This window comes from Diabrotica undecimpunctata, chromosome 5 (assembly GCF_040954645.1).
Source record: "Diabrotica undecimpunctata isolate CICGRU chromosome 5, icDiaUnde3, whole genome shotgun sequence".
NCBI classification, from domain to species: domain Eukaryota; kingdom Metazoa; phylum Arthropoda; class Insecta; order Coleoptera; family Chrysomelidae; genus Diabrotica; species Diabrotica undecimpunctata.
The window spans coordinates 21769133-21841221 of NC_092807.1; the positions used below are offsets into that span (position 1 = coordinate 21769133).

The 72089-nt window shown below is 33.9% G+C and overlaps 4 protein-coding genes across 4 annotated transcripts; all 4 read left to right on the forward strand.

Annotated features, from left to right (window-relative positions):
* The first annotated feature begins 7064 nt into the window (after positions 1-7064).
* LOC140442112 (general transcription factor II-I repeat domain-containing protein 2A-like) lies at positions 7065-8495 on the forward strand. Its single transcript, XM_072533190.1, has one exon. The coding sequence runs from the start codon at positions 7065-7067 to the stop codon at positions 8493-8495; it is 1431 nt and encodes a 476-aa protein (XP_072389291.1).
* Positions 8496-37844: 29349 nt separating this feature from the next.
* LOC140442113 (uncharacterized) lies at positions 37845-39464 on the forward strand. The gene has a single exon (XM_072533191.1). The coding sequence runs from the start codon at positions 37845-37847 to the stop codon at positions 39462-39464; it is 1620 nt and encodes a 539-aa protein (XP_072389292.1).
* A 252-nt stretch (positions 39465-39716) lies between these two features.
* Positions 39717-41960, forward strand: LOC140442114 (uncharacterized). Its single transcript, XM_072533193.1, has one exon. The coding sequence runs from the start codon at positions 39717-39719 to the stop codon at positions 41958-41960; it is 2244 nt and encodes a 747-aa protein (XP_072389294.1).
* A 324-nt stretch (positions 41961-42284) lies between these two features.
* Positions 42285-49769, forward strand: LOC140442115 (uncharacterized). The gene is made up of 2 exons (XM_072533194.1): positions 42285-43220; positions 49614-49769. Exons 1-2 carry the CDS (start codon positions 42285-42287, stop codon positions 49767-49769), a joined length of 1092 nt encoding a protein of 363 aa, XP_072389295.1.
* The last annotated feature ends 22320 nt before the right edge of the window (positions 49770-72089 follow it).

Genomic DNA, 72089 nt, shown 5'->3' on the forward strand with positions numbered 1-72089 from the left:
ACCCTATCGAGTAACAATATTATCTACCAGAAAAGAAGGAAAGCTCCAAAATACACAGAGGATTAATTAGAGAGAATTCCGAGATGTTGCCGCACGTTAAGGCGAGTGCATTTCGTCGACAAGTTGATCGTGATGGACGATGAAAAATATTTTACTTTGTCTAACTCTGAGATGAAGTGTAACGATGGGTTTTACACGAACGATTACGAAAATATACCTGATGAAATAAAATTCAAAAGTAAGAAAAAATTTGAGGACAAAATTTTGGTATGGTGTGCAATTTCTGAGGCTGGCTTTATCTCACAGCCCTACATTGGTGTTGTTCGAGGCGAAGCCTTAAACGCAAATATTTATATTCAAAGATGTCTCTCTAAATTGCTTCAGTTTGTGAACACACATGCAAATGATCAAATAGTCTTTTGTCCAGATCTTGCTTCATGTCATTACGCGAGGATCACAAGGGACTGGTACGAAACTAACAACACTACCTTTGTACCGAAAGCAGACAATCGCCCCAACCTACCTCAGGCTCGTCCAATTCTGGGCAATATTAAGTCGGAAAGTCTTTAATAACGGATGGGAAGCACAAAATCAGGAACAGTTGAGACGCCGCATATATACAAAAATTAGAGAAATTGACGCCGAGGTCGTCCAAAGGATGATGCAACGTGTCAGGGGAATTATTAGGCAAATCGAAAATAATGGTCTCCTGTCTGTCATTTGAATTTTGATTTATAATAAGGATAGTTAAGTTAAATTATTGAATAATTTAATAAAATATATGATTATTGTGGTCAGAGTTATATGCTTTTGAAATTTTTCTCAAAACTTAAGGACCATACGTTATGTATGGACTTTGAGCTCTGGGGATCTTTTTCTACAGGACTACGTTTTTTCGTGCGGTGTTATAATAAATTTTTTGTGTCCAAACTATTTCAGCTTCAGTTGCTTTTGTTCACCGTTTCTTTACCTAGTCCCACTCGTACAACTCTGTTTCTGGAATTTCCACATCTACCTGTAAAGAGAATAACAAACTTAAATGTAATAATATTAATAAAACATAGTTTACAATCAAAGTTTAAAATGAAAAATGAGTCCCTCAGAACTACAATGGCCTAAGTGTAAAATTGATGTTTTGAGATATCGGCAACTAAGGAGTTGAGCTAAAAATGAAACCTTTTTATTAACCAGTATTATTATATTCACTAACACAAACATTCCTGGAACTTCATACATTATATGAGTCTGAAGCTATTTTCTTGTGGCATGTTAAAGTAATTACTATTTAAATGGGAATAAGCTACAATTAAAGGTCAAATTAAGTTTATTGACGTTTCAATTTCCACTTCGATTTCCGAAGTGGAAATTGAAACGTCAATAAACTTACTTTAACCTTTAATTGTGGCTTATTTCCATTTAAATAGTAATTTTTATATGAGTCGAATGAGCAAAAGATTAAGAAAAAAATCTTTTCTTATACAAAAAAAGTCAGTTGGGCCACTATGTCAAATTATAAGCTTTTACGAAAAAATATAAAACTTTCACTTGGGTCACCTATTCATCTGTTGCCGATCCAATATCATTATCTATTGCCTCCACGTTTGTCTTCAGGTTTGTGTAGAATTCATGATAGACCAGCGAAATGTAAGGAAGAAGACTCTGAAGGTCTTTATATTTCAGATGTTCTATGGGTCTTTCAGCAGGGTGGAGGATGTCCAAGTAGAAGTCTTCTCTTTTTATCTGAAAGATGTCTATTCTTTTTTTTTGAGACGTCAACACAATAATACACTCTCGTTATTAGAATATTTAAAATAAATTTGAAGCACTCTATTGCTTTCAACATTAGCCACCGTACTTTTATATCTTGCTCCCCTTTTTTCCGGTTTGTAAGTAATTTCTCTAGTTTTTCAGTACATTTAAAATTTTTAGAGATCATTTTAAATCCCTGAAATTTTTTATTCTGTTTGAAACTGGAAATATCTTTAACCCAATCGTCTGGCAAAAAATGTCTTTAAAATATCGTTTTTGTTTTTCGATTACTCCAAAGTCTCTGTCACATGGCAAATAGGATACTAGAAACTTGTGATGTATGACTATGGGACTGAATGTATTGGGGACAGTCATGTATGTACAAATAGATACCAGTTTAATATTTCGATGAAAATCGTCGCTGTAATAGCGGAAGGCCAATTTTTCCGAGGCCGAAAAATTGGAAAACGTTGCCGGGTTTTCTAGGAATGGTAATTTATTTCAAAAAATTGATTTCCTATATTAGTAAAAAAGAAATGCCTTTAATTAAATTGCTTAAAAAGGGAATAAAATGGAATGGGAAGGAAGAATAGGAAGAAGCGTTTGCACATTTGAAATAAGGATTTTCCAAGGGAATTAAAGTATATCATCCTAGATATGAGAGCTCTTTTATACTCCGGACAGATGCTTCGATCCAAAAATTTGCTGGAGTACTAACTCAGATACAAGATAGTGAAAGTTCTTATATGTTTTGTATCAAGAGTCACGAAAACACACGAAAAAAAGTATAGCTTGACTGAATTAGAATTTGCAAGTGTGTTATTTTGTGTGAACAAGTTATGGTTCTATCTTTTGGGTGCTAAATTCACCATAGAGACGGATCAAGCCGCTTTGGTAGATATTATGAAAAATCGTCTAGTAAATAATAGAATCCACCGAGGAATACTGTTATTGCAGAAATACGATTTTGAGTTCAAATTTATAAACGGTAAAGATAAAGTACTGGCAGACGCTCTTACAGGAGATGAAGACACAGGAAGAAAGGAACCTATTCAAATATATGTGGGACTAAATACATTATCAAATGAAGAAGGAATATTTTCATTAAATACGATACGTGCAGACCAAAGGAGGTTAGAAGAAAAAGAAAAAAATAGAGTGGAAAGAGAAAATAACATTTTCTTTAAGAGAATCAAAGGAAAAGAGCTATATTTAATAACACAGTTACTGGCAATGAGAATTGTGAAGAAATTACATAATGAAAATGGACATATGGGCAGCCGAAAAGTTTGACGCTTGTTTAGAAAAAACTATATATGTAAACAGGACTACCGTGTAGCCAAAGATATAACGAGAAAATGTCAGTTATGCCAACGATATAAAAGTGATTTTAAAAATAAAAATTTTGCGAAAAGTATACTGCCGTGCTTAGGAAAAACACCGCATATGCAAAAATTATGAAAATTTTCTTGGGGGCGAACATTAGATCTAGAGAGTTTATATTGCATGATTATTTAAGAAAAGTACAGTATTTACAATCCCAAATATATATTCTGACAGAAATACTAAACCTAGCATTTACGAAAACATGCATGGAACTATGGAAGAACCCCGCAACTACAACATTACTTAGATAAAACCCCGCATATAATTGACGGAGCCTACAGTTACTGTGTTTATTTTAAGCAAAACACAATCGCGCTGTGTTTGTTACGTAATTGGTGCGATTAGCGAAAGCATTTATCAGACAAAATGTGTTTCAATCGTCTACTCCTATCTGCTGTAAAAAAGATGGACGTATGAAGACGGCTTGTAAAAGCAAAATATCTACTCTAAACCTTACGCCTATACGCCTATAGAAGGTTTTAATCCCAGTGTATCCCATTACAAGCATGAACACGTCCTGTATCGTAGATACCTGTCTAGTGATTTAACCATACAGGTCATGCACAAGGATTATTTAGCAACCTACCCTCCTAATCAATTTTCGCATAAGGTTTATCGAAAGTATCTTAAAAACACATATCTTTCACAAATCTAGAGCATTAAGAGTGCAAACTTTGTAAAGCATTCCAACTACACAATAAAGAGAATAGATCTGAGAACTTGAATCCAGCATGTAGTAAATATGATAGCTGCAAAAAACACATTCGACGTGCCAGAGATTCAAGACCGTTTGGATACAAATAAACCAGATACATCAACGACCGTTAAAGTCTATGTTGACTTACAAAAAGTCATAATGCTACTAAGAGTCGATATGTTTAAGAAAGCAATATTTACCCAAAGAATATCTACGTTCAATGAAAGCTTTGTACTTCTGGGCAAAGGAAAAAAACAAAAAAATTTTGCATGCCCATGGTATTACAGGACGGGGAAAAGAATAAATAATTAGCTCATATAATGCTTTCTTTTTACACTACAGGTATGTCGAACATTTTGTCCTTTGGGTTGATAACTGCTCAGTTCAAAATAACAGTTTGTGTTGAGTTTTTTATATTATCTTGTATATATTGTAAATTCTGACGCTCAAGATATTTGTATTTAGTATTTCGAACCAAGGCACACCTTATGTCCGCCGATGAGCATGAGCTTCCACCATCAGGTGAAACTATCTATAAAAAAAAACAAAAAAAAACCTACGATTTTAACGATTTAAAATAAAGTTTAACATAAAAAACTTCCCAGCCCTCAGGCATTTACAACTCCATGTGGAGTGTCAAAAAATAAAAAAATAAACCGTTATTAAAAATCTCAAAACCATAATGCCTTCAAATAGATTACAATTTTGGCAAAACCTTGAGGAAGACAAGGATTAATAAGATAATTTTCTTTATATTTAACTTTTTCTCTTTTGTATTAAATTTTGTTTGTTAGGGTTTATCCGATCTAATAAACGTGTTTTTTTATTAAATACGTAGTTTTAATAAATTATTCAAAAACTTATTTTGTTGTTTAATTATATTTTCTTTAACATTATGCTAAGAAAAAACACCGCAAAAACATAACATCCGTAGATGCTGTAGTTTTACTTAGCAACTCCTAATATTACTTACGATTTTTTCCCAATATCTGTCATAGTAAGCATAAAATTAGTATAAACTACTGCTCCTTTTTTTAAACATAGTTTATTTACAGATTTATTGATATAGAGTAAAATCGTTTATAACCGCATTGTTGTAACAATTTTCGCCCTTTTTAAAAGTTGCAGATTCTTTTACTCATTATTATAAGTACTACAATGCTGTGGTTTTCCTTAGGAGGGCAGCATAGTGTCCCGAAAAAATTAGATATTGTGGCAATCGACGTGTTGAGTGATTTGATTACGACTTCACACCAGAAGCACATTCTTGTAATGGTTAATATTTTTTCCAAATATGTGAAGCTGTATAGCTGTCGTACAATAAAAGGCGAGGAAATTTCGAGCAAAATAAACGATTTCATAGCCACAGTCGGTAATCCTAGAAACATCTTATTAGATAACGCCACCTATTATAGGAATGAACGTTTCAAGGGGAAGCTTAGAGCGAGAGGAATTGAGACAAAATTTGTAAGCATTCGGCACACCCTCAAAGCAATCCATCGGAAAGATTTATTCAAAAAGTTACAAAGTTTCTTAGAATTGCAACTGACGGACAACATAAACGATGGTATAGAAAGGTATCCGAGATTGAAAATTACCTCAATTCCATACCTAACACCGTGACGAAAGAGACGCCATAATATGTGATGAAAGGGATAATGCCACTAAGACCATGGGAAGACACAGAACACAGAGAATATCAATAGGTGTTGGAGACAATTCAGCGAAGGCTACGTCCAAGCAGCAAAAAATATCTGCAGAGACAAAACAGAAACAGAAAAAGACAACCAGTCACTTTTTAGAATGGAGAAAAGGTTATGGTAAGGGCGTTAAGAGTATCCAATATCGCGAACAAAGTTTATGCAAAGCTTGTGCCGTTATTCGCGGGACTCTACATAATACAAAATGAAAATGGCATTAACAGTTATGTGCTACGACAGATGGAATCAGATAAGATACACGGAATCTATAATATACACGACATTTACAAATATCACGAATAAGAAGGTAATGTAAAATGTTCTTCCATAGGTGGGGTATTAAACAAAAAAAATTTTGGTGTTGGTAATATTATATTTCATTAAAATTATTCATAGTGGATTTGGAATTAAGACACAGACAACATGTAATGACGATTTATTTGCTTCAATAAAATTTGTTGTCTGTACAACAACAAACAATTTTCATTTCACCAAATGGCGGGGATTTATCATAAATCTCAGATTTTAAAGAAATTGGAATATGCAGGCATCTGTTTCTTTAGATTAAAAATGTGTAATTACGTAATGTAGGTAAAGTGCGTCATCAAACAATGAAAAGTTTAAAAGTGTATAAAAACTTGTGCAAACAAACGGGACAATGAAAGGTCGTTTGTGTTTCCCTAATATTCGGTTACCAAGAACTATTTGCATATTTCGTTATTTAACTTAGATTTAGAACAGGGTTGTCCAACTGGCGGCCCGCGGGCCGCATCCGGCCCGCGAGGCTATTTGTTGTGACCCACGTAAGATTTTCGAAAAGCATATATTTTCTTTAAATGCTGCTACTGTGAAAAAAGATTTTGTAATTTATTTTATATTTTATGGTTTAGCAGTGTTTTTACATCACAAGTACTGTACCGCGTGCCGCTTCGCGGACGTGTAACGAACACAATCGTCCTCCACCACTATGAGAACTGCACTGATTACTGCGCATCACAATTCACGCAGGCCACACCTCCCACTGCTTACCATCCGTCGCCAGCCGCCATCGTGCCAGTGTGCTACTGACACGTAGGCTAGTCGGCAAATCTATTACGTTGCTAGTGAACAGTGAACTTGATTAATTCTTTGTCGTGATTCCTCTTATACAATAATGAGTGTAAAACGGAAAATTGATAGTGAGAACAGAATTTACAAAGAAAGTTATGAGAGTGATTACTTGATTGCTAACAATAATGGAAAGTTGCAGTGCTTAGTGTGCATGAATGTCGTTTCAGTGCCTAAAGAATATAATGTGAGAAGACATTACACAACAGTGCATGAAAATAAGTATGCTACGTACACAAATGAAAGTCGACGTGCCCTAGTTGCAGATTTGAAGAAAAAGCTTAAACAGCAAACTGGTATGTTCAGTAAAATATTACACTCTCAAACGCATTCTTTGCATGCATCTTATGCCGTGTCGCTTGAGCTGGCACAAAGGCAAAAAACCTTTCACTGATGGCAATTTGATAAAAAAATGTGCTGTTGAAATGGCCAAAGCTTTCGGTGATTCTAAAATGGCGGAGAAATTTGAATCAGTGCCACTTTCACATCAAACCATACAAAGAAGGATTGTTGCTATGGGTGAACAAGTAGAAAAATCTATGCTTAGCCTGGTTAAGAAAAGTTCATATTTCTCACTTTGTTTGGATGAAAGCACTGATCAAACCGATGTTAGTCAGCTGTTAATATTTGTGCGCACTACTTTTGATGATTTTACCAGTAAAGAGGAGTTATTTGATATGTGTCCTCTTTATGGAACAACAAAAGGAAAAGACATCTATGAGGCTGTGAAGAAAACAGTTGACAGAATTGGAGACTTTGATAAATGTTCAGCCATAGCAACAGACGGGGCCCCATCAATGACAGGTAAAAAAATTGGATTAGTGGGTCTGCTTCGAGAGAATGGTGTCACTTGCCCAACAATTCATTGTATTATACATCAGGGAGCTTTATGTGGAAAATCAGTCAAGGAAGATCAAGTTTTCCAAACCGTGATTAAGATTACAAATATGATTAGAGGTGGAAATCGATCTCTTTTACACAGGCAACTTAAGCAGTTTTTAGTGGAAACAGAGGCTGAGTATGGAGACTTGCTAATGTACAACCATGTAAGGTGGCTGAGTGCAGGAAAGTGCATGGAACGATTTTTTGCCATAAGAAAGGTAATCCCTGCATTCCTCAACAAATACGTTTCATCTGACACAACTGAACTGGAAGAGAAGTTTAAGGATCCAGAATTCTTAAGACAGTTAGCTTTTATAACAGATCTGACTAATCATCTTAACATGTTAAACTTGAGTCTTCAAGGAAGAAACCAGACGGTTTCAGATTTGATCGGAATGATAAACGGATTCCGGAATAAGCTGAACGTGTTTAAACGTGCTTTGGAAAAGAACAACCTGACACACTTCCCTAGCTGTCTGCAAATAGCAGAAGAATTCAACGGTGAGGAAAATATTGACTTTTCATCCTGCATTTCACAAATTGAACAAGTTATTGATGAATTCAATACAAGATTTGAAGAAATTGAAAGTCTCAAAAGCAGTGTACTACTTTATAATAACCCTCTTGGAGCAACCATTGATGATCAACCACCCAACTTACAGCTTGAGTTATGTGATCTTCAAGCAGACATGTTCCTAATCACCAGACAAGAAAAGGGACCTGAATTTTTTAAATTACTGTCAAAGGAGAAATTCCCAAACCTGCGAGATTTTGGACTGAAAATGACGTCAATGTTCGGAAGCACATATACATGTGAAAGTGCCTTTTCCTCCATGAAATACATAAAAAATAAAAACAGAAGCAACCTTATCGATTCTTCCTTACGTCATCTTATGAGAGTGTCTACAACTGAACTGGAGGTGGACATTTCTTCATTGGTGGATGAAGCCAATCGACCACAGTCCTCACACTAATTGGATACATTTTTTTCGTTGCTTTTGCAATGTTTGTCTTGATTATTGAAAAGTGTTATCAATAAATTTTCCGTTTATAAAAAAATGTAGTTGTTGAGCAATAAAAGAAATAATACTCTTTTTTGTTTTAATTATTTTTATACCTCACTTTATTTTGTTATTACTTGTAAAAAAATTATTACATGGCCCGCGACAACATCAAAGGTTTTAGTTTTGGCCCTTGAGGCATTGCAAGTTGGACACCCCTGATTTAGAAAGTAAGGATTTGTATAATATAAACATGAACTTCGGTTTTTCCAGGTAATGTAAATTCTGTAAAAATGAAAGCTATCTATTAAATTCAAGAAACAATTAACGGTCGTTAGGATTGTGTTGACAAAGGAATTTCATAGTGGATTCTAGTAAGACAGTATGGTGAGTCAAGGAAAGTTTGACGAGAGAAAGAGAGGAGATGGTAAGATATTTTTGTTTTGAGTGATTTGATTGGTTTGAAAGAGGGATTGGAGAAGTAAGAGGAAAGGGTTAGTTTGGTTTTTTTGGGCAAAGGAAAAAAGAGGAGTCTAAGAGAACTGCAAGAGAAAAGGTTGTTTCCTGTGATAAGAAAAAAGGTGACAGTGTAAGAAGAGATCCTCAAATTCACAATTTGTAAGTCTTTCTTTTAATATAAGAATTATTTGAGACGACGCCGCATATGTTTTGGTACGAGAGTAAACGAGATCAGGTGTGGAGAAACAGCATAAGGAGAATCAACATAAAGTTTAGTTTGTTTTATTGAAAACAAAAGATAGGCCCAGAGATTCGGAGCGAAGTTTGTTTTTGGATATAGAATTAAATACAGACAGTTTTTTTTTATACAAATTTTTGGGACCGGAGAGAACAGTAGGATCATATGATCTGTTGTTATTTATACTGATAATTATATAATATGATCATGTTTTTTGTAAATCTATTTTTTATACAGCTGGTATATTTGAATTTCCATGATGTAATATTGATATAAGGTACATATGGTATAGTTTGTGTATATTTTTATTAATTTTTGTCCTTATACTTGCAAATACAACATAATTGATACTGAGCCCGAAGTAAGTTCTGAGATAAAAAAAGTTATGGGTAAGTTCATCAATTTAGATATTGTATTTTAAAATTAAATTTTCCTTACCATAACAATATATATATATATATATATATATCTTCTTCTTAGTCGTTAACCTGATGCAGGTATCGTGATATCATGAAGCTATTAATTAAATTTCCCAATGTTCCTCCACGTTTTTCTATCTTCTGCCATTCTAGCACATTCTGACAATGGAGCGCCAATGGTAGCAACAATATGGTCCGTGTATCGTGTGGGAGATCTACCTCTATTTCTTTTGCCTTCTACTTTTCCCTGAATGGTAAGTTTTTCAAGACCATTTCTTCGAAGGACATATCCAAAATAGCTTATTATTTGTTCTGATATTTGTGTTCTTAGTCTTTTCTTTATGTTTAGCTGGTCCAGTATGGATTCATTTGTTCTTCGGGCCACCCATGGTATTCTCAGCATTCGTCTCCAGCAGTACATCTCAAATACATCTATGTTCTTTTTGTCTTTCTCAGTAAGGGTCCAGCATTCCGATGCATAGTAAAAACTGGAAAAACTAGACTTCTTACTAGTCTCATTTTTGTATCGGTAGTATATATATATATATATATATATATATATATATATATATATATATATATATATATATATATATATATATATTATATATATCTATATATATATATATATATATATATATATATATATTATATATATCTATATATATATATATATATATATATATATATATAGATATATATAATATATATATATATATATATATATATACATATATATCTATACATCTCTACAGTCGTCTCTCTCTATAACATGCAAGGGACCGGGAATATTCATCGTTATAAGGAGAGATCGTTATACAGAGAGAAACAAAAATTGGTACTGTTATAATAATAAAACTGTTCTAATTATCCTTATCTACTTATCTAATTTAAAGAATTGATCAAATCGATTATTAATTAATTAACACTGTATATACTATACACAACATAGATTTATTAAGAATAATATAAGCAATACAGTATAAAAAATGACTGTACAATTAAAAAATGTATACTGTACAATAACAAAACAATATGGCATTTTCAGCAGGGTATGAAAAAAGATTACATCCTATATTTAGCCTACAATATCAAAAAAGTGTGTCACCTTGGTTTGTTTCCTTTTCCTTTTCCACAGAACTACCTGACCTGACCTGACCTTGTCCTGAAGACGCATAGAATCTTCCACATCACTCATATCGTCTTCCTGCTGGATGAAAAACCAATAAAGTACTTTTGCCGCAAATCAAGGCCTGCTGAGGTCGGAGCTGGTTCTGACTCTGCTTCCACTTCTGGTCACTGTTTTTTTTTTCTTCTTCTTCTTCTACACGAACTGCTTGTAGGATGTCCTCATCAGAAAGTCCAGATGTTGTAGCTACATTTTTATTAACTTCTCCGAAATCTGTTAGCTCTTCCGATCCGAGGTTGATAGGAAGTTCAAACTGTCTGGCCCAAACAACTAACGGCAGGTCATCTTCACCCACAGTAAATCCTTGATCTTCCAACCATCCTGCGTGTTCGAAGGAATGTTTATCTTATTTTTTGTCACCTCGTCTCAGGATTTACCAATCATTAGGATGTCGCCAAGAAAGTTTTATTATTTCCCAACCAATTCCATCAAAATTCTTTTCCTGTAATGGCTTTTAAAACTCTTGATGACACTTTGGTATATGGGTTGAAGGGCACTCGTTATCTTTGCTGGCAGGAAATGAAAGTTCAATGTTTTGAAGGTCGCACAGTACAGGATGAGCAGCACAATTGTCTACAAGCAAGTCATCCACGCACTCTTGTTTGCTTTATAATTCGCGGGTAGATCTTTAATATTTTTAAAGCAACGTGGGTTTTTCGACTTTCCTTTTTTACTAATAATTTTCAATTCACTGAACATATCATGTTAATGGTTCATTACTAAAACCGTAATGCATTCTTTAGACAGCTTTTCACCAACGCACTTTTTCGATTTCAATTTTAAAGTTCTGTGTGGTGTCATTTTAAAAAACAATCCAGTTTCATCGGCATTGAAAATGTCGTCTGACACATATCGTGCCTTCAGTCCAGGCCACACGTTTTCTAGCCAATCTCCGTTACGTTTTTGTTAACATCGCGAGCCTCTACAATGATCTGCCGTAATTGATCTTGTGCCGCAACCCTCAAATGTCTTGAAATTCTTAATTACAAGCTCAGTTGCAAAAAACTCAGCTTTTGTCCTGACCACAGACTCAAAAAGTGGAATATGGTTTATACGCTGCTGCTGGAAGCACTGAAACATAGCGCGATCTAAATTTTCTTGCCTCAATTTCCACTTCAAGCCACTTTTTTCTGTCCTACCATATCTAGCCACAGTTGACTAAGACAGACCCATACGGCGAATGACATCCGATTGTTTATCACCTGACGCTAATAAATCCTTTTTAAAGTTATAAATAAGGAAAGTAGAAAAAAACGATGTTTATACTCATTTTTAAATATTTTAATTTTTTATTAATATACCCCACCTATTTGAGACGGAGAATAAGTAAATTATTATTATAAAAATTATCTTTTTCTACATCAGAATGCCACCTCTCACACACAAATGTTTTTTCACAGATTCGTCCTAGTCTAAAAAATTATATTGACATTAAGACATCTGCTGAAAATGCAAATACTTTAATATTTTAACTAAATTTTTCAAAAATCTATGACAATGCTTTTTATAACACTAAAAGTTCTTGTAATAAAAAGTAAGAACATCTCTTTCTGAAGATCTAAGTACTTGTTCCCTGTCGAATTATTAAGTTTTAGTATACGAGGCAAACTTTTAAAAAGAAGTAATAAATATTTATGAACTTTCGCCCTCGCCTTTTTCGGAATAAATAAATCAGACGGGTTATAAAAATTGTTCGGTGCCCTGCATACTTTGCGTCAAAATAAACAGTGAGAGCCGCAGATTGTGTTGTGTAGGTATTTATTTCTCGAAAAGTTTTCTAAACTTTGTTAGCCGCCGGTTAAAATTGTAGCAACAACTGGAATTTAATCTGTACTGAGACTAAGTGGTTTTTAAGAAAAATGTGATAATATTAGCCCAGCAATAAAACATTTTTAAGGCAGAATTTAAATTATAATTTCGATTTTCGGAGTAGCTGCAAATTTACAATCGTTTTATGGGCAAGGAAATGAAGCATTTTGGCTAACAATTTTTTCGTACAGTATGGATTTACTTAAAATTTTTACAGAAGGTAGGGAATAGACCAAGGATCATTTTCTATATTATACTACTGTACGCTAAAACCTTGGGGGTGGTTGCCATCTTAATTTCTTATCTCGGGGGTGGGAATTTTTATTACATTTTAATCAGGTAAATCGATAAAAATAGTAAGGTAAATGTCCCAGTTATAAACACTGTCCCAGTTATCGACACAATACGTGAGATTCTGCAAATATTAAGGGTTTCACAGTTCTTTTTGTCATGCGTAAACCTCTAGTCGCCAACCTCTAACTGTTTACTGTCATAATTAGCGTCAACTGGTATAATCGTTTTCATCGTTCTTGGCGTGTGCGTGTAAAAACACTTGCAATAAGTTGTTTCATCTGTCTTTCCTTGTCTAAGCTCGATTCGTTTACCTCCTCCAGTGGCGGAGCAAAATGTAGCATGTCAAACGAAATAATAGTTATAAAAGAAAATTATAAATTATTTTTCATTAAATTTCTAATAACGGAATATACGTATAAATTGCGAAGAAGTATTTTTCTAGCTTGCAGTACAATAGGACAGGATATAACGAAAAGTACATTTTAAAAGGATTTTGAAATATACCCAAAAAAGTGTTAATTATTTCACCCACTTTAATTAAAAAATGGTACAGATTTTTTAAGTTTTAAGCACTGTAGCGAATTCTGAACTGTTACAACGTACTGACCTTGATTAATTAGCTAATCAGTCAGCGTCTTCACTGGAACTGTCTTCATCATTGGAATCTTCCGCCAAATCGATGATAATCCTACTTTCATTTTCATCATATGTGACCATTTTGCCCAGTCGTCCTGAATTAATTTTTCAGTATGGTTAACACAACTCGCCCACACTGCAGGTGTTGCCTCAGCTAATGCATCGCCCCAAACTTTTTTCACTGTTTCATCTCCACGTCCATGTTCTCCAATATGACGAGCATAGTATTGTTTAGAAATGCCCCAGACCAACTCAATCGGATTATATTGACAGTGATATGGAGGCAATCTCAAAACCTGATGCCCATGTTCTTGGAGTAGCTCGTCTATAACGTACCTTGTATTTTGTGGTTTATTCTGGCGACAAAGACTCAAAGGCTCTGTCTTGCCCTAATCGTCGTTAAAAATTATTTTTTTCGCTCGTAACCATTCTTGTAAGTCCGATTTTTTCCAACTGGCATTCGGTAACTTTTCTATTAAAGAGCTATGGTATGAGGCATTCTCCATAATAATTAGAGATGGTTCCTCCAACATTGGTTTCAGCTTTTCGGAGACCCACTTTTTAAAAGACTCTTTATCCATAGAATCATGATAGTCTGCACTCTTCGATTTCGTAGAAAACAGTAATCCAGCATCTTTAACAAATCCTTGCCTACTTCCGGCATGTAAAACAACAAAGCGTTTACCTGTATTTTCGTGTCCTTTTCTGATGCTTTTCACACAGTCATCTTGCCAAGTACGTTTATATGCCCCTTTTAGGAATATCCATGTTTCATCTAAAAAAAACGAACTGAAGTGGGCTTGGACTTAAAAAATTTCTCATATAATGCCTCAAAAAATACGGTCGTTTGGAGACAATACATGGTTTCTCACATAGCACTCGTCTACTATTTTCTAGTTTGTATGAAAACACACAATTTTTCATAAGACGCCACAAACTTGTATCAGAACCGTCATAGAGATGCTTGTTTCTTAATTGTGTATTTAGAACTTTAATTGTAACGTGCTCTCCTTTTGCTTTCATGCCATACATTACATTTCTAATCTCTCCTTTTATAGTATCGCTGACATCATTAGTCTTTTTTTTTTGTACATTACGTGACTCTCCTGGTGTAGTAAGAGCTGCCCCTGTCTTGTATTTACTCTTTATTCTTGTCACTGTACGAAGACTGATTTTCAAAGCGTCCGCTACTCGTTCATGTACCGATGATAACGAAAGCAAAAGTCCGTTGTTTTCTTTTTCTTTTTTAAAATACTGCAATAAATGAACTACACATTGTCGCATTTCTCCTGTTATCGTTTTTCCCGGCATTTTTTTATTAAATAGAACAATTAGTTATTCACAACAAAAAATAATAAGTAAAACTGTTCGGAACAAATTCCAACAATGACTGACTAAAACCGACTAAAACAACATAATATATCAATGGTAATTGCTACAATTATAAACCTATTAGCCAGCTCATTCAAGAACAATGCCACAAGTCATTACTGCAATGGGTATCGGAAGACAGAGAGTTAATTTATAATAAACTGGAATTTTTAAGGTGTCGAGAGTATTATTTTATGTAATGGAATTCCACACAGTAAGAGCTCAAACTATTAATTAATTAAATACTGTTTACTTATAAAAACTATTTCATCAGCTACTTCAAACCTGCACAGATCAGGGTAACATGTTAAAAAAAAAACACGTCACTGCCAGCTATCTGTATTCGTAAAGAGGCCGAACTTATCACCGACACCGTATCGGCCAAACGCATCGGTGTTATTGCTACAATACTGGGAGACGTGAGTGGTCTCTTCATTCCCTTCTCATCGCACTTTACCATGACGAACGTGACTCGCACAATTGAATTACGCATCTGTGTATCAGAGAGAGACGAATATTAAAAATTCCGTAGTAGCTTATTTCAGGCACACGCCAAGAACGATGAAAACGAGTATATACAGTTTTCAGCAGTGTTCGATAAACAGTGGCTTATAGAGGGCGTATTTCGGTCACGCACGGTCTACTACGTCACTCATCAAGTCCTCGTAGACACTTCGTCTTAGGACCAGCAACTTCATGTGAAGTCGTACGTTGCCATGTTATCATATCTACTGGTAACTTTAACATCCTAATATATAAGACTAAATCATGTCAAACTAAATTGCAACACATAACTTTTAACGGGTTTTTACCCAGATATTTAGTGGTTCAAAATATGTACACCTAGACACTGATGATGGAATATGGATTCCGAAAACGTTTTGTCTTCATGACATAGCCCGTTTGGGTTTTTTAATTTATATACCTTTTATAAAGGATTTTTACCAATTTTTTTTTAATTAGTTAATTACTTACACATTTAAAAATATTATCGCAATTAATTAAATAAGCAAGTTCTTACCTAAGTACTTTAAGCATTTTCGTATGCTAAACTTCCTAGTGTCAATTATTGAGACATGAGATGTCTATTATAAAGACAGTTAAATACTGCTGGTCTCGATTACTGGTACAAATGGTATTATCCTTATTAATTTATTTTTAGTTTTAAAGTATGAAATTTTCCGCCATTTTAGATCATACCAGTTAAAAGTTCAATAACAGAAGCTCATGAGGAGCTTAATAGATTATATCAATATTAAAATAATATTGATATATTATATTGAAAGCTAAATTTTAAACTTTACTTTAACGTGTCTATTACTGAGACATTTACGTTAATTCTAAGAAAGAAATGTTCTTTAGATTTTTTTAGTAACATTAATATTTTTCGAGTTATTAGCGGTTGAAAGTATCCAAATTGTATCTTTTCGAAACACAAATAAAATTCATTTTTTATAATTTTTCTACGACGAATACCAATCAAGATACGGCATGTTAAAGTTGTTAGCTTTTTTCGTTAAACACATAATTTGAAATATTCAGAGCCAAATAATGTGAAAATTTTACATTTTTCGAGGAAAGCTTAAATCTTTTTTCAAGTATACAGTTAGACCTTTAAAAAAAAGTTTCTAGCATAAAAATTGAGAAATTTATGATGAAAATAATGTCGGTGTCTACTTTTTTCTTGAAAACAACCCCCTAACTAAGTTCCTAATTAAAATTGATTTACACGTTTCTGTTATTCTCTTTATATATTATGTATTATCAATATATCCAAGAAGTTTGACCTATTTAAAATTCCTAATTTTAGAAAAAATCTAGTTTAAAAATAAACTGATTTTGCAATTTCGTATGTTTCACCCTTTCTTCAAAATATTTTCGGAAATACAAGAGATATGAAAAATATAACGAAGTACTAAATTGTAGTTTTTTTAGTAACTAAAGTTTTTCTTTTGTTTATAGTGAATATTTAGCGAGGTATAGCTGTTTAAAACCTATATTTATGAGCATTAGATTGGAGGGTTATCCGAAATATGGTGGAGGAGATCTTTAAAGACACCGAAGTCCAGGTGTTAGTCTGTTGCAATCCGCATAGTTACTGGTGCGGAGAGAAAACCGTCCCTTGTCATTTTTATACAACTGGAAGTTGTAAAAGAGGGTCCAGTTGCCGATACCAGCATACCGTTCCAGTTCCAGTCCCGACAAGGTTCCAAGAGGAACCATCTTTTAAGAGGGGGGCAATGTTACGATAAATTCTGACCCAAAACCGTAAACATATTTATTACTAATATTCTCATTCATTCACGTATTTTCTAGGTAATGCTTATCTGACACTCGATGGGTCCCCCTCCGTTATAAAAACAACAATCGAACTTTCTGGAGACGAGCCGATGTAAACATACCAGTTTTGAGACCATTTCGCCGCTCTGTCTAGTCGAGAGGGCCATCGACTTTTCTAGTCTAACGGTACTGGGTATATAACAGGACCTTTTTGGAGAAAACAGTCAGTCAAAAAGAAGCTCGCGTTAGCGTTTAAATTGTAACGTTCGTATAGATAAATTATGTAATTATTAGTCAAATAAATTGTTGTACGGTGATTTAATAAATTGATATAATTTATCGTGTTTTAGTAAATTAAAATAAGAACAATAAATTAGAATTAATAAAGACATAACAATATTTAGACCTAGTAGACTTTAATTCATTCAACATATCACTGGCAGCCTTTAGGTCATCTGAAATCAGAACAATATCATCTACGAATCGTAGATGACTAAGCATCTCACCATCAATATTTATTCCTTTACTTTCCCATTCAAGTGACTTCAAAGCATGTTCAAGTACAGTAATGAACAACTTAGGCGACATAGTATCTCCCTGTCGAATACCTCTCCTGATATGTATCTTATTGGTAGGACCGTGCAGATTTATAGTTGTTGTAGCATTTCTGTATATATTTTCTATAATATTGGTGTATCTATGATCAATTCGACACTCTTCCAATGCCTTTAGAAGTACGGGTAGTTCGATAGTATCAAACGCTTTATGTAAGTCTATAAATGTTATAACTAGAGGTCTATTGTATTCAATTGATTTTTCAATCAAGACTTTTATGCACTGTAGGTGGTCATTTGTACCGTGGTTGGGGCGAAAACCAGCCTGTTCTCTTGGCTGATATAGCTCAAATTTTGCTTCCAATCGATTGATTATTATTTTGGTGTACAGTTTGTATAAATGGTTGTGTAGAGAAATTGGCGATTCAACACTGCTAAACTATTTTCGTTTTTTTTCTTCTTCATTCTATGATGATAAGCATGAATCGATTGACCACTTGAAGAACAACATTCGAAAATTGGACCTCCAGATTAGACTACCTCAGAGTCAGCCATTACGGTCATATACCAGAAATCATATTTAAATTACAATGCCAAAAGGTTATCTTTGAGATGTGGGTTTTTCGAAGGATGCTGAAGATCTCTTCGATAGAGCACGTGACCAACAACGAGGTGCTAAGAAGAATGGCTACTGAGAGAGAGCTCCTAAATATTGTAAAAAACAGAAAAACGAGTTATCTAGGACATATTTACAGAGGAGAAAAATACAACTTTCTACGACTTATAATGGAAGGGAAAGAGGAAGGAAGAAGAGGTCCAGGACGAAGAAAATGTTCCTGGTTGAAAAATGTAAGAGACTGGACAGGCATGGACACACATTCGATAGTAAGAACAGCTCAAGATAGAGAGCAATTTGCTGTAGTTATAGCCAACCTTCAGTAATGGAGAAGGCACCTTAAGAAGAAAGATTATCTTTCGAATAAAGTCAATTTTATGTTAATTGATGAAAATCATCTTTGTTTTATTCCATTTCAAAGTTCTATAGCTCTAAAAAAAACATCCTTTATAGCACCATATATACTTACAATAAGTCAGCTATTCTGTATTTAGATATGAAATTACCAAAATATTCACAACAAATAATTGATATAGAAAAACAGCAGTTGTTGGGTCAGCTAGTATAAAAAAAGGCTAGCTCAACTTTTTATTCATTTGGACTAAAGTCATCCCTTCGAGTTAGTCACTCTATTTTTCAGTATCTGGGAAAAATTATGGTAATTTAACTTTTTAAGAACAAAGCTTTTTATAACGTGAATAGTTTTGAATACTACTTTTTATTTATAACATACCCAACAATATTCACTAAAAGCAAAAGTTTCGATATGATTACATATATTGTTCATTAAGTTTTATTTTGGAACTAACGGTGAATATGTTTTCGCATTTAAATGCAAATATGTGTAATTTGAAACCAGAAATTCTCAAAATCCCAGAGTTAAACAAGCTCTCTTTCTCCACTTTAGGCAAAATAAACTTTTAATTAGGTTTCGGTAACTGGAAATGGAGTATTTTATTTTTGTCTCCATTTAAATGTTTGTCAGCCCGACGGTAAGGGTTCTACAAGAGGGCAATATGCAACTCTACAGTATTTCCATTGGAACTCTGCGCGAAGGAAAGCATTTACATTTATATAAATATATATACTAAAATATTTTCTAAAATTAGTACTGTAATATATTTTTGTAAAAACTCCAGGAAAATATTGACGATATAACTGATATATCTTAAAAGTATTCGAAGGTAATTATGAATTTTAATATACTCATTTTATTGTTTGACTTTTGGCCTCATGTGACATTTTTAGCGCATGCTGTTTTATTTTAAAATGTCAGTTATCCATTTTTTTCCATAAACCGGTGGTACTGCAACCAGTAAGCTTATTTTACGTCTTCCATTTATTCGTGGTACCCACTTTGCAGCAGATAGTACAGGTCTAGTGGATGGGTACCATGTATTTTGATGTTTGCAGAGCAAGCATCCAAGTCTCCATGAAACACTTCCATTGTATGCTAGTGTCCCTTGACTGATACATGTCCTTTCAGTCCTATTGGCACATGTCCGTTTAATAAACATTTTGCCATGTGTTTAATTGGATATATTTTCCAGTGTATGTTAGGTTGTTTTGGAATCTAGGCTTTTTTCCGTTCGGCGACGATGCTTTTGTACCTGGGCTGGTTCTGAGCCAAAGTATTTTGCAGCTGATTTTGTTGTGGCGAGTTCATCAGATCTTTCATTGCAGTATATTCTTCGGTGACCTGGAGTTCATACCAGTGTAACACTGTTGTGTTACACTAGCCAGTTCACTAATAAAAATTTCTGTATCCGACCCATCTGCAGTTTGTATATCTTTATACCAGGTACAACCATGAAGGTAACCTCTCTTGGTTATTCGTTCTATCTGCTGATTCCAAGTAATTCTTGAGTCTAACCGTTTATCATTTACTTTACTTACGAGATTAAGATGTGTACTATTTAAGATTAGAGGATCTACTCCCTCAACGTTACTCCTACTAGTAAATTTCATGATTTTGATCTTCTGAGGGTTTATGTTAAGGCCATGATGCCTTTCGTTGCTGAGTCTAGCTATCAGCCCATTTCTGCGGATAACCTGTGACCGGAGTAGACCAACAAAAATCTAAAGAGATACTTAAGGGAAGAGGAGTACGACAAGAATGTATACTATCCCCTCTACTGTTTAATGTGCTTAGAAGAAATGTTTAAAGAATCACTAGAAGACATCAATAATGGCATATCAACTAACAGAACACTAGTGAATAGTCTAAGATATGCAGATGATACAATACTCCTTGCGAACAGCAGAGAAGAGCTGCAAATTTTGGTTGATCACACTACGCAGTACTGCGAGTGGTATAAAATGTCTCTGAACACACAAACCCACAAGAAAAAAACAAAAATCCCGAGTGTCAGTAAAAACAAGATTGAAGACGAAACAATCTACGTTAAAGGAAAATCTTTAGAGAAAGTATCCAGATACAATTACTTGGGATGTGAGTTAAGTGAACAATGAGACTGCAGCCTTGAAAAAAAAGGACGCATTGAGATAACCAGAAATGCTTTTAATAAGATTTTTTTAAGATAAAACGAGATTATGCAAGGTAAAACTGGGAATAGAGTATTGAGAGTGTACGTATTCTCTGCTCTTATATTTTGGAATTGAATTCTGGACAATTACGGACGCAACTGTAAAAAGACTTGCCAGCTTTGAGATTTGGTGTGATGGAGTGTGTGAATAATGTGAAAAATATCATGGACACAACACGTACAAACACGGAAACATTAGGAAAGATTAAAAAAAAGAAATACTTTATACTATACAGTGAAGAAAAAGTGAGCCACTTTGGATTATAAAAGGAAAAGTGGAATAAAAAAGTGAACCAGGGAGACGCCGCACATCCTGGTTGAAAAATTTAACGTAGTGATGTGAAAAAACAACAGTAGAACTCTTTAGAACTGCTGAAGACAGAGTAAAATGGGCCGTGATGATCGCCAACGTCCTTAAAGGATGAGGCACACGAAAAAGAAAAAAATATTACATGGCTCTTCGACATTCAGTGTATCCATCCGCAGCAGTTTCCAAAACTACAATTGCCATTTGAATCGCCAACCTTCGAAAGCAGACGGCGCCATGAGAAGAAGAAGCTGCAGCTGATTGCAGCTTCAGCTGCAGATTTTTAACCAATCCACCATCCCTAATATGTCTATCGAGCAGTTTTTCCAAAGTCTTCAGTACGAATAACATCAAACTTATCGGCTTCAGGAACTTAGCTTTTTTATGTCCGGTTTCGCCAAGTTTGGGTATAAAAGCCAACCTTATTTATGCTATTATACATATTTTTTGTATAAAAACTCATTTCCCTCCTGAAGAAGTTGTGGACCCATTGATTTATATGGCTCAAATGAGTTTACTGCACATTTGATTTTGTCCTGTATCATCACTTCTTTTTAACACCCTTTGATGGTGGTGGTTTATATATATAACAACGCTACAGGCCTTGTAGGACCCTGGCTTCTAAAAACTTGGTTATTTCCTTCCATTTATTTCGGTCCCTTGCATTCTCTCTCCAATTTCTCACGCCTATTTCTGACAAATCTTGCTTTACTGCTTCCAACCACTTCTTCTTTGGACGACCTCTTCTTTTTTCCCCATTTTTCCCTCCTTCAGTATTGTTTTAACATTTCGATTATCTGGCATTCGTATAATGTAACCAAGCCATCTAGCTCTTTGGGCTCGTATTTTTGCCGTAATTGCTGGTTTTCCATACATCTCCATTATTTCTTTATTCGTTCGTCTTCTCCAAATATTCTCTGCCGTCTTTATTCATCCGAAGATTTTTCTGGGCACTTTTCTCTCCCAGATCTCTACTTTCTTTTCTTTCTGCTGGTTCATAATCCACGTTTCACTTTCATACATCACAGTGGGTCTGATTACTGTCTCCTAAACTCACAGTTTAGCTATTCTTGACACATTTTTTGCTTTAAGTAATGAATTAAGTGACCCTATCGCTCTGCTTCCCTTCATTAATCTTTTGTCTATCTCTTTTTCTTCTTTTCCCGTGTTCGTTATGGTTACTTCTAAGTATTCAAATCTGATACTTTTTCAAAACTATAGACAGTCTCTGCTCCTTTCATTTTAATATATTTGTTATTATTTGTTATGCCTTCTCTCATTTCCATATATTTGATCTTCTTACGATTTGTTCTAATACTAGCGCTATATACCTATCGCTCTGCTTCCCTTCATTAATCTTTTGTCTATCTCTTTTTCTTCTTTTCCCGTGTTCGTTATGGTTACTTCTAAGTATTCAAATCTGATACTTTTTCAAAACTATAGACAGTCTCTGCTCCTTTCATTTTAATATATTTGTTATTATTTGTTATGCCTTCTCTCATTTTCATATATTTGATCTTCTTACGATTTGTTCTAATACTAGGTTAAATAAATTTGTTGATAGCGGATCCCCTTGTTTTAAACCTCTGTTCACTGTGAACTGTCTTGAAAAGCTTCCTTCCATCGTTACCCTATTCATCGTGTTCCTAAGCGTCATTCTCGGCCTTATAAGCTTTTCTGGTATTTCTAATGTTCTCATGGCCTCATATAGCATCCTCCGATTTAGGGAGTCATATGCTTGTTTAAAATCGATAAATAGCATATGTAATCCTAAGTTTTGTTCGCAGCTATTATTTTATATTAATTTTAGCGTACTAATAATTTTTGCAAGTTTTTTATAGAGTACTTCTAATAGTGCTATATCGCTATATCTGTATAGTTTTCGCACTTCGTTTTGTCTCTTTTTTTATAGATAGAACAAATAAGAGCACTATTCCATTGTTTCGGCATTTCTTCCTTTTCCCAAATTATTAGTGTCAAGTGAAATATCCTTTTCTTCAATCTTTCGCCACCTTCCTTAAAAATCTCAGCTGGGATACCACTTTCTCCTGCACTTTTGTTATATTTTAGGTCTCTTATTATTTCTTTGACTTCATTCAGAGTTGGTTCTTCTCACGTCCCTTCTTCATCTTCTTGCCAATTCTAATTTCCCTTAAGTTCCTCTTGTTGGTCTGTAATTAATAAATCTTTGAAATATTCCGCCCATCTGTTTAATTTTTCTGTTGTTTCACCTAGAAGTAAGCCTTCTTTGTTTCTGCAATACTGTGGATTATTTTTTGTAGTTTCTCTGGATTTCTTTACTTCTTGGTAGAAATTCTTTACTTCTTTTTTTATGTAGACTTCTTCTATGTTTTTCAATTGCATTTCTAGCTCTTTTCTTTTTTCTGCAAATTCTTTTTACTTCCCTTCTTCTTGCCACATAGTTTTCGATCGCATTTTGGGTATTTTCTTTATCTCTTTGTAGTTTTGCCTGTTTCTTTTTACCAAAACATTGCTACATTCTTCATCGAACCAATCTTGCCGTCTTTTTATGTGCTCTCTTTCCCTGTTGCTCATCTATATCCTGTTTGACTGGATTCTCTAGTTTTTTTTTTATTTATTTCTTCCTTTAGTCTGTTTACAACCTGCTTCTCTTGAAGGTGCTCTAATTGGTAATTGAATCTAATTCTAATAGGTTTTGGTATTATTGGTAGTTCTTGTTTTAGTTTTGCTATTATTAGTGTATGGTCACTGTTGGTATCTGCCCCTCTGTAACTCCTGCAATCGATTATTGGCTTATCATGTTTGCTTTCAGTCAGGACATGATCTATCTGATTTTTTATTTTTCCTTCAGGAGAAGCCCATATTACCTTATGAATGTCTTTCTGATCAAACCTTGTGCTAGCTATCTTCATTTTGTTCTCTGTAGCAAATTCTATTAACTTTTTGGCCGTTTTCATTTGATTCCTTATGTAAACTTCGTCCCTCTGTTATTCTTTTATATATTTCCTCTTTTTCGACTTTCGCATTTATGTCACCAATGATTATATTTATATCGTATTTCTGTATATTCCCTATTAGGGTGCTTAGCTTTCAGTAGAACTCTGTTTTCGTTTCTAAGTCTTTATCTTCAGTGGGCGCATGTACATTAATGATACTTATCTTCCTATACTTTCCTCTTACTCTCAAGTAACATATTCTGTCTAATATTGGTTGAAAATTTACAACTATTTTGTTTACTTCCTCCGACACCATGAATGTCACTCCAAAATATCTCTTGGTTCCCCCACTCGCCATCTCTTTCATATTTTTATTATTTCATTTCCCAGTTGCTTCGTTTCTTGCAGGGCAAGGATATCTATTGTATATTTTTTAATAATTTGGTAAGTTTCTTAAAGCTCCCTGCTCATAAGTACCTCTCACATTCTAAATCCCAATTTTGATTGGGTCCTTTGATTGTTGCCTTCCTTTTGTGTTTATTTTTTGGTTTTCCATGGTCGTATTCCTTTGCCTTGTCGTTTTGGTATCATATCTCTCCCGTTGTTTTTCTTCTACTAGTTTTTTGGCAATTTTTCTTTGGTATTTTCGTTTAGTTGTTGTTTTTCTTCATCCCATATCCATTCTTTCCCATTCACGAACAACTCCTTATAGCCTATTTTTGTCTGTTTTCCTATACTTTTTTCTTCATTTGCTATTTTAACTATTTCTTTCTGTATTTCTTTATCTTTTGCTGCCAGTTCATTATTTATGTAGATGCGATCTTTATGATACTTCAACTTACTTTTCCTATTTAGTATCTTAATTTTATCCGTGAAAGTTTCTGTGTCTATGGCATAGACTGTTTCTCCTATTTTTGTTGAGTTCCTCAGTTTTATTTGCTCCTACAGTTCTTGTGATATAAATGTTTCCATGCTTTCTTTTAGTTTCTTATCATCATCTGTATCTATTTTTAAACCCGGTATAATTAAACTTTTCTTTTTACTTGTTTTCTTCAGTTGTTCCATTCTGTCTTGTAATTGTTTCACCTCGTTTTTTAATTTTCTGTTTTCCTCCTTTATTTCTTGTAGTTGTTTATTATTTTCCATTTGTTTTTTATTTCATTCATCATTTCTTCCTTTTTTTCCATTAGTTGTTGCATCATTTTAATCATGACATCCCCTTTCTCTTCCTTTCTCTCTGTGTCACTTTTAGAAGGTGTACGCTTTGTCATTTTACTTCTTCTAAAATATTTATCCTGGTCTCTTCTCTTGCGTTTCGTTTTTTCATCTGTATCTATTTCGCTTCCTGTTCCTTTGTCACTTCTATTAATTTTCCTATATTAATTAAACTTTTTTATTACAGTAACAATTATTATTTATTATTTTAATTTAATTTAATTATAATCTTAACTTTATTCTAATTTATTTTAAGGCCGGATCTGGATTTTTGTAATAAAATTATGTGGCTTTTATTTTGATATTTAATTTCTTGTCAGCACTAATTACTTTCTTATCTGCCAAAAATAAAACCAAAAAAAAACGCGTAGGAATGTCTAAGCGGGTCGACCCCTCGGACTTTTGCCAAAACCCGTTTTTTTATCTTTCACGGAATTATTTATATACTCAAAACTTGTTAAAATTACTAAAATAGTTCTATCTTATTTGTCTGATGGTATTTCCTTTATTAACTATTATCACCTATATGCATTTAACTTTTAACACTTATTTTTGAACTCTGTTGAATTTTCTAACTTGTAATTCCCCAAATATTTGAAGTTTATTACGAAGCGAAAATCAATGAAACTACTGTTGTCACTTGCAGGACCGTCCTGACTGTAGCTGTACTGCAACTAAATCTAATGTTCAAATCTTTGTGTAGGAGATAGAGCCTTAACTTTATTAATGTCATAAGCAGCTCATCAATTTTGAGAATCATATGATCATTCTATCCAGCATAATATTTTAATATAATGCTGTCCATTAATTCAAACAGAACCATGAACAACTCATTGTTAGGAATACTAGTATGCATTAATAAATAAGCAATATTTTCCTTTACCAGGCCATAACTAAATCTTGTAGATAGCTTTTCCAGTTTTTCAGTGGACTGTCACCTGTTGCTTTAAAAAATAATTCTCAGCATCTTGAGAAGCAGATGATAGACTTAGGAGTAAAGCATTCAACTTTATTTGACTCACTTCTTGGTCTTGTTTTGAGGATCCTGACAGTGGGTCAGTTGAAAGTCCTGCAGTAGTTCGGTTAAAGGATTATCCTCAAAACTAACGACCTTTTTCATAGTTCTCTTCTTAAAAAAAAACTTTTTAACCCCTGGAGTTTACAGTAACAAGAAACATACCTCTTTTCTGGGGATTTTACGTTGAACTTCTTCCGAATGTTAAAATTAAATAAGGTTGGGCTTTTTTCTCTTTATTTACAAAGTGGCAATCACTTACTTTTGCAAATTCACTTGGATCTCTGAGTTTTCTCCTGTAAATAAATACATTTAAAACATTAATCTTTAAAAGCAATTCTAATATTTTTACATAATATTTCACTTGTTCTTATATTTTGGTTCTTAGTTTATTATTCCATTGTTACACCATTGGTCTTGGTTACTTTTAAAGGGGTAAAAATAGATCAATAGTTTTTCAACTAACAATTTATATAGTTTTGAATTTTATTCAAAAAAAATGTTAGATATTTTAACTTAAAGTTAATTAATACATTAAACCACTTTAACCTTAGTCAAATGGTTGAAAAAAAAAATAGTTATCTCCAATATTCTGTAACCAAATCCAAAGACAAAATTTAAGTTTTTAAAAAATTTATTTTTTTAGATAATGGCTGGAAAGACCCTTCGCTCACAAGCGCGTGAACTTGTTTAAATTTAAACGAGTATTTTGAGTCCAAGAATGATAAAAGGGACGAAGGACGTTTAACAATTTTCATTAGTTTAAGAGGCAAACGCAAGTAAGCTTTTTAAATATAAAGTAATTATCCTTAGAATATGTAAATATTCTAATGTATTAGAATTCTATTATTATTAGAATATTATTAATATTCTTAATAGAATTATTCTATTTAGAATTTATTAATAGAATTATTCTATTATTACATATAGTGGAAAGTTTCTATGAAACATTATATAAAAGTCAAGTTATCCCAGAGCTCATCGAACAACCAATACAAAAGGTACATAATGTAGGATCGGAGGATATACCAGATATATCACGAGAGGAAATTCAACATGCCCTCAAAAATATGAAAAATAATAGAGCTCCGGGGGAAGATGGTGTAGTCATTGAGACAATTAAATTAGGAGGTCCACTTTTGATGTCCCGAATCCAAACACTTTTTAATCTATGTCTGCATAGTGAAAACATTCCAAGTAAATGGAAGAATTCGGTTACAATCCTCCTCCACAAAAAAGGGGATAAATCAGATCTCGAAAACTATAGGCCAATTAGTTTGCTTAACCACCTATACAAGCTCTTTACTCGAATACTGACAAACAGATTAGAAGCAAAACTCGATTTCTATCAATCAGAAGAACAGGCAGGATTTCGAGCGGGACACGGAACAAACGACCATTTGCAATGCCTTAAAACTCTAGTTAAAAAGTCTATCTAATATAACAGACTCCTTGCTCTTATCTTTGTCGACTTCCACAAAGCATTTGACACAGTCGAAACAGTTGCTATCTTAAAAGCACTATCAGAATGCAGAATAGATCATAGGTATGCAAATATTATTCGAAATATATACGAAAATGCGACAACAACCGTTAACGTCCATTGCATGACTGAGAAGATAAAAATTGGCAGAGGGGTGCGGCAGGGAGATACCTTGTCGCCAAAACTATTTATAACAGTTATGGAGAACGCATTTAAACGGCTAGAGTGGGAATCAAAGGGTATTAGCATCGATGGAAAGATATTCAATCATCTCAGACATGCCGATTATATTGTTCTCATAACAGACAACTTAGGAGAAGCCCAAATATACCGATCCATTTAAAAAGAAAAGCTTTTAACCAGTTCGTTCTACCAGTCCTCACATACGGAGCAGAAACCTTAACTCTCACAAAAACATCAGCCGAAAAAATGAGAAGGACACAACGAAAGATGGAGAGATCAATGCTTGGAATAAGCTTAAGAAATAGAATAAGAAACGAGGAAGTTCGTAGACGAACCGGAGTGGAAGACATTACAAGGCAAAAATGGAGATGGGCAGGATATGTTGCAAGAATGAAAGACGACAGTTGGACAAAAAAATTGCTTGAGTGGAGACCACGGGCTGACAAGCGAAGCCGAGGAAGACCCCCAACGCGGTCAAGAATCGTAACCAATTGGATAGCAGAGGCGCAGAACAGAAGCAGATGGAAAAGTCTACAGGAGGCCTATGTTCAACAATGGACAACTCAGAGCTGATTGATGATGATGATGAACCTTAGAATCGCAAGATTAATTTCGTGGAACAATTTTCACAATCTGGAATTACCGGTGACTCGATAATATTTTCCAAAATAAAATTTTTTATAGTTTATTGGTCAAAAGTTTATTAAATTAGGCATAAAAGTTTGCATCGGCGGTCAGAATTTAATACCGTACAGAATAACGTCACTGATAAATTTGCTTCGGTCATATATTTCTTGGAAAAAAAAGTGCCTTTAATAGGTAGTTTTATAGCCAGGGTCAGCGTAAGTAGAGAATGTTGTCTTCATAAAGAAGGTACTTTGATACAATTTTTTATTAAAGTTTTCAGTAAAAATATTTCTTAAACTTGGTAGTTACCTAAATAGAAAACTACTTCTTACTTAAAATTTTATAACGGTATTATCACTTAAGATCGATACTATTACTGTAAGTTAGATGATGTGTTGTAAAAGTATCGAAGAGTGCTTGGTCCGTACCCATTGTTCTCGAAAGGAAAAGGCTGTTGAAGGTGAATCGATCAAGTAAAAATTCTGTGTAGATTTTGTAAAGTGAATTCTGATGCTAAAAAGGATAGTGATACCTTATCATTTATTTCTAGGATCCTTAATAGGCTAAGGAATGTTATCTTTCCACATTAGATATAAATTAAATCAATTTAATGACAAATACCTAGAAACGAATCTTCCAGGTCTTGATCGTATTCTTGGGCTAAAGCTAAAGCCTCATGTTTTTATTTACCTAAATAATGTCTTTGTGGTTACGGCTAAAAGGAAGTTGTCCCGAAAGTTCTTTGTAAAATATCTTAAAATAATGTCATGATAGTTCGTTTTTACCTCATATGGTAGTATTGAAAACAGTCAAACGAATTTGCGAAAAGTATTTTTAGGCAAAGTCAAGATTTGATATAACTCAGTATACAGGGTGTTTCAAAAAGGTATGTCATAAATTAAATCACGCATTCCGGAGACAAAAATAAATTGATTGAATCCAACTTACCTTAGTACAAAAGTGTACACAAAAACAGTTACAGCCCTTTGAAGTTACAAAATAAAAATTGTTTTTTTGCATTATCTCCTAAACTACTTGACATTTTGTAATAAAAATGGACACGTTAATTTCTTGTTCTGAAAGCATTTTTCATAAAAAAGAAACAACAAAATCTAAGCGCACAGAAAAATTTTAAGGGGGCTGTGCAACCCTAAATCCCCCCAAACTTTTGAGTACGTTCAAATCAAATGAATTTGGTGGCATCATTAGTTTAACACATTATTTTTAAAAAAAAATTTATCTCATTACTTTTTTCAAAAAACAGTTTTTATTGAGTTACGGCCTTTTTCATTAACCTTTAAAAAATTACGTGCAACCAAATAAATGGCTTAAATAAATTAACAAGTACAACAAATGTCTAAAACCTCTATAAATATGATATTAAAATAAATGTTCAAAATGACCATCATTTTCTTCAATACACATTCGGTATCATTTTAATAAGGAAAACCGAATGCGCTGAAAAATCATATTTTTCTGACGAAATTGATTTGCAGCTTCAATTATTCTAACCCTCAATTGTTGCTCGTCCTCTATTGTTACAGAATACACTTTCTCTTTCATAAACCCCCAAAAGCAAAAGTCCATGGAATTAAGACCTGGACTTTTGGGTAGCCAAGAAATAGGTGCGTCACGACCCCTTCCAATCCACCGACCAGGATACTGCCTACAAAGGTATTCCCGGACTTCATTACTATAATGCGGTGGAGTGCCATCTTGTAGAAACCACATACTTTGCCTTATTGCAATATTCACTTCTTCCAAATACTCCTGTAAATTTGTTGCCAAGAACTGCAAATAATTATCACCATTTAAATTGTTGGGAAGAAATACTGAGTGTATTAGATTGTTATCCACAATTCCTGTTCAAACATTAACTTTGAAAGTTCTTTGGCGATGAGTCGTTTTTTTATCGTGAGGATTTTCGTCGGCCCAAATGTGTTCTTTATGGTGGTTTGTTATTCCATTTCTACTGAAGGTAGCCTCGTCGGTAAACAAAATATTTCTATATATATATACAAGGATTTCCACAGTTTTCACTGTATTCCTTCACTCAACCGTTTTCTCCAATTTTTCCTGTTTAGCCAGTCCCCTTCCTGTAGGTTTCTTCTACTCATTGCTTCGTCCACCTCATCTCTGAAAGATCTTCGGGGTCTGCCTCTCTTTCTTCTTCCTATCGGGCTCCACTCTGTTATTCTATTTATCCACCGATTTTGGTCTGCTCTTCTGACATGTCCGTACCAGGTTAACCTCTTCTGTTCGATGTAGTCTATTATGTCGGAGTTCATGCCCATTCTCCTCTTAATCTCCATGTTATTTATCCTATCTCTTCTTGTTACTCTGCAGCTTCTCCTTAGAAATTCCATCTCTGTTGCTCTTATTTTGTTTTTGGTTTTCTTATTTATTGTCCAATTTTCACACCCATAAGTGAGGATACTTCTTGTCATGGTATTATATATTTTTTTCTTTGTTTTCATGCTGATGTTCTTATCCCATAGTACCGGGTTCAATTTTCGTATGCAGTCTCTTGTTTGTCCTAGTCTATTTTTAATATCTTCCTCCGTTGTTCCTTTGTTTGATATTATGAAACCTAAATACTTATACTTGTCTGTTCCTTTGATTTGTTTACCTTCGTCTATTTCCAGCTGTTTTATTTCTGTATTCTCCGTTGTTAGGTATTCAGTTTTCTTTAGGTTTATTTCCATCCCATTCTTTGTATATTCCTGCTCCAGTTTTCTCATCATAAAACTGAGGTCATCCTCGTCTTGTGCGATCACTATTTGGTCGTCGGCAAAACTTAGCGTATATAGATATTCGTTCCTTACTGGTATACCCATTCCTTCGCACTTTCTTTTCCATGGTTTCAGGGTTTTTTCCAGGAATATTTTGAACAGGGTGGGGGATGTGGAGCAACCCTGTAGTAGTCCCTTTGTCGTCTTAAATGGACTGCATATTCTATTGCCCGTTTTGATAGCTACTTCGTTATTCTTGTAGAGTGCTTTTACCGCGTTTATTAATCTTCGTGGAACTTCGATGTTTTCCATTGCTTCCCATAGCTTGGTTCTAGGTATTGAGTCATATGCCTTCTTAAGATCAACAAAAGCCAGATGGACGGATCTATTTTTGGCCATTCTTTTTTCTATTAGTTGTTCTACCGTGTAAATGTGATCTAAGCATGCTTTCCCCGCTGTGAAACCTGCCTGGTCTTCTCCGATTTTATCTTGTACATATATTTCTAATTTTTCCTTTATGGTCTTTCCATACAGTCTGCCTATAGACGATATAATGCTGATTCCCCGATAGTTGTCGCAGTTTTTTCTATTTCCTTTCTTGTATATTGATGTCATATATGCTTGGGTCCATTCTGCCGGTAAGTCTTCTCCATTCAGTGCTCTCTCAAACATTTTATGTATCATACGGAATAACTTTTCCGATCCGTTTTTTATCAATTCATTTGGTATTCCGCCGGGACCTTCTGCTTTTTTGTTCTTTAGAGTTTTGATCGTTCTTTTTACCTCAGCTAGGCTTAATTCGATTTCGTCATGTGTGTAGATTTCTATTCCGTCTATTTCTGATTGTTTGAATTCGGGGCGGTCTTCGGTTAGCAATTTTTTATAGTATTCTTGCCATTCGTTTTCTTTGATTTGACCGATCTTGATTTTCTCTGTCTTATTTCTTTGGAGCGACTTTAAGATGCGCCATGACTCTGAATTTCTCGTTCCTCCTATGTGCTGTTCTATCTCTGTGCATGTTTTTTCCCATCTTTCATTTTTTTCATTTGCTACTTTTCTTTTCACTTCTTTATTTTTTTTTCTGTATAGTTCCAAGTCCTCATAGTTTTTTGTGTTCAGGTATTTTATATGAAGTTCTTTTTTCTCTTTTATGCATGTTAGTGTGTCTTCGGTTAATTTCGTAGTTTGGTGGGTGTATTTTTGGTCCGCTTCTCCAAGAGCTTCTAGGGCTGCTGTCTTCATGCAGGTTTTTATGTGTTCGTATGTTTGTTCTAATGATTCATACCGAAACTCTTCTAGCTTTTGGTCCAATCTTCGCTTATATAGGTCTTTTATTGAGTCTTCTTCTAATAAAATATTTCTAATAAAATTATTATTTCGAGTGTTTTCCATTAACAACCAATCGCAAAATCCAATCCTTATAGGATAATCTTCAATCAATAACTCTTGAACCGTTGTTAAGTGGTAGGGTTTAAGCAGCAGATCCTTCAAACGCCTCCAAACCCTTAGGCGAGGAACATTTAGTTGAGCAGCTATTACCCTTGTACTTGTTCCAGGGACTTCTTCAATGATTTCTAAAATGTCTTCATCAGTTGCATCCATTATCGGACGACCACTATTGACAGCAACTTGCGGTTGGGATGAACCCGTTTCACGTAAACGATGATCAATGGTCAGAAATAATAGTCTATCGGGTGTATTTCGATTGGGGTATTTTACTGCATAACGCCTTGCAGCTGCTGCACTATTTTCTTGACATTCACCTACGATATTCCCGATAGTTTATTGAAATCATAATTTCATCTGATCCAACTTACAGAAAGTTAAATGCATATCTGCCATTTCCTGAAATGTGTAGGTCATTGTAATATCAACATTTTTAATATTAATCTTATTCACACAATAAATTATAGCTTCAAATTATTGACTATTATTGATGGAACTGTTTGAATTGAATTATTTTATCCGTAGAAACGAATTGTAATTTTATGGCCAACTAGGAAAAAACTAGTTGTTAGAAAAAGTGATAAGAGGCAAAAAAGTTTTAAAAATAATGTGTTCAACTAATGATGCCACAAAATTTATTTGATTTGAACGAACTCAAAAGTTTGGTGGGATTTAGGGCTGCACACCCCCCTTAAAATTTTTCTGTGCGCTTAGATTTTGTTCTTTCTTTTGTATGAAAAATGATTTCAGAACAAGAAAGTAACATGTCCATTTTTAATACAAAATGTCAAGTAGTTTAGGATATAATGCAAAAAAATAATTTTTATTTTGTAACTTCAAAGGGCTGTAACTTTTTTTCTGAACACTTTTGTACTAAGGTAAGTTGGATTCAATCAATTTATTTTTGATCCTGGAATGCGTGATTTAATTTATGACATACCTTTTTGAAACACCCTGTATAAGGGAATATATAGTGGAACCGTTATTGAATATTTCTACAGTAGTATAAAGAAATGGTTCTCTAGAGATAAATGTACTGCTGTTACCATGTTACAAAGAACAGAAGATGTTTTCGGTAAATAAAATATTGTGACAGAAAATTTTAATCCCATACCATTGAAACTTTTTTTTACCTTTGTTAAAAAATTCCGTAATATGCGTTACAACGAACCATCGTCTAAAAGTAACAGGTTAAAATAAAGCTAATAATAAACGTGTCTAACACCTCTTCGTTTATAACAAAAATAATGTATTCAGGCTTTACTTCTTTACTAAACTCTGTTGACGAAGGGATTTTTGTTTTGAAAATATCTCCCTTTGTAGGTATATCTTATTATTACAGTTTTCTAGATTGAAATTACGTAATTCAATCTTATACCGCTTTGTAAACCGAATAAGCCCTAATCTGAAAATATCAAAATATAACAAAGGATTTCCCAAACAGAGACGGTCACCCTCTAGAAAAACCAAGGTAATGAATGGATTAAACATCATAAAAATAATAAACGATTAAATTTATTGATTTAGTCTTTTACTGCTGATTGAAGTAGTTTTTGGAATGAAAGAAAAACCTAGAAAAAATAAATACTTAAAAACAACAACCTAAAGCAACAATAAAATATGACTGGAGATAAATGAAAAAAAGCAATCAAATAAATTAACAGTCAAATTAAAGTATTTAGGAATTATAATATCTAACAGGTTAAGAAAATATATGAGTAATACACTAAGATAAACTCAAGACATATAACAAAAACTTAACTGAACTTTTATGTACAAAATTGCAAATAAAAACAAAATAAGAATATAAAACCCATTATAAAGTTGCTGATGTATGAGTCCAAAAATTTAATAAGAAATAAGAATGACCTACCCAAATAATAATTATTTAGCAGCACTTTTTCTAGATATTTCGGGAGCATAAAAAATATGATACAGTTAGGAGTCCCAACTAGATGGGCACAGGTATTGGTAAATCTATTCGTTAATAGTGTTACGATAAATATTATGGCGCATAAAACTGTAAATATATTGTTTCTAATTCTTTTCTATTCTAGTGATTTCGCCGGTCAGTTAAAAGACCTGTTTGCCAACCTGAATTCTGATGAGTCACCCACGATTCGAAATTTCCAAAGGCAGGCCGAATAAAACCAGAATGAGTGACCTTCTCGGCTCTTCGATGGGGGATCGCCGCGATTCTCGAATAACGGCATTTTATATTTAAAGAGGAATTTTGTTGTAAATAGTTAGTTTTTGAACATCGCGTCGAGTTTTTAAAATGTAACCCACGTAGATAAATTATATAATTATTAGTGTAAAATAAATTAGTTATATTGTACAAATAAAAACTTTAAATAAACTTGTAAGTGTTATAAGTGTAGAACCTTTGATAATAAATAAAAACAATAAATTAGATTAATAAAAACATTACAACTGGTGTCAAAAGTGGATATAAAATAAATTGTGAAAATGACTACGATTTATGAGCTCACAGTGACGAATTTAAGAAGACATCTCGAGGACAGAGAATTAGCTTCTACCGGAAAAAAGGCTGATTTAGTCCAACGACTAAAGAACGCTTTGGAGGAAGATAGTTTAGATCCAGAAACTTATATATTTGAAGACAAACATGCTACTGTTATCTCGTCAATTTCGAAAGTTTTCGGCGACATCGCATCATTAGAGAACAAAGTTTCTGGTGACATCGCATCATTGGAGAACAAAGTTTCTGGCGATATCTCTAAAGTTTCCGGCGACATCGCTTCACTAGAAAACAAAGTTTCTAACGAGATTTCTTCTCTGGAAAGTAAAGTTTCTGCTAACATCTCTAAAGTCACTTCTGAGATGTCTGCCCTCGACGATAGAATGTCTTCGTTAAAGACCAAGTTGCTGCCGATATGTTGGCCTTCGAAGAAAAGATATGGAAAGAAAGGAAGATGGAGGAAACAGGGACAGCAGAGAGAGGAAACAATCCAATTACAGTAGAGACAAAAGAAGACGAGACGAAATGTAAGTTGGAAATGCGGCCGAAATTTGAAGGAAGTGGAGGTTCTGTTCATGTGAAAGTCCCAACTTTCGACGGAAAATCGTCATGGAGCAACTACATGAAACAATTCGAATCAGCTGCAAGAGCGAATGGATGGTCTGAAAAAGAAAAGGCTGTAAACCTGACTATCGATCTTCGAGGAGATGCCTTAGATGTGTTTCAGACCATAGCCGTAGAGAAGACGGATGACTTCAAACAACTGAAGAAGAGGTTAAATATGCGATATGGCCACGAACATTTGGAGCATGTATATCAGTCGCAGCTTAAAACTCGAAGACAGAATAAAGATGAGGCTCTTCAAGAATATGAGGTAGATATTGCCAGATTAGTACGATATGCTTATCCAACAGCTCCCGAAAACATGGTGGAAAAATTGGCCGTTCAAACGTTTATTGATGGTCTTCGTGATCATGAAATGCAGAGAACACTGCGACTAGCTCGTCACAAGACGCTGGTTGATGTCTTATCCGCCGCCCTCGAATACGAGTCAGCTTCGCAGGCCTCTGGCGGTTACAATAAAGTTAGCACTGTAAAAGAGGAAGGAGATGAAGATAAACTTGACCAGCTCGTTAATATGATTAAGAGTATGACATACAAGAAAACGAAGACTATAAGATGCTGGAATTGTGGCGAAATAGGACACGTACGAAGTTCATATAAGCACCCGAGGTACGACGCAAAGCAAGAAAATCACCATCAGGAAAACTAGAACGGGTCGGCCTTAGCGGAGCAGCTTCTTTGAAATGTCGTGAAGATAGTGTATATGTAGATGGAGAAATAAATGGTAAAAGGCATACGTTGTTGGTGGATACCGGAGCGACCAGGACCATTATACGCCCGACAGTTATAAACAGCCGTAAGAAACTGTTACCAACGAGGTTGCGACTTCGGACCTCTACAGGTGAAAATGCCAACATTCATGGAGAAATCCAGGTACAATTGGGAATTGGAGCAGAAAAGTTCGTCCATACTGTTATAGTTGCTGACATCGAAGAGGATGTTATATTAGGAATGGACGTAATGAATATGCATGGATTCCAATTGGATTTTAAGAATAAGGTAATCAAAGTTGGCAACGAGGAGGTATTTCTTCATCCACATGATGACAACACTGTGCAAGCAGCCATTAAAGAAGATACAGTCATGCCTGCGAGAAGCGAAACGATCATAGTAGCGTGGCTACAGGGAATTGTGGACGAAGGGACACCTGTTATGATGGAGCCTTGGAACCATGACGACGAGGTTGGCCGTGGAATCATAATTGGAAAGGAATTGGTGACTTCGGCTAAAGAAATTCCTGTGAGACTTATCAACATCAACGACTACCCAGTGACCATCAAGAAAGAGGCAAAAGTAGGAACTTGTGTTCCTGTGACATCTGTCAGAGACTCTCAGTAGATTATTTTATTATTTATGGCTTAAGTCGAGTATTATTGCTTATTAAGCATAAGTCGCACTCAAAAGATGTTTATTCTAGATATTAGGGCGACGTGGTTTTTATGTTTATATCTCACGTCGAGAATGTGTAATTAAATTTAACGACTTCCCGCTTTGATTATATTTTTATTTCGGAGAAGCCGTGGCATGTTTATATTAATTTAAAAGATTGTAAAATCAGTACCTTTGTGAACTTACCACCGATATATTCTTTAGAATTATTTCATTTTAAAACTGCCTGTAATTTTTGAATAGAAGTTATTGTTGATAATTTTGGACTTTTATTCCATCGAACGATATTGATGTAGAACAAGCAGATTTACATTGATACAACCAACATTTGGCGACCGTGACAGGACGGGCAGTTTACGGGAATAATCGTTTTTGAGTATACCGGGTGTGCCGAAAGTGTAGTGATCTAACCGGACACACTTGACCGCACGTTTAATTTGTTGTTGTTCCGATAAACGTGTGTAGTTTGTTCAAGTGTGCATTGTGAATCATGGATCAAAACAAAAAGCACCGTAAAGTACTCCGTACCACCTTTACTAAATCGGCGAAAGAGTTGGAAGAGCTGTTGTCGGCGCCGGAAGGAAAGGTACGTTTAATCGTGGTGACCTTAGAAATTTTGAAACAAAAATATGAGGATCTAAGGAAAGTTGACAGCGATATATACCAGTGTCTGTTGGAAAGTGATGAAAGTGAAGCAGACTTGTTGGCAGAGATAGATGGTAGCGAAGTTTATCTAAGGAAATTTACCGACCTGAACACACAGGCTGAGGATTTTCTACAAAAGCCGCGGGACGAGCCAGGTGAAGAGGTAGACTCCATGGCCTCGGAAAGTAGTGTAGGCAGCAGATCAGGTAGGCGTAAATTTAAATTACCTACTCTAGAACTTAAGAAGTTTGATGGAAATATCAGAAACTGGTTGCCCTTCTGGTCCCAGTTTCAAAAGATACATAATGATCCGGATATAGACTTAAATGATAAAGTGGAATATCTGGTCCAATGTACGTTAATGGGTAGTCGGGCAAGACAGTTAGTTGATAGTTTTCCAGCCACTGGGAACAATTATGGTAAAATGGTAGACTGTCTTCTTTCGCGATTCGGGCGGGATGATTTGCAAATAGAGGTATACGTGCGGGAGTTGCTAAAATTAGTAATTAATACCACCTCATCTGGCAATAAAAGGGATCTATCTTTGTTGTACGACAATCTCGAAACTCAATTACGGGCGTTAGAGACACTTGGGATAAAATCAAATAATTACGCGGCGATGCTGTTTCCGTTAGTAGAATCGTGTTTACCATCGGAACTATTGAGAGTTTGGCAACGTATTCCCGAGGAACCCGAGGTCGCTGGATCACAAGCTTTTATAAATACGGTGGGCGTTTCTACTATAGAAAATCGACTTAACAATCTCATGCACTTTTTGAAAAAGGAAGTCGGTAATGAACAGCACATTTCTTTAGCGGTGGAAGGCTTTGATCTACCTAGTGCAGCAAATAGAGATGTTAAACGGCCTAGTCAGAAATCGCGGATACCACAAGAAAACTTTTCTACGGCAATGGGTCTAATAAATTCAGAAGTGACAACGAAGTGCCTTTTTTGCCAAAATTCGCACGACAGTACTGGCTGCTTTAAAGCTCAGAAGTTGACCTACGAGCAAAAAAGAAATATTTTGGCACAAAAGGGTGCATGCTTTCGATGCTTAAAAATTGGCCATCAAGCTCGAAAATGTCGAGGTCATTTAAGTTGCTTAGTTTGTAGTAGATCACATGTTTCTCTAATGTGTCCGACACTTTCATTTAATAGAACAAAGGCAAATAATTTGGAGCAAAAACAACAAGATGATACGGTAGCGAAAGTCGATCAGGCACTTGCGAATAGTTCTAATACGAACACACAGGTTTTTTTGCAGACGCTGCGCGTAAAAATGACTCATTTAGGTAAATCGAGACATGTGCGAGCATTGATTGATACTGGATCGCAGAAATCATATATTTTGAAGGCGACAGCTAAATTTTTGGGATATCAGTCAAAAGGAAAAATTAGTCTCGTTCATGGGTTATTCGGAGGAAGTAATTTGATGCAAAATCATGATTGCTATGACGTGGAATGAAATCACGATACTTATAGTTGTACCTTTGAAGCACTGGATCAAGCTGTTATTTGCAATAGTGTATCTTCCATATTCGATGGGCCCTGGACGGAAGAGCTTCGTAAATTAAATATTGAAATATCTGACTCATATGATTCTACTCCAATTGAACTTTTGATAGGATCAGATATCGCGGGCAAACTTTACACTGGAAGAAGACATATTTTGAATTGTAACTTGGTAGCGATAGAGACCCTATTAGGCTGGACTCTAATGGGAAAGATACCAGTTGAAACGCATAGTAACTTATCTATGATCTCGCTCTCTCTTTTTGTCAATAATGCCCCTATTACGAATCTTTGGGAGCTCGACGTACTAGGCATAAATGATCCAATGGAAAGGAAGACTCGCGATGAAACCGCATTAGCAGCAAAGAAACTTTTTCTGGAAACCATTTCTGTTGACACCGATGGAAGATATGAAGTTAGGCTCCCATGGTTGGAGGGACATCCAGCGCTGCCTAGTAACTATCACTTGGCAAAAAGTAGATTAGATAACACGGTGAAGAAGATTACTAAGGATGGTTATTTTGAGGCATATGACCAAGTATTTCAAGAGTGGTTAAATGACAATATTATTGAGGAGGTAGTGGAGGAGCAAAGGAACCAGGAAGCCCATTACCTACCACACCGGCCAGTGATTAAACCAAGTAGCATTACTACGAAAATACTACCAGTTTTCGATGCATCAGCCAAAAAAAAGGATAGCCCTTCTTTGAACCAGTGTCTAGAAAAGGGGGTGAATTTAATTGAGCTAATTCCCGCTATTTTGTTGAGGTTCAGACAGCAGAAATTTGGAGTAACTTCAGACATTAGCAAAGCTTTTCTACAGATCAGTGTACATCCGAAAGACAGAGATTTCCTTCGATTTCTATGGTATGATAAGGAGAACAACCTTAAAGTGTTTCGTCATCGACGGGTAGTGTTTGGAATCAACAGTAGCCCGTTCTTGTTGGGAGCTTCATTAGAATATCATCTGTCAAAACTTGTGGATGAGTATGACTCGAAAGCTTCTTTTACTACAGACACTGTTAAGAAACTGTCAAACAGTTTTTACGTGGACAACTGTGTTACTAGTGTTGCTAGTGAAATAGAATTGAAAACCTTTATCAAAGAGGCAAATATGATAATGGCTAAAGGAAAATTCGACTTAAGAGGGTGGGAGTTTACTCACCAAGTTCAAAATGATTCCTTTAACATTTTTGCGGTGGTTCTGGGAATTAAGTGGAACAAGCTGGATGGCACTTTATCTATAAACCAAGACGACAAAGATATCGAACAGATTTTAAGTAAATCGGTAACCAAAAGATTGATGCTATCCCAAGCACAACGAATATTTGACCCCATAGGTTACAGTTGCCCAGTCACCCTACTACCAAAGCTGTGGTTACAGAAAACATGGGAGAAGCAACTGCGATGGGACACGCCGGTTGTCGAGGAACTGGAAACTCTTTTCCGTAGCTGGATAAAACAGCTTTCTTATCTAAATGCAATAAAGATACCTAGGTGGATAAACGCTGGTACTGAGGAAGCAGAACACTGGACGTTTCATACATTTTGCGATGCCAGCAAGGAAGCCTCTTCCGCTGTGGTATTTTTGAGAGGAATTAGGGACGGGCGTGTATTCGTACATCTCTTAGCGGCTAAATCAAGGGTAGCCCCAATAAAAAAGCTGTCAATACCTCGTCTGGAGTTAATGGCTGCGGTGATTGGTGTAAGGCTATATACTACTGTCAAGGAAAGCCTCAACATTGAAATGGAATCTTTTTTCTGGAGTGACTCGACCACCGTACTGTCATGGATAAGAAGACCCGAGGAATGGTCCACATTTGTCTGGAATCGTGTGTCAGAGATACGGAAATTATCTCATGGTGAAAACTGGCACCACGTTCCTGGTAGACTGAATCCGGCTGACCTTCCATCGCGGGGTTGTTCAGTCAAGCAGTTACTCGAATCAAGATGGTGGGAGGGGCCACAATGGCTTTATCAGGACCTGGCGATTGATCCTCAAGTAGATCTGGATTACAATGAAGATGAGATCAATCAAGAGAGGAAGGTCAAATTGGTTGCCACATTAATTAATGATGAGCATTCGAAGATGTCATTAGATGATTGGCATTTTGGTTACTTTTCCCAATATCTGAAGACTCTCCGTATGTGTGCATGGATATTCCGATTTCTTCATAACTCAAGAAATAAAGATCGACTCAGAGGTCACTTATGCTCCGAGAAAATTGACCGAGCCGAAATTTTTGTTCTTTGTATAGTGCAAAAGGAGTCCTTCTGCGATAAGAACGATAAACGTCTATTTGGCATGGACGTTTACAAAGATGATGATGGCTTAATTCGACTAAAGTCACGGATCAGTAACAGAAGCGACTGTAAAAGCTTTCTATTTCCCATAGTTTTGCCTGCCAAACATTTTTTGGTCAATCAGCTTATATTCAGAGAACACTAAAAAACATGTCATAGTGGGACACAGGGACTTATGAGCAGATTACGTCAAAATTATTGGATTCTAGGAGGACGTCGGACTATAAAATCTGCAATTTCCAATTGTGTCGTGTGCAAGAGATAAAATGCCAAACCTTTTATCGTGAGTGCACCTCCATTACCAGTTGATCGTGTTCGAGATGCCAACGCGTTTGAAATAACAGGGGTTCATTTCGCAGGCCCTCTATATCTGAGGACTGGGGAAAAGGTGTGGGTATGCCTCTTCACATGTGCCGTGTATTGTGCCGTACACCTTGAACTTTGTACTGCATTATCGGTTGTTAGTTTTATGCAGGCTTTACGACGCTTTATTGCCCGACGGGGTCGTCCAAAGACTATTTATAGTGATAATGGGACCAATTTTGTTGGTACTGAAAATGCCTTTCTTCGAGTGGACTTTGAGAAAATCGCCGAGAGCAGTAGTGTCGAACGTATTCAATGGCGATTTAACCCTCCTACGGCCGCGTGGTGGGGAGGATTTTGGGAAAGACTTGTGGGGGTTTTGAAGCAGTTATTGCGCAAAGTGTTAGGACAGGCCTCGCTAGACTACGAAAGTTTAATGACGGTAATTTGCGATTGCGAAGCCATCATCAATTCAAGGCCACTTACCTCTTCTAATGACCCAAACGACTTGATACCTTTAACACCCATGATGTCTCTTAGAGACCAGACAGAGAGTGGGGTTCCAGACTGTAATGCTGTTGACCAAAAGGCTCTATCTAGGAAAGTGGTGTACAGACAAAAACTGGTTGATGATCTTCGACGAAGGTTTCGCAACGAGTATTTAGGCCAGTTAAAGTTATGGTTTAAAGGAAGAAGTAGCCAACAAGTTAAAGTGGGAGACATGGTCTTGGTTGGCAATGATCAAGATAAGCGAATCAATTGGCTACTTGGTCGAGTAGTCGAACTTCTTCCTGGAAAAGATAAGCAAGTGCGACTTGTGAGAGTTAATACCGAAAGGAGACACTTTCTGAGACCTGTGCAATGCTTGTACCCTTTGGAATGCACAGTCAATTCTATCCGAAGAGAGGGCAATTCGAACAACTTGGACTCTGAGGGAAACAACGACCCAGGCATCTCTTCTCGAGCCCAGTGGAAAGAAGTTGAGGTGCGCGCGGTTGAAAGTGCAAACGAGTGTGATGACGCGAAGACGGGAGTGTCTAAAAGCAGAGTACCCGAAACGCACAAAAGTGATACGCGCTACGTTACGCGGAGTGGGCGTAAGGTTAAAACATCTGCTAGATATACTGACTTTTTTATGAACTAGTTTGTAAAATGTTTTAATTTTCTTGTGTGTTATTGTTTCTGTTTCTTGTGTAGTAGGTTTTCTTTTATTTTTTATGTTGTTGTCTCTGATTGTTTGTGAGTCACGTTTCTTATTGTAACTTTGCCTCAGGTGGGAGGATGTCAGAGACACTCAGTAGATTATTTTATTATTTATGGCTTAGGTCGAGTATTATTGCTTATTAAGCATAAGACGCACTCAAAAGATGTTTATTCTAGATATTAGGGCGACGTGGTTTTTATGTTTATATCTTACGTCGAGAATGTGTAATTAAATTTAACGACTTCCCGCTTTGATTATATTTTTATTTCGGAGAAGCCGTGGCATGTTTATATTAATTTAAAAGATTGTAAAATCAGTACCTTTGTGAACTTACCACCGATATATTCTTTAGAATTATTTCATTTTAAAACTGCCTGTAATTTTTGAATAGAAGTTATTGTTGATAATTTTGGACTTTTATTCCATCGAACGATATTGATGTAGAACGGGTAGATTTACATTGATACAACCAACAACATCCATAATCTGTCAGGCGACAACATCTGATAATTCCAACGACAAATTCGACCAAATGGTTGCAGTTGCGGGACAATCTCTAAATCAAATGAAGAAAAGGAAATTAATGGAATTTCTTCGGCAGTATCGTGATATTTTCGTACCGGAAGGAGGAAAGACGGGAAGAACAAGCGTTGTTAAGCATAAAATTGATACTGGTAATGCTAAGCCAATTCGTCAATCAGCTCGACGATTACCACAGGCGAAAAGAGAGGAAGCTGAAACGATTCTGAAACGATCTTGTGTAAATAACAGTAAGTCAAAATATCACAAGGTGGGTTCATAAACACTGTCCGTAGATGACCCAGTTCTCTTACTCTTCCTCATTTCTCTTAATTCACGTCGAAATCCAGCACGCAAGGAATCTATTTTCTTTCTTACATACCTATTTTACATCTGCATCTGTTCAAATTTCTTGACATTTTTCAACCAATTCAGCATATGCATTTTTTTGCAGTTGCCTGTTAGAATAGTCTTTACTTTTTATATTTCACAAGCATGGCTTCAACTTATATAACAAAATAAAACTTTCCCAAAATGCTTTATTATCCGCGAATGCCATTTTAGAAAATACACATTTACTACCTACCGTAGCAACTTGATACAATTTTAACAGGTACCTACTCCTCGTCCGGCGTGCAAATCCTTGAAACTATTCACACACATGCGTATATGTCCGGCTCGCTCTCCGTGCTCGTCGTCTTGAACCACGGGCGGCGAGCAAGACACAGGACACAGACGGCGTATGCATGGATATGCACATGCGGATCTGTACGGAGGATCTGTCCGCCGGACATAATATCCTCCGGACAAAAAATACGCCCTTTAGTCTAACAAACGTTTAATACTATAAAAATAATGTGTTACTGGTACAGTTTTTTTTTCGAATAAGCATAGTTTGCCCATTTAAGAATGGGATCCGTTTAGACCCCGGCCCGTCTTTTGTGTAATATTTTGAGGCCCGTCCGACGAAGGTTAATCAAACTATGATTGTTTGGAATAAGTACTTACGGCAATTAACAAATCACTATAAACTTCTTTAATATATTGGTTTTAATTATTTAAATGTATTCTTTTTGTAACAAAAAACTATAAAAGTTGTAGAGCTCCAATTAAGTCGACTTGCATGCCTGATATTCAGGACCGGATGCCGTCTTTTTTTTTCCTTTATGCTTTTACCACTCTTTTACATTTATTTATCGATCCCAAATACACCTGGTCAATACTGCTTCACTGGATCGCTGCAGTATGCAAGACGATAGTGGCATCCACTTTAAAAATCAGTGCTTTAGAGAATCAAAGACGTTTTAATGCTGAATGGTATACAATATTAATTTGGATACTAACGGACTTTGACGAAGTGAGTGGAAGCAATAAAAAACGTCAAATTATTCTTTATCGCGATTGAGACAGCATCCGTACCACATTAAACAACTAAACTCTAATTTTACTATTTGGGAGAGTGAGTCATCGTTTGAAGGCGTAGAAGTGGGGAAAGACGTATGAAAATCCAGTGGCGTACACTCACTTTTATTTCAACGTTAATTATATTATATTGTTTAAATATTATTGTTCAAAATAGGCCACAATATATTTATCTGCAGGTTTTTACTGAAGTTTCCATCTCTATATCCAAAGACCGTTTTCAAAGATATAAATTATAGTTATATTTATTTTATTTGTTTATAATTATATATTTATATATTCTTATATTATTTTCCTTTTTTTCTTAACTTTAAAAACGGTCTCTGTAATAGAGATCGAAACGTCAGTAAAATAAACATGTAAATAGATGTATTGTGGCTTATTTCCAACATTCTCCCTAAAAATACGGAATGCCACAAGCAAAAAGGCACAGAAAAATAAATATTGCTATCATTTGTATATTTGAAAACGATCTCTTTATATAGAGATCGAAACGTCAGTAAATTAAATATTTCAATTAAATATATTGTTACTTATTCCGAACATTATTTTTAAATATACAGAACGGCAAGCAAAAAGCCATAGAAAAATAAATATTACTATCACTTGTATATTTGAAAACGATGTCTTTATATAGAGATCGATATATCAGTAAATTAAACCTATAAATAAATATTTTGTGGCTTATTCCATACAGTCTCCTAAAAATACAGAATGCCACAAACAAAAAGCTATAAAAAACAAGTAATTTTGCAGAAAGCTTACTGATGCCACCAGGCTGTCGCGGAAGTTACGCTAAAACGTCTTTTGACGTGACCCGCCCTTAAAGAGTTACACAATGAAATGTTTTTAAAACAAATTTTAAGACAGTTTCCACACCACCCGAGAGGTATGTCTTGTGGCGCGTTACTTTTTTTTAAATGGGTGTTCGCCAAGGGCCATATTGTCCCATTAAATAAAATAAACAAAACACTTAAACAGTATAAAACAAAACAAAATAAAATCCTATAAAACAAAATAAAATTCTATAAAAACAAAATAAAAATAATTTTGGATGTAACAAAACATTGTACTATTCTATTTAAACACAAACACTATACACACTTACTATGTTCTTCTCGTTTTTTTTTTTGTTTTTGGTTTTTTTATGCTGATGTTCCTACTAAACTTTTAGAAAATATTATTCGCTGTCTAAATCTGAAGATGCAGTGCTGCTATCGCTGTCATTATGTTCACCTGGTGTAATTATAATTGGCTCTAGTAAAACTTCGACATGAGTGTCAAGTTCCCACATACGATATTCTTCTTTAATTATGTGGCCTATACATTTAGCCCATTTCTCTGGAGTTACATGAAGGATTGCTTGAATCAAAAGTTCCTTAACTTCGTTTAATTTGAACGTTTTGTTATTGCGTGCTACTTCTCCTTTCACTTGCGTCCAGATAAGTTCAATGGGATTAAGTTCGCAATGATAACGTGGTAGACGCAGAACTTTGACACCATAATCTTTTGCAGTTTCATCCACAACATATTTAAGATATTCACTTTTCCTTAACCGTGCAATGTCAAGTAGTTCAATTTTGAGCATTGAATCTTCGTATGCACTCCCCTTTTCTGTAAGCCATTCTTGAATTCTCCCTTTCCGCCATGCCGTCGTCGGTAATTGTTCTAGTCTGCGGCTATGATATGGCGCATTGTCCATAACAACCACAGACCCAGATTCCAATTTTGGTAAGAATCTCTTAAACCAGCGCTCAAATACTTCAGAAGTCATTTCTTCATGATAATCACCTGTTTTTTTCGACTCAAATTGAAGCAAACCATCATCAAGGAACCCTGTGTCACTTCCTATATGGGTGATGAATCAACGCCGTCCCTTTCCTGATGGAGCTTTTAATCCTGTAGACCAGCCTTCTATAAATGCTTCGCGTTTACTTTTTACATTTAAATCTTGCCAAACTTTTCCAACTGTATGACCTTCGTTAATCCAGGTTTCATCCAAATAATATATTTTGCGTCCAGTGCTGCGAATTTTTCGTATTTCTTCTAAATATTTTCTTCTCCACAGAATAATTTCATTTTTTTCTAATAGCATACTTTTTCTGTTGCGTTTTACATATCGAAAGTTCATTTCGCGCATGGTCCTGATTAAGACCCTACGAGATATCTTGGGTAAAGAGTCATCATTTTCGAGCTCTTGAGAAACTTTTTCAGTGTTGGAATTTCACTCCGAAAATAAAATGAATGAATTTTTCGACATATAATATTCCTTGTCTCGTCATCCAAAACAATGCTTTTCCTACCTCTAGTTTTACCTTTTTCTTGCTTTTTATTTTCCGATGTATTTTTAAGTACACGATAAATACAGCTAACGGATACTTTTGTTAAACTGCTACAAATGTCGACCGCTTGGCTAACGTTTAATGCCATTTTTCTGTCGACAATTCCTTCATAAACGTTTCGTATCATTACCTTCTCTTCGGACGTTAACATTTTCCGTCCCTTTTGCGGCTTTTCATTTTTGGAATCAACATCAGAATTTTGCTGTCTTCTCTTGGAACAACTCGGTTTTTCGTCCATTGTATTTCAATATTCTGTATATATACTATATATACAATAATTTCAACAATTCTGTATAAGAATATAACTAAAAATTTACTATAAAACGAAAAACTATAACACTCTAATAATCAATAACACGTTTTATCAATACTACAATACAGTATTGACAACAATAAGTTTACAAACTTATCACATAAAATATACTCATAAAAACACATGCACTACCCATAGAAACGCCAATGTAAATGAACCATTTTTTCGGCGAAAAAATAATAAAAACTAGTTTTACTGCATGTCTGGATCCGAATTGTAAAACGGAGTTTCCTCGCTAATTCCAACATTGCCAAACGATTGAAAAATAATGTTTTAAAATATCGATTTTTATTTTATAAATTTAAATAAGTGACGAAACGGAACATATAAATAAAATTTATTTCATTACAATTTTGTGCTTAATTTTTACTATTGTAAAAATCATGTTTTTTGGTATTTTTATGACGGTAATAATCGCTGCGTGGAAGAATACAGATTTTGTATGACCATAATTACTACTTGTGAACAAGAATTGGCTACACTGTACGACAACTTCTGGTCAAGTCTACTATAGAGAAGCACAAATAAATATACTACTTTATATATTCTGTAATTTCTTATGAGGAAACGCAAATTGTAATCGAGAAAACAGGAAAACAGGGAAATACTTTGTTTTCAACACATTTCACTTTTTGTAAAAACTTACCAGGTAACCCTCGTATCAGCAGTTATTCTGTATAAAATAAAATTCCTAGAAATACTTGTAAATTCTAAGCAATTAATGCTCTTCATTTTACAATCAATTTAATAGTTTAGTTTCTTGCAGTCTGTTGGAGTGCACTTCATTGTCGTATCCTTTCCTAAGTAGAACAGTGCTCTCAGGCAGAACTACAATCTGTAACCGACTATAATGTAGTTAAGAATAGAATGAATGGTCACAACAGGTCAGCGAGCATTCAGAAACTTTAACACAAAACATTAGTTGGAAACTGCCCTATTTGTAAGACTTCCAAGATTTGTACTTATATGAGAGTTCTCATAGTCAAACGTTGAATACAAATTTTGAGAAGTAAATTCTTGAGATGTGTAACATGTGCTTCTAGATGTAGGAGTTAATGAGATTTTCAACAGAGAGCGCGTTTGTTTTGTAAATAGAGCGTTGAAAGTTTTATGAAGAGGAAACGGACTTCCGTGTGGATTAAGTGGATTAGATAGTTCTATTATTTAGATCCCATGGGTGAATTTAATTGTATCTTATATGTATAAAGGTACACGAAGTGATGAAATCTTTTTCGACGAATGCTAACGGTATTTATAATAGACCAATCAGGTCAGTAAAAAATAAGAATTCTTTCGTCATAATTAATTAACAGTTGAAACGTGTAGTATGAGATAACACAAAAGACTCCCATCTAGGGATTAATCAATTTTTTAGTAAAAATATGTTTAACCCTGCAGTAGACGCGCCCGGACTGTAAGTCCGGCCCATATGTTATGTACCTATAACTTTTATTTATTAGACAGCACTCAGTCTAGCTTTTAAAAGTATCTGTTAGAATTGTTTCAGTGTGCATTAGTCACGAAGGACACAGTTCAGCGTTCAGTCATATGAGATATATTATCATTTTCGGAGTGTGAGTCCGACGCGTCTACTAAAGTTATATTTATTTGTATACGAAGAATTTCAAAAATCAGGTAAAATAATTAAATATTTTATAATACTTGCCCTAAAACTAATACTATTTTTTTGTACAGATGATGTGTGATTATGAAAGAGAACAGAACCGGCTGTGTGATTATGAAAGAAAACAGAACCGGCTTCGAAAGCTCATGGAAGAAGTTGAAAGTGACGCAGAGTCAGAAAGTGAGGTCGAGGAATCTGAAAGTGAGGATGATTTCATTGAGGAATGATCTGAAAGGCAGCGAACAGGAATTAGGTGAAACCGAGTAGGAAGAGACATGTGAAATTATTGACGACAATGAAATTTTTTTTGTCTGTAAAGATAAAGTTACAAAGTGGAAAAAACATTGTGCGCCTAAAAACAAGAAAGTAAAAACCAGAAGCGAAAATTTAATAAAAGGTTTACCGGAAGTACCTCGTAATCTTCAACATTTAAAATCTCCTGTTGATATATGGAATGTATTTTTTACAAATGAAATTCTCAATACTATAGTTCTGCATACAAATCAGAAGATAGAAGCAGTGTCTACTAACTTTGTTCGTGAGAGGGACCACAAACCAACCAATACTGCAGAAATTAAAGCATTAATTGGCCTGCTTTACCTTGCAGGTGTTCGTAAAGCAAATCGTCTCAACACTGAAGATCCCTGGAAGACCGACGGCACATGAATCGAAGCATTTCGTCTAACTATAAGTATAAGCAGATTTAGATTTCTAATACGTTACCTTCGATTTGATGATTTAAATACTCGTGATCAGCGCAAACAACTAGGCAAATTAGCGCCTATTAGAGATATTTTTGACCAGTTCATAAATTATGTTCATTCTGAGTATGTCACGGTGGACGAGAAATTAGAAGGATTTAGAAGTCGATGTACATTTCGACAGTACATACCGCCTAAACCAAATAAGTATGGTATCAAAATTATTGCACTATGTCATGCCAAAATGTTCTACACGAGTAATATGGAAGTTAACGTAGGCACTCAACCGAATGGTCCATACAAAACAGATAATACTTCCAAATCTATTGTAGAACGTTTGTGTGAACGGTTATATGGATCTAACCGGAATGTAACAACTGACAACTGGTTTACCAGTTTACCTCTTGCTATGAGTCTCAAGTCACATAAGCTTACTTTTTTAGGGACGATACGCAAAAATAAATCGGAATTACCCCCAGAGTTCATACAAGGTAAGAGACCAGTTGGATCTAGTATGTTTGCGTTTAGACCAGATTGTACATTGGTATCTTTTATGCCGAAAAAAACATAAGAATGTTTTGCTCATATCTTCTTTACACGATGATGATGATATAAATTCAGTTAGCAATAAGCCAAAAATTATAAAGTGGTATAATTCAACAAAGTGCGGAGTGGACGTTGTGGACCAGTATTGTGCTCAATATAATGCTGCCAGAAATACAAGAAGATGGCCACTCGTGATATTTTATAGTATGCTGAATGTTGCAGGGATATATAGAGTTATAATATATTTTGCAAATAATCCAAATTTAAAAATTAAACGTAGAAATTTCCTTTTACAAATTTTCCAGTCATCAGTATATGACCAACAGAAAGTACATGCGACTTTGCCAAATCTTCCGAAAACTCTAAAAGTGAGACTACAAGAACTTTGCGGTACAGAAGAAGAAGCTGTTTTGGTATAACGACAGCTAACAAAAGAGGATGTTGCAATATTTGTGATTCTAATAAAAATCGACCAACAAAATATTTTTGTATTTTCTGCAAAAAGTATCTGTGCTTAGAACATGCCAGTATTATTTGTAATAATTGTTCCCAAGAAAATTAGGTTATACGAAATGTTTTTACCTATATGTGTTTTCATTAATTTTTCTATTATTTTTGTAAATCACATGTATAAGTTCAAGATTTTTTTATAACTTTAGTAATATAAAACGGTTTTACAACTGGCGGGAGTAGTTTTTTGTTATCGGACTCTCAGTCCGGGCGCGTCTACTAAAGTTATCAAATTAGATGCGTCTACTGCGGGGTTAAATAAACAATTAAAACGCCAAAGGCATTATTTTGTTCATAACTAAAAAACTATTTAGAGATTTAACATCAACAGAAAACTTTAAAAAAAAAAAGATACGCTTGATTAAAATCGGATGATAAACAAAAACGTTATTGTAAAATGCACAACTAAATTAGTATTTTTAACCCGTAGCCGGTGAGCTGGAGTCACGCAGACTCCTAGTACTTTAGAAGTTACTAACGGACCAACTCGACATCGAGTTTTTTAAATGAAATTTTTATTTTGCGAGAAAAATTAAGAGATCAATACAAACAATATAAGCAAGAATGTACATAACATCTCGCCATTGACTGTCATTTGCATGCTGATCACGAATCCGGTATCAGATTTGCTCTATCTTGACGTTTTATGCGCGTTTCGGGTCACTTCCGGTGTCGGATCGCAACCGGAAGTACATATTTAGATTCGTCTCGACGAGACCTTTCGATCCATATATACATTGTGGGGTCTAAAACTTAAAGTAAATTTTAACTTCCGGTCATCTCAAAACCGGAAGTGAATTTTTGTACCAAAAGTATATCTTGACAATCTCATACGTAATACTAATAATATTCCGAAAAAATATTTTAATTATCTTATATGGTTTTTGAGTAAAGTGGTGGACAAGAAAAGGGCTTAGCGTTTTAGTATACAGGGTGGTCCTTAAGTAATTGTACAAACAGAAACCGTAGATTCTGCACTTTAAAATATTACGATTTAAGCCAACTTGCTTTAATAAAATGTTGATATTAAGAAAGATACAGGGTGTTAAATAGGAAATTTAAAATTTTATTTTTCGCTATAACTTTTACGTTTGTAGATATTTTTAGACAAAAATTTACAGTTAGATGCTTTTGAGTAGGATAAATTATAATTTTATACATAATTTAATGTAACTGATAGAGGGCGCCACATATGTCACACGCGTGACATAAATTTGCGCTTAACTTTTTTGCTCTTTAAATTAGCTCTATTTGTGTTAAAAAATATTAAAGATACATTATTTTTACAAAGAAAAGGTACACTTGTTAGTAATCACAAAATTCAACCGTTTTCGAGAAAATCGCATTTTATAAGTCAGCTGCATAATAATATTTGTGCGGTAAAGCACTGAATATCTGTAGATAAGCATAATTCATAGTTTATTCTTATTAAAACAACTCAAAGATGATAATGTTACATCACAAAATGCTTTATTATGGCCGCTAAATGTCTTATTGGAGAAAAGATTCTTCATCTTCTTCTTTGGGTGCCGTGTCCGTATTCAGACGTTGGCCGTCATTATGTTTACAAGTTTCCTTTTCTATCGCTCCTTAAGTTTCTATACTGGCGTTGTATTACTTTTTCTTTATTGAAAAATGCTGAAAACCCAAAATATGTGGTTTATGCAAGATGGTATACCTCCACATTCTAGAGAGAAGGCAGTGAGAACATACTTAAATACAACTTTTCTGAACGTTGAAGTGGTCGTGGTAGTCATATTCCTTGACAATGTCGTGAGATATTGATATAATTATTAATTCATAAAAAATTCCAAAAAAAATACTTATTATTCATTACACAGTAAACACACAGGCAATTTAGTTCAGTACCTATAATATTAGTTCATTAGTAAATCATAATAGTTCATTTGTTCGAGATGTAATTATAGTGACTCGTAAGCTGTATTGTAATCATATAAATAAGTAATGTCATCGATAGGTTATTCCGTGTGTATAAGTAACCAATGAACGAGATACATCACAGTTTAATACATTATTTAACCTCTGCGACAAATAAGATGTAGTTCCACAATATAGCACAAGATTTGGATATGTAGCCAAAAGAATATATTCCTCAATTATACATTATAGCCACCACGTAGCCCAAAATTTAATCCGCTTGATTTTGGTGTATGGGGTGCATTAAATCAACGTGTTTATAAGAATCCCATAAACATTCGCAACCAACTATGGGAAGAAATAAATACTGCAGCAGTTTCTTTAGAACCAATGATGCTATTTAATATGAGACGATCTTTTACTTTGACAAAAAGTTATGTTATTTAGTTTGACTATTTCTTAGTGGGGTTTGTAAACAAAATGTTTTGATTATGACTTTAATTTAACATAAAACGTAAAATGTTTGATGTAAAATCCTATTATTCTGTTATTTTGTCAAATCCTGTTATTAATTATCCTACTGACATATTTATTTTATTTAGTATTTCGTTAACTATTAACTTTAGTTAAAGGTATTTTATACCAAAATTCAGAAGTATTAATGTTTTTCTCTATTTTTCCTTCGTTGCCTGGAGTAATTGCCTTAAATCAGAATTATGCAGTTGATTTGTAAAATACGATTATCTCGAAAACTGTTGAGTTTTAAGGTTATCAACAAGTATACCTTTGTTTTGTTAAAATAATTTATCTTTAATATTTTTTGTCACAAATACAGGTAACTTAAAGAGCAAAAAAGTTAAGTGCAAATTTATGCCACATATGTGGCGTATGTGGCGCCCTCTATTAGCTATATCAAAGTATGCATCAAATTATAATTTCTCATATTTAGAAGTACCCAGATGTAAATTTTTATACATAGATGTTTACAAACATGAAAGTTATAGCGAAAAACAGAATTTAAAATTTGCACTTTAACACCCTGTATCTTTCTTAATATCAACATTTTATTAAAGCAATTTGGCTTAAATCGTAATATTTTAAAGTGTAGAATCTACTGTTTCTTTTTGTACAATTACTTAAGGACCACCCTGTATAAGATTGGAACTTTTTTCCGCTGACCTTGAAGCTTGCGCGTGTTCATGTACCTTCAAGTCACTATTGGTAGTTATTGGTATTTAGTGGGTATTCAGATATGGCACAGATTAACAGACCATAGATACGAAAGCTACCCGATGAGAGTGGTGCAGAATTTGGTAACCTTGAACCTGAGGAAAACCGTTGTTGTGCCGGTGTTTTCACTAATACAATGTGTAACTTACAAAATTTGTTTAGGAACGGGTAGGCATCCAATGTAACCTTAGCCTAAGTTGAAGGTTAAAGGCGACTACTACACTAAGCGATGTACTCGGTGTCGTAGGGGAATAGTTGTAAGGCGAGATTGCCGCGTCCCCCCTCTTTCTGAGAATTAAATAAACAGTTTGATTGTGGTCAAAATTAACCCTGCCATACGAATTAAGCGTTAAAAGGACTACAGAAAAAACATAGGTGCCTGGTTCCTAACAGCGTTTTTCTACAACAGAAAAATTCGTTACCAAAAAGAATCTAAAAATCTCCAATATTTACAAACGATGTGGTTAAAAATTCAAACTGTAGACTAAACTCCTAAATAAAAATGGTTAGAGAATTTATATTGATGCAGAACAAGGAGTGTCTACTGCTCCCATAAAAGCAAGTGTCTATTGTAAAAATTATTTCGGGCAGAGTTTGAAATATTTTTAAGAAATTGAAATCAAGTATGTTACAATACTTCTATGTTTGCATACCGTCTCAAAATTTTTAATCATCTGAAAAGATAGCAGAGTAGCATCCTACCTTCACGTGATGAGGCACAACATGGGATATTAGTTAATATCTCTTTACATTTGTTATTCACTTATTATGTATAACAAATATTATTTATATATTTGAAAAAAGATTCAACCAGTTCGTATAGTTTTACGATGCTCACACAAAAGATGTTAATCAACAGGCCGATGAGCTATTCTCGTAAAAAGAAACATTGTCAAAACAATCCATGTAAAACCTCGGATTAGAAATGAAAACTGATGACTAGACTTCGGCAAATATGCAAATAAAAATGTAGAAAATATGCGCATAAATATGCACGTGTTTACCCGAAAATATGCAAATATTTTACAAAATATGCATACAAATAAATAAAAAAATCGTAAAATAGTAACAATTTTATTTAAAAAAAAAAGTGTACATAACTAAATATTTCCTACTATTCATTAAGATTTACATTTATTTTAAGTAACTACATCATTTTTAAGTATGAATAAACTTATTTAGAATTATGGTAACAATAAATGACCAAGTGGTGTTCAAAATTTTCTAACAAAAACTTGTGGCTTCTGTCTGAGTACATATATTTATATATGGAAAAACTTCGTTCAACATCAACTGATGTAACGGGAGCATTTTTCAAACTAACCAAAACATTTGGTTCTAAATTAATTGTTTCCGAAATATTTCCAGCTAGAACACTGACTACTTCAGAAAGAATATGGTAACCTTTATTTTTTTCCATAGTAGCTTCAAATTTTTTTAAAATATCTTTTCCAATATTACCTCTAACGTTCCGACAACATGATGCAAATTCTTTTATTAATGCTGTACTTTCGAACAATGACAGTTTTGGTGATTCTAATTGTTTTTTGAACAAAACTAAAATTTGATTTTATAAATGAAAGTTCTTGTTGAAGCAAGTTGCTCTGAAAAGTTTGTTTAGAATCCAAAAGAGATTGGGAACTTTCATCTGTTAACGTATCAATTATGTTCTTTATTTTAACAAAATGATCTGCATAAAAATTAGCTGCTTCTAACCATGTTCCCCATCGCGTTAAAATAGGTTGTGGTGGAAGAGGAATGTTAGATAGCATTTCTTTATAAAGTTGAATTCTTATAGGAGATTTAAGAAATACTTTTTTGACACTGGATATCATGGTATTTACAAGAGGAAACTTTTTTCGTATTTCCTCTGCAACTCTGTTTAATCCATGCGCTACACAAGTAACATGTATTAAATCTGGGAAAAATATTTTTAAATTTTGTCCTGCTTTCACCATATAAGGAGCAGCATCCGATAAAATAAGCAGTAATTTATTAGAAGGAATAGTTGTCGGAAGAAAAAAAGTTGCTAATGTTTCTTGTATAAAACGCGAAATTGTTAAAGCATTTGTTTTCTCAAGTTGCTGGCATGAAATAAGATGAGATTTTGGTAAGGTATCTTCTTTAAGAACACCAATCAATAAATGAGCAATATACTTTCCTGAGGAATCAGTGGTTTCGTCTACAGATATGTTAAAATAATTATCTGCAATTTCTTCCTTAATATTAATTAACACCGACGAGTATAGCCCGTTCACATTATTTCTTCTTAGAGACCGATCACTTGGAACATTAAGTTTGCAATATTTTTTTAGAAACGAACTAAAATTTACATTTGCTAATTTTGAAAGCGGTATGTTTGCAGACACTAATGCGCGACACAAGTCTTCATTAAAAGTTTCTTGCTCATCTAATTTTTTTGAAGTAGATTGGAAACATTTAGCCATTGAAGTTTGATGTTTTCCTCCTATTTTTCCTTTTTTTGCAATGTGTGAAGCAGTTCTCACATGTTGGTCTATCTGAAATTTCTTCTCACATGCTATCTATAAATAAAAATAAAAACCTTTATTTTAACCCAACCTTTAAAATATAAAAATATACAAGGTGTTTTTGGTTAATCAAATAACTGGTTTGGAAAAAAAACACTCGCTAAGTGTTTTAAATGCAGTATTAATCCACAAATTAGTTTTTGTTACTAACCATTAGTACATCATATAACTTATTTTAAAATTCAACAAAAGTTTTTTTTTGTTAATTCAATTACAATAAAAATAATTGTGTTTTAGAACAGCTGACTTCATAAAAAAAAGTAAAGGTGAAAAATTTTTCTAAATACACACCATTGTATTGTACCATGGACAATTTTTTCTCACTAAAGGAAGCTATTTTTCATTTAAAAACAACCTACGAGTACTAAATTTCAAGTAAATACGTTTATTGGTTTTAAAGTTATTGTTGTTATTAACTAAAAGAATTTAATTTTTTTTTAATTTTAACACCATGTATCTCGAAAAGTAAATAAGTTTGACCCCTCATTAACTATATCGTTTTGTTCAATTTTTCGAGAAGTATCTACATTGAACGTTGTAAAGTCGTCGAACGTTGTAAGTGTCATTTGGAAACACCCTGTATGTATGAAATATTAGATATTTAATAGAAAATATTAGATACTTACAATTTTGCCACAGACTGAACAGTAGATTTTTCCCATATCCATAGACAGCTCTTTATAAGGTTTAATCCAAGTTGAAGCACTGGTTGTTTTAGGCATTATAAAATCACAATCTTCCTTTTTGTTACGCACAACGAGTGTTTACGCTTTGAATATCAAAACAAAAATGATTTACAAATCTGAGCATCAAATTAGAAATGTTTAGGTACCTAATTCAATAAACTGGGAGATTTTGGAAAATCCCTAAATTAGGAACAAAACTATTAGCCGTTTACCTGCTGTTAAGATACAATAAATTGTAGATAGATTTGGGGATTAGATCATAAAATGCAAATGAGCGAACCCTTAGCGATTATCCAATAACTGAATGCCTCAGTGACCGAGACTTTCTAAGAATGTTGAGGGCTACTTAAATTGATCTTCTTTGAAATTGTAAATGTTTTGTACCTGTAGAGATTACGTACTTAGATCATTTCTTGATTAAAATGACTACAAAATTTTATACAAGAATTGAAATAAATTGGTATGTTTAAAAATTTTCAAATACAGTATAAAAATCTGAACTTTTATGCACTTTATGCAAACTTTTATACAAATATGCCAAAATATGAAATATTTGCATAAAATATGCACAATATGCAAAATATGCGATATGCATATTTGCCGAAGTCTACTGATGACGAATGATCGAAAGAAAAGAACAATGAATATTATGTACATGGAACGTACACGGACTATCCAAAAAATAATAAATGGAACCATGTAATATTTTACTTAACTACACACTCTCCAAAAGTAAGATATTCATATTTTACTCGCATACATGTATGTAATTTCTTATTAACATGATTTGAAAATAAATCCTTTCAGAGAAGTCCTCCATATTAATTAATCTCCTTTACACCCCAATCCTCCTCGGAGCTAGACAACACCGTAAATAATAGATGAATGCTAAAGGCGCAGAAAAGCCTTACTTTCTGTCGAAACAGAATCGTAAATGCATATTTGGCATATTCGGCATATGCATAAAGCTTTGATGTTTCATATGAATTATTCACAATATAAATAAATACACATCCGTACATATTTATGATTTCTAATTTTGGTTTACAAAAGGTTTCTCGTTAACGGAATGAAGAAATTGAGCATGGAAGAGTTTTGTAATAATAATATGCTGATAAAATTTATTATATATATATATATATATATATATATATATATATATATATATATATATATATATATATATATATATATGTATATGTATATATATATATATATATGTATATGTATATATATATATATATATATATATATATATATATATATATATATATATATAACTAAGGAACACTCGAAGAGTGGTGGGTTTTTCGGTCATAGTGGAGAAATAAAAGACAAAGAAGGTGGCTACTTCATTTATTTATCGAAGACGTTTCGCTTCCTAATCAGGAAGCATCATCATTAATTCTAGAATAAGTTTAAAATTTTGCTGATTCGAAGTTGCAGTATAATAAGCAGCACGGTTTTCGGATTGAAAGATTTTAAGTGAGTGTCGTAAAGTTTTATTTTTTATTAGAAGAGGTTTTTGCCATCTCAATATTGTAAGTCTAATTTTTTTAATTTCTTTTTTTTTATAGTGTATTTTTATGTATGAGAGAGTAATAAAACAATAAATTATGTATGCAAATCCCTAAACTGTTGATACGGGTGACTCAATGAAAAACAGATATTTGTCAACAAGTTTACAGAAGTATATAGGAAAACAATTTTAAATTGAGTATGACCACCAGGTATAAAGGTTGGAGTAGAATAGAATACAATAGTTGTGAGGGTTACTAATCCCTAAATAAGGTTGCCAGTGTCGGAGTGATGGAGGTTAACAGGTACTAATGAATTTGCAAGAAATGTAAGATGTTTATTTTATTGGTTATATATAACCAATAAAAGTTTAATAAGTACCTACCTATTTGCAAAATAAAGTTTAATTCTTTAGATAAAATAAAACGTTTTATTTTATCTATTTGCAAAATAAAGTTTAATTCTTTGCCTATTTGCAAAATAAAGTTTAATTCTTTAGATAAACTAAAACGTTTTATTTTATCTGAAATGAGTGCATTCCACGAAGTAAGGGTTTCAACAATCAAACATTTAATTCTTTAATTCCAGGAATCTACGACAGTAATTGACTAGATAATTACCTTCTAAACTTATTCCACAGAAAATGTGATAGTGGGTTTTTCCATTTTGTATATAGGAAGGTCCAAGTGGCGTATTCAAAATTCTTAACAGTTCACTAAAAGTAGGTACTTCAGTTGCAAGGTGCAGTTTATTGTGTATACTAGTGTTATGGAAAATTTGGAAGTGCCGTGTAAACGCCGAAAAATTGGTCCTCTAACAGTTAATGAAAAAACATTAATATTTAATTGTTTTAAATCATTTACAGACAAACGTTTATGTGAAAGTGATGATGAGACCGTTGAGTTAGTTAGCAGTACACTTGGTGTTGGGAAATCTACGATTTACAGAGTTATTAAAGAAGAGAAATGTGGTAGTTTTCAAATGCCACGTAATGCTCCAGGGAAACCAAAATTTCAAATAGAATATCATTTTAAAGAAGGACTTCGACGGAAAGTGCATGAATTCTTCTTTAGACAAGAATTTCCAACATTGGATAAAGTTCTTGTCTCAGTTCGAGATGATAAGGATTACCCAGAAATGAGTCAAAGTACGTTATGGAAACTTTTAAAAGAAATAGGCTTCCGCTGGAAAAAGAATCCCAGAAAGTCTATTTTATTAGAAAGAAGCGATATTGTCAAATGGAGAAGACATTTTCTAAGAACCATAAAGGAAATGAGAAACCAAAAAAGAAAAATATTTTATCTTGATGAAACATGGATCAACGAGGGTCATACACCAAATAAATTTTGGCAGGATGAAACTGTTACAAGTCAAAGGCACGCTTTTGTAAATAACTTATCTACTGGTTTAAACCCACCATCAGGAAAGCGACGCAGGCTGATAATAGTACACATTGGTAGTTCAGACGGTTTTGTTGAAGGTGGTTTATTAACTTTTGAATCAACTCGTACCGGTGACTACCATGAAGACATGAACGCTGATGTCTTTCAAGAATGGTTCGAACAAATGATAGATCTTCTTCCTAAGAACTGTGTAATAGTAATGGATAATGCAAGTTATCACTCCAGACTTATAGAAGGACTGCCCACAACCAAGTGGTTAAAAAAAGACTTGCAGAATTGGCTGAGTTCAAAAAATATTACGTACCATCCCGGATCTATAAGAAAGGAACTTTATTCGTTGTGTGCCCTTCATAAAGAAAAATTTAAAAAATACGAAATTGATGAAATTGCCAAAAATCGTGGAATGACAGTACTTAGATCCCCACCATATCATTGTGAATTAAACCCGATTGAACTGGTATGGGCACAGATAAAGAGTGAAGTTTCAAGAAAAAATACCACTTTTAAAATTCATGATGTTAAACAGTTGTTTTTGGAGGCCGTAAATAATGTAAAACCTGAAAACTGGGAAAAGGCAGTAAATCACACTATTAAAGAAGAGGAAAAAATGCGGAAGCTGGACAATATTACTGATAAAATGATCGAGCCAGTTATTATAAATCTTGGTTCTGAAAGTTCATCTTCTGAATCTGATTTGGATTTGTAACAAGTAGCTGTAAGTTTTATATTAATATTTTTATTCATCTATTTAACATACCTTAGACGGTTTTAAAAACTCTTTTTCTCTTTTGTAATTTTTAAAAATTAAAAAAAATGTGAATTTTTTAAAACCCTTTTTAATGTAGGCCAGTCAGTTCTAATATAGTGTGTGATAAAAGAGGTCACTTTTGTTTACATACACATAACACTTTATAACACTGAAATAATTCATTTATTTTTTACAATTATTCAAAGTAATTTTTCAATTAATCTTGAGCACGCCCATGGAGTGGTCGGAGCTACCAGTTAAAATTATGCTAATTACTCTCTCGTTCATAAAAATAAACTATAAGATGTTATTTGGCCCAATGGAGAAAAAAAAAATATCCAAAGACAATAAATTTCGTTGGAAACGAAAATTGCAATTTTAGATCGCTTAGGAAAAGGAGAAGAATCTACGGTAATTGGAAAATATTTTAATTTAGGCGAATCAACTGTAAGAGCAATTAAGAAGAATGAAGTTACTATAAGAAAATCTATAATTTCTGGTACAAAATTAACCGCAAAATTTTCATCTTATTTAAGGGATGTACTATTAGTATATATTGTATATATTAGTATATATATACAGCTTTACGGAGTTTCTTAAACCATACTATATTTAATATAAAATTAGTATTATTATTATAATATAGTAAATTAGGAACTAGATCTTAGTGCGCCATTGAAATCAACGTTTCGGCAGGTAACCCTTGCCTTTGTCAAAATTCTAAAATGTAAAAGATTGAGAACAAAAATTATTGTAAAATATATTAAAAAAACTTACCAAAACGTTAAGCGAGATACTGACATTCATGAAATTGACAGAGAGTAAAAATTGATATCTGATATCTCATGGTTTACTGTCATTAATATATAGGTAAAGTGGAGATATGTTATAACTTTAAGAGTTTTTTATGGTGTTACATTTATTATTATTTAAATCAGATTAAAATTCATTGTATTTAGATTCTGTATATATTTTTTGTGTATTAGTATTTCTTTATTTTTGTCATCCTCTATCACCCTCTTCTTTTTGTTTTGCTCGGTTTTTAAAATTTTAATGTTTTCGAAGTCAAATTTATGCTTCTTCTCATTCTTATGTTTTATGAGCGCAGTGACGTTGTTCTTGTCATATTTATGAAAAAGAATTTTGGATTGAAGCAATTGACTGGTTTGCCCAATATAGACACCTTCAGAGCTGAACAAAGGTGCAGCTTGTAGAACTATCAGTGTAACAGTTACGTAAACAACTAGAGGAACGGGTTGAACATTGCAGCGGATCTAAGAAGATTCTTCAAAGAATGACTAAGGGAAGTTCTTAACAAGAATGGAGATAACCTAGATACATTCCATTTTCAATCAGCAGGAGGAGCAATTTTAACGAAGATCGAAGAAACTTTTAGAAAGAATTATGAAAAAATTTAAGAATGTTTCCAAAAGATTATATAAAATGTAACAAATTATTAAAGAAACAGCTAGATAAAACGAGGAGAAATTCAAAAATGTTTCTAGAAAATTCGATGAGACTTTTTCAAATTTCTTAGTGTTCTGTCTGCATACTTCTTAAATTATTTGAGAAGTTTCTAGAACGTGTGATAAGGTAGAAAAGAAGATCAAACGGTTAGAGATAACCAATACTAAACTGCTATCACTAGTTAATGCAGTAGTTTTAGATCCTGCAGTGAAAGAAAAATCACCGAGAGAAAAAACGACACATCATATGCGATTAAGCAGCATAAAGCAATTGCGACAGCCAATTATCGGACCAAACAAGAAAAGGCTGTTTTCTTAACTGCTGCTTTACGATGCCTTTAATATCGATTTCTAGAGGTCAAGAAAAATGTTACCTTGTTCAATCGACTAGAAAAACGGTATGAAGATACCCATTTACAACAAGTCTACAAACTACAAATAAAAATAAAATTCAACGAGCAAGTGAGAATTTGCAAGACTACGAGCAGATGTTGCTCGTATAGCACAGAGTAAGACTACATTATAATGCACAGCCTAGGTTTGGCGTGATGGGTTGGTGGGTGGGTCCCAATTTAAAAATTGGCGGGTTTCATGTTTATTAAAATGACAATTGAGGTATCTCTCTTAGGTTATTAATTTAACTTAGAAAAATAATAATTTTATATTTATTTTATCTTTTGGGACTCTGAAATATTTTCAGCCCGAAAATAACTTAGACGTATTTTGCTAACATTATTTTCTCTTTTAGGAACTTCGAAAATATTTCGAATATTTTATTTCTTTTTCAGGTTAAAAAAAACTTAGATTATTTTTCTGATATTTATATACTGTTTTGGGACTTTTTTACTACAAAAATAACTTAGGATTATTTTTACTTTTCAGGTCTTTTTCGACTTAGGAAATTTTTAATACGAAATTTGTGAATAACTTTTTATTTGTTTATATTTTGTTGCATGTCTTTGTTGATTAGTCCCGGAGGCACTACGACAGACACAAATTTCGCATTTTCAGGAAAATCTGACAATTTTAAATAACTTTTGTTTCCCGAAATTATTGGGACTTGGAAAAATTTTCATTTTTCCAAATTTTACTTTTTTTGCCTTTTGCATTAATTAGTCTTAGGTGTCATAACTAACGACCTTCTTTTACAGATTCTTAGTTCTAAGACTAATTAACACTTTATTTTCAGATTCTTAGTATTAAGATATCTAACCACTTTGCAGATTCTTAGTTATAATACTAATCAACTTTTATTGCATATTCTTACTTGTAATAAACATTTAATTGTATTTTAATAAAGGTATTTGTCCCGCTAGCTAGGGTTCATATACAACCTATATGTCCACGGACCGTGATCCCTATATGCTCCGGTCAAACATAGCTATGAATAGTGCGACTGGACCACCTTCCCTTATTCCCGAGGGTCAAATCCAGTGACAATTAGTAATATATGTAGTAAAATTTCATAAAATATATGTATAAATGCCTAGTTTAGGCCTGAATTTTAAAACTGTGTTAAGTAATGATGTTATAATGATGTTATATCTACGTTATATTTGTAGGTTTTTATATTAGAATTGTATTTTTAAATCGGGATGTACTGGGCTCTAGGCGAGGTTTAGAGGGGTTTTCCTTCGCCATTGCACCAATAACGGCCCCCCCCTTTGATTTCCCAGATTTTTAATAAAGAATAAAGACATTTTAAACATAGCTGTTTAGTGTTTTATTTGGTTTGCAATAGTTATTTCCAGTAAACCTCTGCTTCATTTTGTTGACAATGACAATTTTTCATAGTACTCGATTCACAATATATCTTTTTATTATCCTACATTTGTGGTGAAATCTAACATAATTCAGTGTTCTAAAAAATGAAAATGGATAAATGTCAATTTGGATTTATGCAAGGAAGCAGGTCTACATCAGCAATTTTTATTATAAAACAGCTAATTTAACAATTTAGGGTGAAAGAGATAGACTTGCACATAGTATTATTAATCTTGACAAAGCACATGATGAAGTTATCAGAAACCTACTGTGGCAGAGATTTAGTGGGAAAGGAGTACCGGCTGAATATGTGAGTGGAGTATGAGCAAGTAACAACTATAATAGTGTTAGAACTACTACATATAGTTAGAATAACTATTATAGTGTTAGAACGATACAATTGTAGGTGAAACTGGCCAATTTTGTGTAAAAATAGGGCTTCATCCGGGTTTCGCCCATATTTATTCTCATTTGTGCTGGATTAGATAACAACTGAACCTCCTTGGTATAGATTAGCGGAGGCAGGTCCTTAATAAAAAATGATTAAAATTAAGTTGGATACAAACAAAATATTTAGAATATTCTTTTAAAGATGATATTTCAAGTCCAGATAGAGTAGTTGGCTTGAATAGACAAGAACTCACAAAAGATGATAATTTTCGGCTTTTAGGATCGGTATTACCGTTTTATTTATCATACTTCAATTAAAGGTAAAGGAAAGAGGCAAATTGAATGATGTGTGATAAAAAAGGTACCAAGAAAACTAAAAGGTAATTGTATAGGACTGCTTTTAGACCAGCTATGATGTATGGTACTGAATGTAGGGCAGTAAAAAGGGGGATGAACAGAAACTGCATGTTTCTGAAAAACCATAATCTCAGAGAAAAAGCGGAGAGGTACTTAGTCCCTGGAAGAGAACAGAAAAGTTTACAGGAAAATAATTAGAGAAGCCGATCCCACATAGAGAAAGCTAACGAGAATAATAATGTTAATAAATGTTCTAGAAATAAAAATAATAAGAAGAACCTCTAAATCTTAATAAAAAAAATTACCTAATAAAAAAATTAAAACAATATCTATATATCTAATAAATAAAGCATCACTAGCATATCAAAAAAGTCAGAATTTAATTTTACCTACATAATCTCAAAAGAAAAAATAATTACATTTCTAATAAAACTGTAATAGTCAGCTTAATCCTAAAATGTGAATATCATCCGCTTTGTACCAATACCACAGTATATTGCTACTCTGTATATTTCTAATAAATTCTTTAGCGATATACTTTGTCACAATACCTCAATTGTCATTTTAATAAACATGAAACCCGCCAATTTTTAAATTGGGACCCACCCACTAACCAATCACGCCAAACCTAGGCTGTGCGTTATAATGTAGTCTCACAGAGTATAGGGGATTGTAAACTACAGAAAGCTTTACGACTAGCAAGACCGAAAGTTTTAGTTAAAGCGCTCGCCATTGCCTTAGAACAGTAAACAGAAGGCGACGAACAAAACGATAAACTAAAAAATTTTTATTTACAATCCTTTATAAAAGGTATATAATAAAATACCCAAACGGGCTATATCACAATTACAAAACGTTTTCGGAGTCTATATTCCATCATCAATGTAACTGATTTAAAATTTGAAAGGATTTTAAATAAAAAATTTTTGTGATACATGGTATACAGCCAGCTACAGGAACTTAGTTTCTTAGTGGAAAACGATAATCGTCTGGAGGAAATTGTACTGACAATAATGCGTCTAGGTAAGAGATCTTCTTGCGTAATGAAAGAGAAAAGTTGTAATGAAATAGCGTACACCTGACGTGTCACAATTCTCAGAAGGATGAATCCAGAACATACGATCGATAGCGTTATCAATAGCGCATGTTTTCGAGAAGCTACCGGCGAGGTGAATAGAGATGAACCACTCCAGATGATTCTAGAATAATACTTTTGGTATTTATATGCAGCACTGTTATAAATTAAGTTAATTAATAAGATAATATCGTAATGTAAGCTTAAAAATAAATAGGTATATATAAATTAGAATCGCTAGTTTTATTTAAACACGCTACAGTATATTGTCAGATTAAAGTCGCTTTGTCGACTTTAGTCTGACCAAATCTAAAATTGTTTTAGTAGAGACTTGAGAACCCCAGAATATACAAATAAAATATGAGTAATATTATATTGTGTAATATTATTCTGAAGTATACTTTATAAACATTTTAACTATATATAAGGAAATTGTAAATTGGTAAAATTAAACTAAATATTTGTATTAACTTTCTTTCAATAATTACAAAATTCCTTTATCCGCATTAGAAGTTTAGCAGTAGGTTAACGCAAATTCTGCAAATTCCAGAATAGTTTGCAAAACTTTTATCCTCTCAATACTAACAACCACCTACTATCATTAAGCAAAACTTCGCTCTATTCCGCTTTAAGCAACATTCCTCGTAATCGGTAACTAAAACTAATAGATATACAATAAAGGGTTGTAAGCGTTAAATACCAGGCTAATTGCTTCTAATGTTACTATCTTTAATTGATGTAGAGAAATTGTAGGATAATGTATAGGTGTAATAATTGTACATATATAAAATAAGAGTTAAATGGGCAAGATAAATAAGGAAAAATGGAAAAATACCTTGCTCCAATAAAGTGAGCATTGAAATACTAAAGTTTTTGACAAAATTCTGAGGACTCTGAGAAATTATCTCTGAGGACGTCTTTGTAAGCCGAAAGCTCTCAGCTACGAATTAAAAAGCTTACTTTAAAAATACTTTTCATTTTATTCATTTTATTTTTTCCATAGCTAATGTTAAAGTGTTGCTATAACAACTGTTTTAAGTAGATAAATTATCACTTTAACTGCAATGATAGATAAAGTGACACTTTAACAGCAAGAGTAGATAAAATGTTTTAACTTTTTTTTATTCAATAAAATTTACAAATTTAAACACATTAAATAACAACGTACCCTTTAGCATCGAATAATACGACCATAATGACGATGGCATCGCTTTCTTCGACTTTTCAGAAAAATACGCCAGAAGTATTTTTTCACTCACGCCATTGATATTCTTAAGGCTTTTCTACTTTTTAAAAGACTGGTATTCTTTCTCATACATCATCCTAGATTTTTGTGGCAACAATAAACTTTCTGCTTCCAACGCTGCATTTTCTACATCTGATGGCAGGTTTTCCTTTTCTTGTGTCAATTCTTTTCCGTCCATTTCGTATTTATTCACTTTGTACACAAAACGCACAATATTCTCCGCAAAAACCAAAACGTAACATTTGTTTGACATTTGTTGACAGAGTAATTCATATCCCTAGCGACGGAGCAACACAATTGCGATTTTTGTGCTAAAAATTACAATTTTCTTTGAAATTCTATTTTTCACCTGAACTTGAAGTCTTGCTATAGAAAAAAATGTTGTATTGCACCCGACGATAAAATCGCATTATCTTCTCGAGCATAATTAGCGTCTCGACTGACGTGTCGACGCTAAAAAACGCTCTCGAAGATAAAGTACAATTTTATCGTCTTGTACAATAATAGTATATTACTTTATGAGGCGGAGAAGCATGACTTTTCTTGACGCGCCCGATATTACGCGCCGAACGAAGTGAGGCGCGTAATAGAGGGCAAGTCAAGAAAAGTCGCTTCTTTGCCGAATAAAGTATACTATTTTTTCTTCAAACGTAGCAATTTTCAACCATAAATAGTACAATTCATACGCTATTTTTACTCGACATTAACTGTGACAACTATCAAAGTCGTCTAGATGTTAGAAATTAAAATAATTAAGTCGTCGGTGGGATTTGCGTCTCCCTGGTTACAGTTGTTTGACAGTTGTTTGCAATTATTAAAGACAGCTTATTGTTGTTGCAACCGCAAGCGCAAATTTAGTGCGAAAATGGAAAACCTAAACGAAATTGAGTACGCGGCTAATGATGCAGTAGCACGTTGGAATGATTGCTGAAAGTTGTTCTCGACCATCAGTATCATCAACAATTACCAATGCGTATCAAGAGTCGGGAACATTTTTGCACGGTTTCAATTTTGAAAATGCCTCATTAACTAATTATCCTTTTAATATTACTATAAATAAAAATGATGTTTAATTGTTGTTAATGACATTTGTATTGTTGAATGTCATTAATGTCATCATTATCTGACGTTTGAAGAAAATAGTTATTTTTCGAGATGGTCGAGAACAACTTTCAGCAATCATCCCCGATGTTGGCGAATCATGAGGGTTTAAAATTTTTTGAGCATTATCGTTCTTATCGGACTTGGAGGGCCCCAAACGTGCTACTGCATCATTAGCCGCGGACTCAATTTCGTTTAGGTTTTCCATTTTCGCACTAAATTTGCGCTTGCGGTTGCAACAACAATAAGCTGTCTTTAATAATTGCAAACAACTGTCAAACAACTGTAACCAGGGAGACGCAAATCCCACCGACGATTTAATTATTTTAATTTCTAACATCTAGACGACTTTGATAGTTGTCACAGTTAATTTCGAGTAAAAATAGCGTATGAATTGTACTATTTATGGTTGAAAATTGCTACGTTTGAAGAAAAAATAGTATACTTTATTCGGCAAAGAAGCGACTTTTCTTGACTTGCCCTCTATTAAGCGCCTCACTTCGTTCGGAGAAAGAAAAGTCATGCTTCTCCGCCTCATAAAGTAATATACTATTAATTGCCTGCTATGATATGATGCATTATCCCTAACTATAAAACTATTAGGATGATGTTGTGTATTAATTTATTTTTGAACCAGTCTTCAAATATATCGAAAGTTTTGTTGTCAGAGTCACTTACGTTTGCTGATGAATAATCAAATATGTTTATTCTTTTCTCCCCGTTAGAAGACACCTCTGTTGTGCAAAAAATTGACTAGTTCTCTGTTTAACCTTTAAATGACGTGTCGTAAGAGTCGAACCACGGTTAATCTAAATAAAGAGTTTTTTGTTATCTGGAGGATACTGGTTAGTTTTGTTTAAATATTCTTTTCACCATATCCGCAAATGATAGGATTTTATTTTTATTTATTTTAAGTGTTTTACCTTCTTTTTGTATCTAAATCCTATATATTTCAAATACTTTCAATCAGTTATCCTTTTCTTATTCTTCTTCTTTTTATGTAGATATGAATCTGTCTGTTTTTCAATGTGCCTCCAGTAAGTTGTCATTCCATCGTTTTTGTGGTCTTCCTACTGATCGTCTTTTTAATGGGGAACTGTCTATTGCCGTCTTTACAATTCTACTTGTTGTTATGCGGCTTATATCATCATTTCATTCTACTCTTCTATTTCTTACCCAGTTCTTGATGTTCTCCACCTTGCATCTACGTCATATATCTGTACTTATAGCTCTACCCCATAGTGTCTTACCATCAATTTTTTATCTCTGCTGTTTCTACGTCCTTTTTGTCTTCTCTGTGTAGGTTGTGTTTCTGCCGCGTACGTCATTATTGATCTAATGACTGTTTTGTAAATTCTGCCTTTCATTTCTTTCCCGATATTTTTATTTCTTCATATTGTTTCATTCAGGCAGCCTGTGGCTCTGCCTCTTTCCTCTTTAGTTTCGAGGTTTCCGTGGCTAGATAATGTGATGCCTAGATATTTAAATTCCATCACTTGTTCTATTATCTGACCTTCCAACTCCAATTTACATCTTAGTAAATTTGCTGTTGTAATCATGCATTTTGTCTTTTTTGGGGAAATTAACGTGTTAAATTTTCTGGTGGTTATGTTAAATTGGTGCAGCATACGTTGTAAATCGTCGTCACTTTGAGAGAGTAGTATTGCGTCGTCTGCATGGCAGATTATTTTTTGTTAGGTTTTTTTTTCTGCCATTTGGTATCCTTTTTTTAAGTTCTTACTGTTTTTATTATTTCATCCATAGTCAGGTTGAACAATGAGGATTCAGAGAATCTTCCTGTCTTATTCTATTGCCAGCTTCAATACGGTTGGTTAGTTGTTCTTCTAATTTTACTGTTTTTATTGATTTGGTAGATATTTTCGGTCGTTTTGATTATTTCTAGAGGTATCCTCTCTTGCTTGCAATAAGTGGATAATGTCCTTTAATTTGAAACGGTCAAATGCCTTCTTAAGGTCCACAAAACATAGATATAGCGGTTTGTTGTATTCTAATGATTTCTCTTACACTTGCCTCATTATAAACATAGCGTCGGTGCATGATCTTCCGACCTAAAACCTTGTTGTTTTTCTGCCAGTGTTATAATTTCATTTAGTTTATATGTTATTACTTTGGCTGTTAATTTTAGTGTTGTGTTTATTAAATTAATTCCTTTGTAATTTTCCGGGTCCGATTTGTCTCCCTTTTTGAAGAGAGTTATTAGGATGTCCATTCTTGAGGAATTCTGTTTTGTTCTATTATTTTTTGGATTAGTTTTAATTGTTGTTTGGTCAGATCTGGTCCTCCGTACTTGAGGAGTTCGTTTGGTATTGTGTTCTCTTCTGGTGATTTTCTATTTTTAATTGCCTTAATGCTTCCTTTACCTCTTCCTCCTCAATATTTATTTCTTCGTTCGTCGTCACTTCTGGTGTTGGTGGTTCAATATCGTCACCTTTAGCAAATAAGGATCGAAATTGGTCTACCCATGTTTCTTTCTGAACGTGTTTCGTTTCTATTAATTTGTTCATTTCTTTTTTTTTGTCCTCTGATTATTCTACATATTTCTTTTTGTCGTCCGTCTGTTGTGGAAAGCTGCCAATGATCCCTTTTCATTTGTCTAACTAAAGTATTCGTTTCATTTCTAATTCGTTTATACTGGTTATATGCCTGTTGTGTTTGTTGTGTTCTGTATTGTAAAAAGGCTTTCTTCTTTTCTTCACATTTTGTCTTCACTTCCTCTCTAAACCATGGTGTTTATATTTTTAATATGCTAGTGTTTGTTACTTTCCTCCCTCCAAGTGATTCTGTTGCTGCTATTCTAGCGCATTTAATTTCAGTGTTGTCCATATAAAGCCTGTCAACTAAAATATCTAGGTACAATTTGTTTTTCATACAAGGCATAAACTTTGCGGCAATGTCGCCGTTTTATCGCCCTTCTGCTTTAACAGATAAATGTATTAGTTGGCTGTCTTTAGATTCTAAGACTAAAATAAGATCTGATCCTTGACAATTTTGGTCCAGTTCTTAAACTAGTAAAATTACCCTTTTATTCAATTTATATGTACACTTTAAAGTTTTAAAAAACACAGTTGTATAACAATACGAAGCTATTTGTTTGTACAAACTGAACACTCAAACGACTTCACATACAGTTCACTCGAAGGCAGATGTTTCAGTTAGTAATTGGGCAACTCGGGTACGGCCGCTCTATACTTTACCCCACATTTTAAGAAAACGGTGATTTTTAACGTAAAAAATGGCTTATTTCAATGCAAAATCGGGTCGTTTTGACGTTCAAAGTTCATTCTGCTCATTTTGGCATATTTTGTGGTGGAGGTAGAATATCTCATCCGATTGTGACGTGAGAAGAAGGGAGTATCTC

Bases quoted from the DNA above. Each gene is read 5' to 3' on its own strand.
- LOC140442112 (XM_072533190.1), top strand. From the start codon at position 7,065: ATGGCCAAAGCTTTCGGTGATTCTAAAATGGCGGAGAAATTTGAATCA.
- LOC140442115 (XM_072533194.1), top strand. From the start codon at position 42,285: ATGCAGGCTTTACGACGCTTTATTGCCCGACGGGGTCGTCCAAAGACT. The intron at 43,221-49,613 runs GTTAAAACATCT...TTTTTTGTACAG, and splicing joins TTACGCGGAGTGGGCGTAAG to ATGATGTGTGATTATGAAAG.
- LOC140442113 (XM_072533191.1), top strand. From the start codon at position 37,845: ATGGATCAAAACAAAAAGCACCGTAAAGTACTCCGTACCACCTTTACT.
- LOC140442114 (XM_072533193.1), top strand. From the start codon at position 39,717: ATGGGAAAGATACCAGTTGAAACGCATAGTAACTTATCTATGATCTCG.